At 66.3% G+C, this 65,543-nt stretch overlaps 5 protein-coding genes and 1 long non-coding RNA gene across 12 annotated transcripts in view; 4 read left to right on the forward strand and 2 right to left on the reverse strand.

The window, feature by feature from the left end:
* Positions 1-3,762: 3,762 nt before the first annotated feature.
* FUT7 (fucosyltransferase 7) lies at positions 3,763-4,977 on the forward strand (the record flags this gene model as incomplete). Its single annotated transcript, XM_082657150.1, has 2 exons — positions 3,763-3,869; positions 3,962-4,977. The coding sequence occupies exons 1-2, from the start codon at positions 3,857-3,859 to the stop codon at positions 4,975-4,977; spliced, it is 1,029 nt and encodes a 342-aa protein (XP_082513276.1). The 5' UTR covers positions 3,763-3,856.
* A 2,545-nt stretch (positions 4,978-7,522) lies between these two features.
* ABCA2 (ATP binding cassette subfamily A member 2) lies at positions 7,523-27,458 on the forward strand (the record flags this gene model as incomplete). Of its 3 annotated transcripts, none has more annotated exons than XM_082657375.1 (48): positions 7,523-7,603; positions 11,247-11,340; positions 12,332-12,443; positions 12,525-12,688; positions 12,983-13,110; positions 13,241-13,351; positions 13,661-13,879; positions 14,160-14,524; positions 14,772-14,931; positions 15,771-15,899; positions 15,989-16,156; positions 16,228-16,324; positions 16,475-16,648; positions 16,717-16,819; positions 16,898-17,012; positions 17,540-17,730; positions 17,829-17,979; positions 18,055-18,259; positions 18,376-18,540; positions 18,628-18,808; positions 18,907-19,119; positions 19,206-19,402; positions 19,490-19,672; positions 19,828-20,012; positions 20,467-20,587; positions 20,854-21,090; positions 21,169-21,375; positions 21,628-21,730; positions 21,832-22,151; positions 22,224-22,437; positions 22,528-22,633; positions 22,732-22,843; positions 22,920-22,980; positions 23,063-23,237; positions 23,377-23,492; positions 23,577-23,724; positions 23,826-23,949; positions 24,071-24,203; positions 24,343-24,460; positions 24,574-24,752; positions 24,836-24,977; positions 25,047-25,181; positions 25,359-25,462; positions 25,544-25,636; positions 25,737-25,839; positions 25,915-26,052; positions 26,127-26,333; positions 26,749-27,458. In XM_082657375.1, the coding sequence occupies 48 exons, from the start codon at positions 7,538-7,540 to the stop codon at positions 26,782-26,784; spliced, it is 7,308 nt and encodes a 2,435-aa protein (XP_082513501.1). In that variant the 3' UTR covers positions 26,785-27,458. The 3 variants fall into 3 exon arrangements, with proteins under 3 accessions (XP_082513501.1, XP_082513503.1, XP_082513502.1); XM_082657377.1 differs by having other exon boundaries at positions 7,538-7,603; positions 18,055-18,223; XM_082657376.1 differs by having other exon boundaries at positions 7,538-7,603; positions 21,832-22,437.
* Positions 27,459-30,394: 2,936 nt separating this feature from the next.
* CLIC3 (chloride intracellular channel 3) lies at positions 30,395-32,438 on the forward strand (the record flags this gene model as incomplete). The annotated part of the gene is given in 8 exon segments (XM_082656791.1): positions 30,395-30,410; positions 30,413-30,429; positions 31,221-31,317; positions 31,320-31,326; positions 31,407-31,532; positions 31,653-31,768; positions 31,840-32,009; positions 32,098-32,438. Coding segments are annotated over 8 exon segments (708 nt in total). The 3' UTR covers positions 32,257-32,438.
* A 483-nt stretch (positions 32,439-32,921) lies between these two features.
* Positions 32,922-34,488, reverse strand: PAXX (PAXX non-homologous end joining factor). Of its 5 annotated transcripts, none has more exons than XM_082657438.1 (7): positions 34,297-34,488; positions 34,165-34,225; positions 33,874-33,923; positions 33,676-33,778; positions 33,440-33,511; positions 33,218-33,302; positions 32,922-33,114 (listed from the first exon to the last, which is right to left on the reverse strand). In XM_082657438.1, exons 1-7 carry the CDS (start codon positions 34,419-34,421, stop codon positions 33,059-33,061), a joined length of 552 nt encoding a protein of 183 aa, XP_082513564.1. In that variant the 5' UTR covers positions 34,422-34,488; the 3' UTR covers positions 32,922-33,058. The 5 variants fall into 5 exon arrangements, with proteins under 5 accessions (XP_082513564.1, XP_082513562.1, XP_082513565.1 ...); XM_082657436.1 differs by having other exon boundaries at positions 32,943-33,118; positions 33,588-33,778; XM_082657440.1 differs by having other exon boundaries at positions 32,963-33,118.
* A 9,839-nt stretch (positions 34,489-44,327) lies between these two features.
* PTGDS (prostaglandin D2 synthase) lies at positions 44,328-47,641 on the reverse strand. Its single transcript, XM_082656984.1, has 7 exons — positions 47,464-47,641; positions 46,515-46,654; positions 46,328-46,404; positions 45,670-45,786; positions 45,431-45,532; positions 44,838-44,863; positions 44,328-44,471 (listed from the first exon to the last, which is right to left on the reverse strand). Exons 1-6 carry the CDS (start codon positions 47,575-47,577, stop codon positions 44,838-44,840), a joined length of 576 nt encoding a protein of 191 aa, XP_082513110.1. The 5' UTR covers positions 47,578-47,641; the 3' UTR covers positions 44,328-44,471.
* An 11,925-nt stretch (positions 47,642-59,566) lies between these two features.
* The window catches only part of LOC309824430, a 7,752-nt gene continuing 1,775 nt past the window's right edge, over positions 59,567-65,543 (forward strand). Inside the window, exon 1 of the long non-coding RNA XR_014296927.1 lies at positions 59,567-59,669. This is a non-coding gene — a long non-coding RNA (uncharacterized lncRNA). The remainder of the gene's footprint in view (positions 59,670-65,543) is intronic.

The raw sequence follows: 65,543 nt of genomic DNA on the forward strand, positions 1-65,543 counted from the left end.
CTGGTACTTGCCTTTCCCACCTCGTGCTGGCCTGACCGGGGCAGAGAGCGGCCACCCTACGTGCTGACCACTGTCACCTTCCAGACGACAGCACCTAGGCAGCAGGAGTGGGGAGCACGCAGCCCCAGCCCGAGGGGCGCCTCAGGGAGAGAGAGCCAGAGCCTGGCTACCCAGCTGTCTGCCCCAGGGGTGGGCCTGAGCAGAGCCAAGTCCAGACACGTGCCCAGAGGCCCCCTGGTGGCCATGCTCCCAGCCCCCGGCTCCTGCAGGAGCGGGCTGAAGGCGGCAGAGGGAGCCCGCACACCCTTTACTCCCAGAGAGAGGGTGAGGCAGGGGCTCAGGGAGTGCCTTTGGGAAGGTGGGCGCCCAGGCTGGCAGGTGGCCAAGGGCGCCCCAGGTTGGGGGTGCAGCTGAGGGAGCAGCACGAGGGCAGTGCCGGAGGGCAGTCACAGCAGGCAGCAGCCTCCCCGTGGACCACCTGGAGGCCACCAGCCCCGCCAGCCCTCCTTCCCTTCCTGCCCAGGCTGTGGAGCATGGCCACATCCTGTCCAGGGGGAGCTCCAGGACCTGCTGGGGGCTCCTCCAGGGCCCTGGGGTGGTGCAGGGTGGGGACTCGGAACCCCGGAGCATCTCAGCCACCCAGGCTGTCGGGAGGACATCTCCTCCTGGGGTCTGCAGCTGGGGAGGCTCCCACTGCCTAGGCTCTTGGCTAGGGGGCCACCCCACCCCGCGGCCTGTGCCAAGCACCATCTTGGCCCCAGGGTCTATGCTGGGCTGTGGCAGTGTCACCCTCTGGCACCTGCACTCGGGAGGACAGAGGCCAGGGAAGCTTCCTAAGGAGCGGAGGCACACATGCATCACCGGCCCCGCTCCCCCCCCACGCCCTCTAGTGAGAACCGGGTGGCGGTGGGGTGAGGGCTGCCAGAGATGGGGCCTGTGAGAGTCCCAGGTGGGCTCAGGGCTCCTGGTGCGGTGGCCAGGAAAAGTGCTCGTGGGCAGGGCACCTGGGCTGGGGACGGGAGCAGCAACTCCAGCCCCAGGGCAGCCCCCTGCACCCCAGGGCCTGTGAAAGGAAGGGTGGTTGAGGATTTGACCAAGCAGGGGCCGGCTCTGTCTGAGCTCGCCTGGGGCCAGTGGAGGCCAAAAAAGCCAGATGGGGAGCGGACATGGAACTGCTCGGGGCCTTGCGCCCGGTGAGTGGGCTGAGGGAGGCCCTCCTCCCTGGGGGACCCCAAGCCCCTGCCCTCCCTTCCCTGACCCGGTCTGCTGGCCCCTAACTCGTTGCGGAGGCTGCCGGAAGGGGGATCCTCTTCCCTTGGGCCCTGGGCAGTGGGAAGCAGGGACCCTGGGGAGAGGCTGGGGGCCGTCTGATCGGTGCCCGCCAGGAGGCTGGCCCTGGAGCAGCCCTGCGCTCAGCTGCGGGAGTGACCCTGTGTTCCTGGGTCCCAGATGCTCACGGGCTGCTAAGCTGGAGGTGGGTGCCCGCCGGCATCCCAGTGACTCCGAGGCCCAGGGCTGAGCTGGCAGGAGGAGGCGCCACTTTCCCTTTGACTCAGACGCTCTCACCTTTTTCATTTTCCTCTGAGAACCTCTCGTTCTGACCCATCTCTGGGCCAACCTTGGAGCCCCATTTCCCAGCCAGCAGGTTCTCACGAACGGGGGGGCCCAGTGACTGGCAGGCATGCCAGGGGCCCCTAGGAGCAGCAGACCTCACGTAAGGGTGGGGGAGGTTCCCTCAAGGCCACCCAGGAAGGGAGTGGGCTGCGGGTGTGGGTGAGGCCGGTGGCAGGGCCCCAGCCAGCCTGGCAGTGCAAACAGGAAGGGCAGAGGCTCTGGCAGCCAGGAGCCAGGTCACTGGCAGGCTGTGGCGGGATCAGCTCCTTCCTGCTCTCCCCCACCGCCCGAGGGGCGCCTGCCACAGGCAGAGGGGGTGTTCTCCTCCGGGGACCCTGTGCCAGGGAAGAGACGCCTGGGTGGGACCAAAGGCCCAGTGCCACTGTGGTCCTCTCTCTAAATGACGGGTGCCGGAAGGGCAGGGGTGGCAGCAGCTGTCTGCTCCGGTCAGGGCCTGACGCTGGCCCGCGGGAGCCAGGCCTGGCGGCTGCATCCACACCTTGGGCCACCAGATGGTTTCCGACCGATCCCGCAGGCCCCGCTCCGCCCCCTGGACGATGTTGCACAAGGCCTCACCGCAGCTCAGAGGTTATGCAGGGGGTGGGGAGCCTCAGAGGGGCCAAACTGCCCCCCTTCTCCTGGACTTGCCTCTGTCCCCCTCCATGGGTCTGCCACCAGCTCCCCGGTTCCTGCCCTGAGGGAACCAGCCAGTCCTCACCGGAGGGCGGGAGTTGGGGGAGGCCAGCAGCCCCGGGAGCCCGCGTGGATCAGGACAGGGACTTCGGGGCGATGGGAGGCGCCCAGGATGGCGTGGGCGGCAGATCCGACCACTGGTTCCTGGTTGCTGTTCCTTCCACGACACCCAGCCCGCAGCCTCCAAAAACTGGACTGGCCTGAGGCCTTTAGGACACTAGCATGAGGACTGGGCCTTGCCTAGCCACGTCCAGCCAGGTTGAAGGAAGCTGATGGCTGAGCGCTGGGTGCAGGCCAGAGCCAGGGCCGTCCAGCTCCGAGGAACCAGAGCAAAAGGGGAAGAAACAGGACCTCCATGCCTGGGCCTCCAGGGCTGGCCGGACGGCGGGGGAGGAGAGGGACTCTGGACTTCAGCCTTCCTTTTCCTGGAGCGGGTGCCAGCCCCCTGCCCACGTCAGGGACAGAGCGACTCCTTCCCTTTCCAGCCTGGAAAGCCCCCTCCCTGCCCCCACTCCCACCCTGGGCTGTGGGACCTGGAAGAAGAGACCTGGAGACCCCAAGGGCAGGCCTCCCACCCCAGGTTCCTGCAGCTCTTCCCGGCCCGGCCAGAACCTGGGCCCCGCCGCCGGGGCTTCCACAGACACGGTTCCTTGGGAGGGAGAAGAAGGTGTGGCAGCCCCACAGCCCGCGCCGGGGCCAGGCCCAGCCCGGCACCTGCCCACCACGGGCGCGTGCTGGGGCCTTGTGTGGGCAGACGCTCCTAGGACCCCTGGACGGAACCCCTCTCTGGGAACCTGGGTTCTGGGACAAAGGTGTCCTAGAGGCAGCAGGGGTGGGGTGGGGTGGAGTGGCCCAATTAGAAGCAAAGAATAGGACAGACCTCAGCCTCCTGGCAAACAGCTGAGTGCAGCACATCTGCGGCAAGAGGGTCTGGGAGCCCACAGCGGAGCTGAACGGGCGGTGAGCAGGGGAAGTGGGTGATGACACAGCACTGGGGGAGGTGGTGCTGGCCGGGGCTCGGCTGGCCTCCGAGGGAAGCGTGCCTGCTGTCCACGGGCACCCCAGGCCTGGGCAGCAGGCAATAGCTGGGTGCTCAGTGGCTGGGCCACCCTTCTGGGGCGGGGGCCACCTCCGCTCAGGATGGCCTCCCTTTCCCTGAGGTCCCACGGGCCCTCTCCTCCTCCTGCCTCCCGTGCCTGCCCCGTGCATCACCTCCAGGCCTTTCCAGAGGCCAGCCGGGTGGGGGACACGGTCCTGGACCCTGGCTGGGCGCCCTTCCTGTAGCCGCCTCCCCTCAGCAGCCAGAGGGCTAGAGGGGGAGGCGGGGTGAGTATGGCAGCGATGCCATAGGTCACCTCGGGGCGGGGGCGAGGGCGGGACGGGAGCGGGAAGGTACCCTGGTTGCCCTCCTCCTGAGCAGATGAAAGGACGGCGTTTCGAGGTGGGGCTGGGTGCAGGGGTGCAGCCGTGATTTCAGGGCATCCCCGTGCAGCCGCGGCTGTGATTTGAGAACCTCCGGCTTCTCGAGTAATTAATCTGGGAGCTGCCAATGCATAATGCCGGTGAGTGTCTGGTCTTCGGGGAAGCTTGGGCTGGGAGGATGGGGCCTGGGGTGAGCCCGAGGAGACAGCCTCTCTTCCTGTGTCCTGTGCAGGGGTAAGCCCCGCTCCAAGGCCTCGGGCTTTGGGGGGCCTGGCGGTAGCGGCTCTTCTCTCGGCCCTCTGGCTCCTGTGGCTGCTCAGATCGGCTCCTGGGGGAGCTCCGGCGCCCCAGCCCACAATCATCATCCTCATCTGGCACTGGCCCTTCGCCAGCCAGCCCCCAGAGCTGCCCAGCAATACCTGCAGCAGCTACGGTGTGGCCCACTGCCGCCTGACCACCAACCGCAGCCTGTTGGCCAGCGCCCACACCGTGGTCTTCCACCACCGAGAGCTGCAGACCCGGCAGGCCCGCCTGCCCCTGGCCGAGCGGCCGCAAGGGCAGCCCTGGGTGTGGGCCTCCATGGAGTCGCCCAGCCACACCCGCGGCCTCGGCCGCCTCCGTGGGGTCTTCAACTGGGTGCTGAGCTACCGGCGTGACTCAGACATCTTCGTGCCCTACGGCCGCCTGGAGCCCCGTGAGGGGCCTGCGCCGCCGCTGCCGGCCAAGAGCAGGGTGGCCGCCTGGGTGGTCAGCAACTTCCAGGAGCGGCAGCGGCGCGTGCAGCTGTACCGGCAGCTGGCGCCCCACCTGCAGGTGGACGTGTTCGGCCGTGCCAGCAAGCAGCCCCTGTGCGCCGACTGCCTGCTGCCCACCGTGGCCCGGTACCTCTTCTACCTGTCCTTCGAGAACTCCCAGCACCGAGACTACATCACCGAGAAGTTCTGGCGCAATGCGCTGCTGGCCGGCACGGTGCCCGTGGTCCTGGGCCCCTCGAGGGCCACCTACGAGGCCTTTGCCCCACCTGACGCCTTTGTGCACGTGGACGACTTCGGCTCGGCCCACGAGCTGGCCGCCTTCCTCACTGGCATGAACGAGAGCCGCTATCGGCGCTACTTCGCCTGGCGAGACCGGCTCCGAGTGCGGCTGTTCGGCGACTGGCGGGAACGCTTCTGCGCCATCTGCGCCCGCTACCCCCACCTGCCCCGTGGCCAGGCCTACCAGGACCTCGAGGGCTGGTTCCAGGCCTGAACTCTGCCGCCTGGAGGAGGCAGGGGAAGGTGGCTGGGAGCCGGAGGTGTGGGCGGAGGCCTGGGTGTTGAAATCCAACCCCCCGGCATCCGACCAACCCCCATGGGCAACCCACAGGCTGACTTGGGGTCTGGGGATGGAGGCCAGGAAGCAGGAGTAGCCTTGGCAGGCTGCCCGGAGGTGGAGGCGGGTGGGCACTGGAGCCACTATTTGGGGGCAGAGGTGTGAGCAGGGAGGGAGCAATGGGGGTGCACGTCGCTGGGGCCCATCAGAGTTGAGAGGCTACGGAGGCCCTCCCTCCCCACCTTGATCATACCTTGGGCCGGTCAAGGCTGTCCTCCTGAGGTCTGTGGGGGCAAAACCTGTAGCCACGGTCCCCTCGTCCGGGACGTGCAGGCTGGAGCCCCGCGTACAGACCTGTGTGGCCCGGACCCGAGACAGCCAACCAGCTTCTTGGGCTTTTGGCAGCCTGCAGTCAGTCCCCTCGGGGGAGGGGACACCAATCAATAAAGAAACAAAGGACGCGGATGGCATGGCACGCGTCGAGTCTGCTTCCCGCTGCCACCCTGGCCACACGGGCCTTTGTCCTGGCTGGATCCCGCCCTCTCCATCCCAGACCTCTGTCCTCCCAGCTTGCTTCAGCCGCACTGAAAGGCACCGCAGCAGAGAGCCTTCCCTGACTCCCCGAAGGCCTGGGGGCGGAGAGCAGAGGCCGAGGACAGAAATGCGGCTGGGGCGGGGGAAGGTGCCCCATCTCGAAGGCCTTGGGATTTCATTCTCGGGCTGCAGGGTGTCCGAGGTGTGACGAGGTCTGGTTTTTGACGGGGGGTTCCCTCTGACTGGTGGCTGGCGGCAGCACGGGCATCGAGGAGGCACCAGGGTTACTGCTGCAGCCGAGGGAGCCCTCGTGGCAGGCTGTGCGGGGGGGAGGGGAGGCCGATGGTGAGCCTCCGGGTGGTACTGACAGGGCCCCAGGAGCGCGTTCGCCCCGGCCCCAGGTGGGGTGGGCAGCAGGTGGAGGCAGGAAGCTGCCCGCCCCCTTGGCGTGGCTTGTGGGAAAGGCCCACCGGTGACTTCCGGCCCTGCCCTAGCCCCGGTACTGGCCGAGGAGAAGGAAGTGTCCTCAGGCTGCTGGGTGGAGCGGTTGGGGATTGTACTCTGCCCCTCTTCCTGGGACTGCTTCTCCTCGCCCGGTGAGGAAGGAGCTGGGACGGGGTGGGGAGGTGCGGCCCCCAGATCTGCCACTCAGTTTAGGATGCGTCTTCTTTGTGCAGCCCAGACGTTGGACACCACTCGGTTTGCCCGTCCCGTTCACAAGTTGGGAAACTGAGGCTGGGAGGAGCCATCAGAACCCACCGCCAGGCCTCTGTTCCCCGCAGGGGCCGGCCTGACCTCTGCTGGCCTCCCTGGGAATGGACCGCCCCACCTGGCTCAGACCCGGCCTCCGGCTGTCCCGCCGCTTGGCTCCGGCAGGCACCAAACCACCTCTGCGGAATTCACTGGACCCCAGACTCCCTGTGCAGAGGCCAGACTCACCCTCGCATATAGGGAGAAAAATGAGCCACTCACAGAGGGAGCAGCCTCAGTCTCCCCGAACTCCGGCCTACCCCGCCTGCAGGGAGCAGTTCTCTCTCTGGGTCCCTTCCCTGCCTCGCTGGGCCCAGGGAGCTGCAGCCCCGGCCGAGCCCAGCCAGGCCAGTCCTGCTACTTGGTCACCAAGCGGCTCATTCACAAGGAACGCAGGAAACTTTTACAGGGGTAGGGCAGCCCACCTGCAGCCCCTCTCACCAGCCCCACCCCCTCGTAAGGGGTACAGGTCGGGGCTGCACCCAGTGGGGCAGGAAAGCTGAGCCTTGAAGCAGGTGAGAGCAGGGCCCGCCCTGTGCACAGGTGGGATCTGCATGCAAGGCGGAGCTCCCCTCCCCAGGTGTGGGCGGCTGCCTCCCTCCAGGCCCCAAGTGCCCTGGGCACTGGGACCTGTCTCTTAGGTCCAGATGAAATTCCTGCCATCAGCCCTTCTGCGGGGAGGGCAAGGCGGAGGTGGGGACCTGGTGGGGGACGACCGCTCCCAGCATCCCCTCAGGGCGCCCTCGGCCAGGGCCAGTGACGACCTTGGGGTGCCTCTGTGGGAGGAGGGTTTCAAGGGGGTGGGGCGCTGCGCACAGGCCTGGCGCCCGTGAGAGAAGAGCGCCCTGGAAGGGAGTGAGTCGGGGGTCTTGGTTTAGATGTGGGCTCTTGGGCGCGTCACTTCAACGCCTAGCGAGGTGGGGGGCGACCAGAAAGCCATTCTTGGCGGGTCAGAGCTCCAGGAACGGCCCGGACGGGGGCGGGCGGGGGCCCCGAGCGGCGGGCACCGGGCGGCCCCTTTAAGCGGGGGCGGCGCAGGCGGGGGGCGGGCGCGAGCGGTTGTCGCCGCGGCCGCCGGGGCGGAGCCAGCGCCGAACCGGTCCCGGACGCCCGAGACGCCGCCCCGCGCGGGCGATGCCGAGCGGCGCGGCGGGCGGCGGGGCGCGCAGAGGAGCGGGCCGCGGCGCGGAGGCGGCCGGAGCGCGGCCCCGCCATGGGCTTCCTGCACCAGCTGCAGCTGCTGCTCTGGAAGAACGTGACGCTGAAGCGCCGGAGCCCGGTGAGCGACCCCGCGCGCCGCGGGCCTGCGGGAGCGGGAGGCTGCGCGCACCGGGGCCAGCGGCGCGCTCCCCGCGAGCACGTGCGGCGGCCCGGCCGGGCACGCGCGGACCCCGGGCAGGCGGGGCGGAGGGCCGGAGACCCCTCACCCGCCCCCGCCCCTGCCCGCGCTCCGGCCTCCGGGGAGGGGGCTCGCCAGTGCCCGGCCCGCCGCCCGCGTCCGCTGACATTCGTGGTGCTCGGATGAGTCACGGAGCGGGCGTCCTCCACAACGCGCTCTCCGGGGCCAGCTTCGAGGGTGGGAGGTGGCCCTGGGACCCTGGGGTCTTGAGAGGCTCTGCTTCCCGGGGCAGAGGGCTGGCTGGGTGTATGGGTCCAGCTCAGAGGCTCTGTGGTCTCTGGACCCAGCCCCCTGGCGCCCCTGCAGGGACCCTGCCCCTCCCCTCCGTGCAGCAGCCCTCTGTCCTTGGGCAGGCACCTCTCCTCCCCCCTCTCCCGCCCACATCCACTGGCCCTTGCTCCTGCTTTCTCACCACCGGCAGTGTCCTTGCTGTGCCAGCCTCAGCCAGCCTGAGTCCCTGCATCCTTTTGTCCTTTGGGGCCATCCTCCCTGAAGCTGATCCACTCTCTGATCTCCCCCACCCAACCTCCTCTGGGGACTGGGTCGTGCTGTTTGGAGCTGTGACCACCCCGGCTCTCTGCCCTGTGCCTGAGGTTGCAGGGCACAGCAGCTGTCAGGGGCAGAAGCCCCGGTGAGGGGCGGTGCCGGGGTGGGACGGATGTCATCATGCCGACCGTCACTGCTCTGGCCCTGGGAAGGACAGGGGCATCTCCTGCTGGCCTGCCCAACCGGCGGCAGCCACACACACCAGAGAGGCCTGGGCAGCTCGGGTTCCTGACTGGGCCCTGGGGATTTTCCAGGATGGGGCCCAGAGCAGGTCAGGGTCTGGAGATGGAGCCTGAGGCGGAGGCATCCTCTTGCCCGTCTGGGGTCTGGGAGGCGCCTGTTCCCCCTGGCCCCGGGACCCCTTGGGCTGACCAGCTCCTGCCTGGGTCCCTCCTTGAGAGGGGTTTTGAAGTGCACAGTGGGAAACCCAGGCCTGCAGCTGGGCAGGGTGGCCATCGTCGCCGGGGCCTGGCAGGATTCCCCTGGGCACCTGGCCCTGGCAGGGAGCCAGGGCTGTGTACACTCCCTGCCCGGGGCGCCCGGGGCTGGCTGGCACTGGGCTCCATGATCAGGCCTGCAGCCTCGGGCAGCCTCTGGCGCACCTTCCTCCACCTCAAGTTTTGGGTCACTGGTGACAGCAGGGCAGGGATCAGGGATGAAGGGGGACTGGGACATGGGCATGCAGTAGTATCAGCCCCAGAGTTCTTGGCAGGAGGGACCCCCAGGGGCTGGGAGCAGAGGCTCCAGTGACGGCCCCAGCATCCACGGGGGACCCCGAGGCTCGGGGAAGGGAGCAGTGGCTTGTTGGGTACCTGACAAGCAGGTGGGAGGTGCCCACTGACCTACACCCAGGAGTAGCTCCCGCGTGCCAGGTTGGACCTCCCCCAGAACCTTCCTTGCCCCTGCCCCGCGGCACTCCAGGGCACGGTTAGGCATCTGGAGGTTCTCGGTCTGTGGCCACAGCAAACCAGAAATTCCTCCTCCAGGGTGGCTGAGGCCTTGCTGGGCCCACGCCATGGGCTGGGGCTGGCTAGATGTCGGGCACAGTCCCCCACTTTTCTGGGAGGGTCTTGGGCTTCACACTTGGACCCCTGGGCTTGGCTGGCAGAGGTTGTACCCTGCGTGCTGTGTGCCTTGCTGAGGGGGGCGTGTGTCCTGTGGAAAGCTTGGTCTGGGGAGTAGAAACCAAGGATCTCTGTGCCCTGCTTGCTCCCTCTTCCCAAGCTCTGTGCCTCGGTTTCTCCATCTGTCAGTGTGGCCTGTGGCCTCTTAGCTGGACATCGTTCTACCCTGGGGCCATAGGCTACTCCTGGTGGGGGGACCAGGTCACTGTCACCAAGTCCCTGGAGTGGGGGGCAGCACCTCCATCCTCAGGCCTCACCTATTCTCCCCTTGACGCAGGAGGAGGGGGCCCGGAGTGGGACAGCATGGGGTGGCAGGCTGGTCTCCAGGAACAGGGGTTTGACCACCTTGCAGGCCGCTGGGTGGGGCGCCCAGGTGGGGCTGAACCTGTACTGCCTGCCGTAACCAGATGCCCTTCTGGCCGCCCGCCCGCCAAGCAGGCCTCCCTCCTCCCAGCAGCATGTGCGCGGCCGTTGCTATAGCAATGAGGAGGCAGCGAGGCCTGTTGCTGCAGTTACTGGTGGAGGTGCCTGGTGGCAGGGCGGGTGCGGCTGGGGCTGGCCCCGCGGCCATGACCCTGGCCTCCCGCATGCCGCTTGCACACGGCCACCCTCGCGCTGCGTGCGTGTGGCAGGCGCCTCTCCCAGTCCACGATGCCTCCTTGGCTGGCCCTGGGCTGGATCCTGGCTCCGGGTGGGGGTGGAGGCTGGCGCGGGCTGGCGCGGGCGTGGGGCGCAGACACACGGCGGGGTGTTCCAGACCACAGAGCTCTATTGTCAAAGCCCAGTAAACAGGGCAGCAGCTGCCCCCGCCCCGGGGCACCGGACTCGGGCCCTGGGCCAGAGGGAGCGCCACTCACTGGGGGCTCTGAAGTCTGTTTGGGGTGGGGGGTGAGGGTGAAGCAACCCTGGTGCCTCTGGGAAGGGTTGGGGGTGGTCCCCCAAAGAGCAGCCGGCCCGAGGTCCTCCTCCCCCTTGCACTCCTCCCTGCCCGAGCCAGGAGAGGTGGAGGTAAGAATGGCAAAGTCCTTCCGTTTTCCAGGTGAGACAGAGAGAAGTCTGGGCTCCTAGGCCCCTGGTACTTCTTTGCCACTCCGAGCAGGTCCCAGCAGGGCTCACCTTGGTACCCAGCCTGGAGTGGCAGGAGCTGCCCTGGGAGCCCTGAGCTGATGCCCCAGGCAGGCAGGGCCACTGCGCCCGCCTGAGTCACCTGGGGTGACGGAGAGGGGCCGGGGCAGAAGGAGGGACCTGTGCCTCAGGGACTGGGGGCTGTCAGACCCCTGAGCAGGTCCTCCGGGAGGCTCAGGGCCCTGGGCTACAGCCAGGCCTCCCCGCCTAGGCCCTTGTGTGGGGGTGTGACGGCGCCACAGTGGCGGGAAGGAGGGCTGACCCTGGGGGCGTGCGGGAGCTGCAGGCCAGTCCAGAGACTGCCTCCGAGATCTTGCCCAGGCGCCCCTGCGGATGGGAGAGAAGATGAGCTGGGCAGACACAAGGGTCAGAGTGGACCACAAGCTGGCTGATTTGTCTCTGCTGGCCTTCAGTGTGACAAGCAGAATCTGGGCTGGGGGTGGGAGACCTGATTTGCTTGAGCCGGATGACGCTGACCCTCTCACTCTTCAAAGAGGTCCTGGAAAGAAGGGGCCGTGATCTCTGTGGCCCTGGGGGGGCCTGGCGTGACCTTCTGTGGCCCTGGGGGAGCATGGAGGGTCCGGGCTGGGCTGGGCTGGCCCTGCGGGGAGGGTGGCGTGTGTCTGGTAGGGAGAGGAGGGTTTGGCTTTGTCCTGCCCAGCGCTGGGCAGGTGGCGTGGGGGGCCGGGCCGCCCCGCACAGTGGCTCACTCAGCCTGCCCTTCCCAGTGGGTCCTGGCCTTCGAGATTTTCATCCCTCTCGTCCTCTTCTTCATCCTGCTGGGGCTTCGGCAGAAGAAGCCGACCATCTCTGTGAAGGAAGGTGAGGGGCCTGGGGGGAGGGGAGGGGCCCGGGCACAGCCGGGTGGGCGGGGAGGGCAGGCCCTCACTGCAGCACACACGCACGTCCCGGTGCAGTCTGAGTGCCCGTCCCCTGGCGCGGGCCCTGGCCATGCCTGCTGGCTGGGCCGGAGGACGTGGCTGGCCACGCGGCTGCGAGGTGACCGAGGCGCCCGTTTCTCACTGTTCTCCTCTGTTCTGTTCTGCCCCTCCCCCGCACGGTCTCTGTCCTCCTCCCGGGCCTGCATGCAGTCTGTAAGTGCGCGGCCGCCGCCTCCTGGCTGGCCCGGGCGGCAGCCACGGGAGCCCTGCGGGGCCTCCTGGTGCGGCTTGAGCCCTCCCCCGCCCGCTCGCTTGCATTAACAGCCCCTCCTGGCCAGCTGGGTCCTGCAGGGCCCCCTGCCCGCTGTCAGGAGCGGCTGGCTCTCGGTGGGTGGGGGTGGGGGGAGGTCAAGGGTGGAGGCCCCTGGACCACAGTGGCTCCCAGGTCAAGCTCCTCGGGGTCAACCCTCTGTCTGTGGGGTTGCCTGGCCCCGCCTTGCTGGGCTGGGGTGCCTGGCCACTCTCCACTCAGACCCTTGTGGGCTCCTGCATTCACTCTGCTAACCAGCTGGCCAGAGAGGTCAGAGGTCGCTGCCCAGGAGGGGCCCCCGTGCTCCCCTGGGCCCTGTGGGCAATGCCGCATCGGAATCCTCGGGAAAGGTGTCAGAGCATTTTGGCCTTGACTGGCCGAGGGAAGGGGGGCGCTCCGGGAGTTGTCGGGAAGGGGTGGTGAGATGCCCTTTGACCTCTGACCTGCTGGGTCATTTGCACTAGAACTCTTGGTCCTCTGTTTCTTGTCTGCTGCCTGAAGCTGCTTTTCCTTCCTGACTTTCTCTAAATCTCTTTTCTCGGCCTGTCTCCCTCCCCCTTCTTGATTCCTCCCTCTCTCCCCCCGGCCCCGCCCTGGGCCCTCTCACCTGCCCGCCCCCCAGCCTTCTACACGGCAGCCCCCCTCACCTCTGCCGGCATCCTGCCCGTCATGCAGTCGCTGTGCCCGGATGGCCAGCGGGACGAGTTTGGCTTCCTTCAGTACGCCAACTCCACGTGAGTGCCCCCTCGGACCTCGGCTGCCCCCCATCCCAGGCCTAGGCGACCTGCGGATGACATCCAGTGGTGGTGGTGCAGGGTCACGCAGCTGTTGGAGCGTCTCAACCGCGTGGTGGAGGAGGGCAACCTGTTTGACCCCGCGAGGCCCAGCCTGGGCTCGGAGCTCGAGGCGCTGCGCCAGCACCTGGAGGCCCTCAGATCTGGCCTGGACACCTGGGAGAGCCACCTTGACCAACCTGCAGGTGCGCCCTGGGTGGGTGGGGCAGTGCGTCTGCTGCAGGCGGCCAAGCCCCGAGCTCTAGTGTCAGCTGGGTTTGAGGCCCAGCTCGTTCGCTTCCTGCCCTGGGCCTGCGTGTGCCTTGGGCCCTGCTACCTACACGCTGGCTCTGAGTTCTCAGGGTGCACGTGCTTGGGGCCTGGCGCGCCACCCGCCACTGTGACCGAGCTGTGATGCCGGGAGCTCAGCTCTGAGGCTGTCTGGGGCACGTCGGCCCCAGGCAGGGCTGGCCTTCAGCCCCATCCTTCTACCTGTCCAGTGTCCTCCTTCTCTCTGGACTCGGCGGTCAGGGACCCACGGGAGCTCTGGCGTTTCCTGACGCAGAACCTGTCGCTGCCTGATGGTACGGCCCAGGCTCTCCTGGCCGCCCAGGTGGACCTGCCTGAGGTGAGGTGTCTGCTTCCGGGGACGCTCCCGGCCCTGGCCTCTCCGCTCTGCCCTCCCCTGGTTTCGGGTGGGAAATGCAGGGCCGCCAGCCTGCGCCCCCAGCCTGAGCCGTGACCCCTGCGCGCTCTAGGTGTATCGCCTGCTTTTTGGTTCTTCACCTGCCCTGGATGCGGGGTCAGGCATCCCCAGGGATCCGGAGCCCTGGAGCCGCCGGGGCAGCAATCCCCTATTCCGGATGGAGGTGAGGGGGACTTTTAGTGGGATGGGAGACATGTTGCCTGCTTCTGGGTGGGTGTCTCTGCTTGGGTGGGTAAGATAGGGGCCCCCTTAGGGGTGAGGGAGAGTCCCCAGGAGTTTGTGGTTGGCACGGGGAGGGGATGGTGATGTGTCTCCGTCCCTACCCGCCCACCCCCCCCAACCTATTGTTGCAGAACCTGGGTGGTCTCAGACCTGGCACAGTGGGTGGGGCAGGGTCCCCATCTTGGGCCAGGCCCTTGGTTTCCTCTTGGTGGGGGCTCCTTCTCAGCTGTTCCCCCGCACCCTGCCCCAGGAGCTGCTGTTGACCCCTGCCCTCCTGGAGCAGCTCACCTGCACTCCAGGCTCCAGGGAGTTGGGCCGGATCCTCACGGTGCCCCAGGGTCAGGAGACAGCGCTGCAGGGCTACCGGGACGCCATCTGCAGGGGTCAGGCTGCAGTGCGTGCCCAGCGCTTTTCTGGGCTGGCCGCTGAGCTCCGGAACCAACTGGATGTGGCCAAGATTGCCCAGCAGGTGAGGCCCTGCCTGCCAGCTGGCCCACAGGTCTGCTGCCAGGGCTCCACGGCGTCACGGCACTCCTGGGCCTGAGGCTGTGCACGGGTGTGCCTGCGGCCCTATAAATGCTGTGCCTTGTGCCCCCTGCCCCCCAGCCTGCTCCCCTCCTCCCATCTAGTGTCCCCGGAGGGTGTCCTCCTCATTCTACCCTGACCTCATCACCCATCTGCAGACCAGCCCCCAGACGCTGTTCCCTTCCCTGGGCCTGTGTTTCCCCACTTGCCCCGTTTCCCCTCAGCTGGGCCTGGATGCCCCCAACGGCTCCGCCCCGCAGCCAGCCCCTCCCCGGCGGCTGCAGGCGCTGCTTCAAGACCTGTTGGACGCCCAAAAGGTTCTGCAGGATGTGGATGTCCTCTCGGCCCTGGCCCTGCTGCTGCCTCAGGGTGCCTGCACGGGCCGGCCTCCTGGGCCCCCAGCCAACGGCCCTGGCGGGGCGGCCAACGGCACCGGGGCTGGGGCAGGCGTGGGCTCCAACACCACGTCCGAGGAGGGTGCCCCGTCCGCTGCAGCCCCGGCCTCCTCCTCGGACGTGCTGCAGGGCCAGTGCTCAGCCTTTGTGCAGCTCTGGGCGGGCCTGCAGCCCATCCTGTGTGGCAACAACCGGTAGGTGGGTGGCAGGAGAAGGTGAGGGTGGGGGGAAGACAGGTGGGGGTGGGGGTGGGGGTGGGGGTGGGGGTGGGGGTGGGGCCCAACCCCAGGCCTGCTTCTGACGCCCCCTCCCTGGGCTCGGTCCACTGCCCCCACTCCACCTCCGTCAATTGACACTTGGACCTGCTCTGAAGCCCCGCCCCACGCCCCTCCCTGCCAACGCCCCACTCCCCCCTGAGGTCTCACCCGCCACCCGCCCCAGCACCATTGAGCCCGAGGCGCTGCGGAGGGGCAACATGAGCTCCCTGGGCTTCACGAGCAAGGAGCAGCGGAACCTGGGCCTCCTCGTGCACCTCATGACCAGCAACCCCAAGGTCCTGTACGCGCCAGCGGGCTCCGAGGCAGATCGCGTCATCCTCAAGGTGCGCGCGTCCGCCGTGTGATGCACTTGGCCTGCGTGTGTCGTCTGGGACAGGAACTGGAGGAGCTGAGCAGAGTGTTCTGCAGGCTGGGGTCCCCTGAGCAGAAGGGGGCAGGTGGTGTGGTTCGTAGAATGGGCACGGGAGGGGTGCGGCCCTGGCTCTCCAGCTCTGGCTCGGCTCTGTGGGTGAGGGGACCTGTAGGCAGGACGTTTTGGAGGCTGCCTTGGGGAGGCACTGGATGGCTGGTGTGGTGCAGGGTCCTGGCCTGGCTGGACATGGCCAGGGCCGGGCAGTGCTGGTGAGGATAGAGGAGGGGCCGCATGCAGAAACCGTCCAGAGCAGCATCCAGTGGGTGAGATTTGGGCGGGGCAGCTGGGTGGTTTGGGGCCAGCTGAGGGCACGGTGTCTGTGGCCATCCCAGGGTAGAGCTCCTGTCTGGAAATAGTAGAAACCAGGGCTGGAAATGGCCCAGGAAAGGGAGAGGCTGTGGAGGGGATCCCTAGGATGACCACGGGGGAGGACGAGGACCAAGTGTCAGGGCTGCCCAAGAGATGCGTGGAGCGGTCCCCCAAAGGAGCAGGGAAGGTATTTGTGGGGCGGGGACCGGAGGCCGTGCTTCTCTGGTAGCTGGGCAGAGGGGCTTTCAGCGGAGGCGCTGAAGAGAGGCCTGGAGGGGGAGGGCTTGGAGCTTCCAGGTAGAATCTGGCCAGACCAAGATTAGTGCTTGGTGGGGACTGGCCAGTGGCTGGCCCCCAGCCATGGGGGGAGGCAAGGAGTGAGAATCCCCTTGCTGGCCGGGGTCCTTGAATGAGCTCATGCTCTGCCCTCACCCTCTGCAGGCCAACGAGACCTTCGCCCTCGTAGGCAACGTGACTCACTACGCCCAGGTCTGGCTCAACATCTCAGCTGAGATCCGCAGCTACCTGGAGCAGGGCCGGCTGCAGCAACACCTGCGCTGGCTGCAGCAGGTGCTGGGGGTGCTGGGCTGGGGTGGGGGTGGCACGGAGCCCACTCTGTCCTCAGGCCACCCTCTGAGCTGGCCTCCCTCACCCCCCAGTATGTGGCAGAGCTGCGGCTGCACCCGGAGGCACTGAGCCTGTCGCCAGAGGAGCTGCCGCCTGCCCTGCGCCAGGACAACTTCTCCCTGCCCAATGGCTCGGTCCTCCTGCAGCAGCTGGACACCATCGACAATGCGGCCTGCGGCTGGATCCAGTTCATGTCCAAGGTGAGTGGGCGAGCCCCGCGGTCTGCTGGTGCCTGGGGTCGGCTCTGAGGATGCCCCTTCCCTCCCCGCAGGTGAGTGTGGACATCTTCAAGGGTTTTCCCGACGAGGAGAGCATCGTCAACTACACCCTCAACCAGGCTTACCAGGACAATGTCACCGTGTTTGCCAGTGAGCCAGTCCCCTGGGCAGGTCCCGGCCCCTGCTTCTCTGCCTCCCCCCTCCCCTAGTCCCTCCCCGCCCCACACCCCTTGACAGCCGGTCCTCGGCCCTGCCCCTCACCCATCCCCTTCCTTGGCCCCGCCCCTCGTCCCGTCCCAGGCGTGATCTTCCAGACCCGCAAGGACGGCTCCCTGCCACCCCACGTGCACTACAAGATCCGCCAGAACTCCAGCTTCACTGAGAAAACCAACGAGATCCGCAGGGCCTACTGGCGGCCGGGGCCCAACACCGGCGGCCGCTTCTACTTCCTGTATGGCTTCGTCTGGATCCAGGGTGAGGGCCGGCCCTGGGGCCGCGGGGGGCGGGGCGCGGCCTCCGCTGACCGCTGCCCCCCACCGCAGACATGATGGAGCGCGCCATCATTGACACCTTCGTGGGCCACGACGTGGTGGAGCCAGGCAACTACGTGCAGATGTTCCCCTACCCCTGCTACACACGGGACGAGTGAGTGTGGACCGAGTGCTGGGTGCCTGGGGCTGGCGTGGAGCCCCACCTTCACGCCCCTCCCCTCCCCCTCCCCAGCTTTCTGTTTGTCATCGAGCACATGATGCCGCTCTGCATGGTGATTTCCTGGGTCTACTCTGTGGCCATGACCATCCAGCACATTGTGGCGGAGAAGGAGCATCGGCTGAAGGAGGTGCGGGGTTGGAGCAGAAGAGATGAAGGAGAGGGAGAAGAGGGGAGGGATGGAGGGGGGAGATGGGGGAGGGGAGAAGAGGGGAGGGATGGAGGGGGAGATGGGGGAGGGGAGAAGAGGGGAGGGATGGAGGTGGGGAATGGGGGCGGTAAAGATAGAGGTTAGGGCTTCCCTGGTGGTGCAGTGGTTGAGAGTCTGCCTGCCGATGCAGGGGACGCGGGTTCGTGCCCTGGTCCGGGAAGATCCCACATGCCGCGGAGCGGCTGGGCCCGTGAGCCATGGCCGCTGGGCCTGCGTGTCCGGAGCCTGTGCTCCGCAATGGGAGAGGCCACAACAGTGAGAGGCCCGCGTACCGCAGAAAAAAAAAAAAAAAAAAAGATAGAAGTTAGAGAAGGGGGAGGACTACAGGTGAGGGAGGTAGCTGTGGGCGGCCCTCCCTCCCCGGACCTGGGCTGGCAAGGCAGGGGCAGGGTGTTCCTTCCTAGTGCCCCCGTCCCAAGGTCTCATGCCCGCCCGCCTGCCCACAGGTGATGAAGACCATGGGCCTGAACAATGCCGTGCACTGGGTGGCCTGGTTCATCACGGGCTTTGTGCAGCTCTCCATCTCGGTGACGGCGCTGACCGCCATCCTCAAGTACGGCCAGGTCCTCATGCACAGCCACGTGGTCATCATCTGGCTCTTCCTGGCTGTCTACGCCGTGGCCACCATCATGTTCTGGTGAGCGCTTGTGGCTGGCAGCGGGCTGCAGGGTGGGCCTCGAGGGTGGCTCCGAGCGTTCAGGTGTGGCTGACAGCCGTGGCCCTGCGTGCCCCCAGTTTCCTGGTGTCCGTGCTGTACTCCAAGGCCAAGCTGGCCTCGGCCTGCGGCGGCATCATCTACTTCCTGAGCTACGTGCCCTACATGTACGTGGCGATCCGCGAGGAGGTGGCCCACGACAAGATCACCGCCTTCGAGAAGTGCATCGCGGTGAGGGTCGTGGGGGGTGGGCCGGGGTGGGGGTGTCCAGCCTCCTCTCCCCCACTGACACCGCCGTCTCCTCAGTCCCTGATGTCCACGACAGCCTTCGGCCTGGGCTCCAAGTACTTCGCCCTGTACGAGGTGGCGGGCGTAGGCATCCAGTGGCACACGTTCAGCCAGTCGCCCGTGGAAGGGGACGACTTCAACCTGCTCTTGGCTGTCACCATGCTGATGGCAGACGCAGTCGTCTACGGTGTGCTCACGTGGTACATCGAGGCCGTGCACCCAGGTGCCAGCCCTTGGGAGGGGTGGGGGAGGGGAGGAGGAGGCTGTCTCTAGGGGGACCCATGGCCTGGGGTAGACAGTGACCCCAGACCCTGGGTCAGCCTCCCCTCTACCCCATAGGCATGTATGGGCTGCCCCGGCCCTGGTACTTCCCACTGCAGAAGTCCTACTGGCTGGGCAGCGGGCGGACGGAAGCGTGGGAGTGGAGCTGGCCGTGGGCTCGCGCGCCGCGCCTCAGCGTCATGGAGGAGGACCAGGCCTGTGCCATGGAGAGCCGGCGCTTGGGTGAGCGGGCACCAGGGCGGGGACGGGCAGTGGCTGAGCTTCAGCGGCTGGAGGCAGCCCTGGCGCTGACCCTCGGCCCTGGTGCAGAGGAGACGCGGGGCATGGAGGAGGAGCCCACCCACCTGCCGCTGGTGGTCTGCGTGGACAAGCTCACCAAGGTCTACAAGAACGACAAGAAGCTGGCCTTGAACAGGCTGAGCCTAAACCTCTACGAGAACCAGGTGGTGTCCTTCCTGGGCCACAACGGGGCTGGCAAGACCACTACCATGTGAGTGTGTGGGGGTCGGCCCGGAGTTCCTGACGGAGCGGGCGGCAGGGAGGGCTCCCTGCAGGAGGCGGGGGCCATGACCCCGCCTCCCCGCCCAGGTCTATCCTCACCGGCCTGTTCCCACCGACATCGGGTTCGGCCACCATCTACGGGCACGACATTCGCACGGAGATGGACGAGATCCGCAAGAACCTGGGCATGTGTCCCCAGCACAACGTGCTCTTCGACCGGCTCACGGTGGAGGAGCACCTCTGGTTCTACTCGAGGCTCAAGAGCATGGCCCAGGGGGAGATCCGCAAGGAGATGGACAAGTGGGTGGGGCTCGGGTGGGAGGCGAGGCTGCGGGCAGAGGCACCGGCTCCCGAGGGCTGGTCCAACCCTCCTGTCCTGCTCTCAGGATGATCGAGGACCTGGAGCTCTCCAACAAGCGGCACTCGCTGGTGCAGACGCTGTCCGGCGGCATGAAACGCAAGCTCTCCGTGGCCATCGCCTTTGTGGGCGGCTCCCGTGCCATCATCCTGGATGAGCCCACGGCCGGCGTGGACCCCTACGCACGCCGCGCCATCTGGGACCTCATCCTGAAGTACAAGCCAGGTGGGCGGGGCGCGGGGTGGGTGTGAGCAGCCCCCTGCCCAGCCCTGCCCGGCCGCCCGCCCCGACCCCAATCCTGACCTCCCGCAGGCCGCACCATCCTCCTGTCCACCCACCACATGGACGAGGCCGACCTGCTTGGGGATCGCATTGCCATCATCTCCCACGGGAAGCTCAAGTGCTGTGGCTCCCCGCTGTTTCTCAAGGGTGCTTACGGAGATGGCTACCGCCTCACGCTGGTCAAGCGGCCTGCCGAGCCCGGGGACCCCCAAGGTCTGTGCTGAGGCTGCCTACCCCGGACCCCTTCCCAAGACCAGTGAGGTGGAGGGGCTGGGCCCTCACCATTGCCCCAGTGGGCCCAGGGTGCTGGTTGGGCCTGGCTCACACTGTCCGCCAGCCCCTGAGTGAAGCCTTCCCTACCCTCGCAGAGCCAGGGCTGACAGCCAGCCCCCCAGGTCGGGCCCAGCTGAGCAGCTGCTCCGAGCCCCAGGTTTCCCAGTTCATCCGCAAACATGTGGCCTCCTGCCTGCTGGTCTCGGACACCAGCACCGAGCTCTCTTACATCCTGCCCAGCGAGGCCGCCAAGAAGGGAGCCTTTGAGCGCCTCTTTCAGGTGTGGGGGTGGGGCTGGGCTGGTGGAGGGGTTGGGGCTCAGGGGAGAGGTCAGTGTAGGAGGTGGAGCTGCCCAGGAGCTGTGTTCAGCAGAGGAGGTGGGGCTGGTAGAGGAGGTGGAGCTGGGGTAGGGCTCGGCGGCAGGGCCAGCAGAGGTGGGGCTGCAGGGTGAGGTGGGACTGCTGGAGGAGGTGGGGCTGGGATCAGGGGTGGGGCCAGTGGAGGAGGCGGGGCTGAAGGGGAGGTGGGACTGTTGGAGGAGGCGGGGCTGGGATCAGGGGCGTGGCCAGTGGAGGAGGCGGGGCTGAAGGGGAGGTGGGACTGTTGGAGGAGGCGGGGCTGGGCTCAGGGGCGGGGCCAGTGGAGGAGGCGGGGCTGGAGGGGAGGTGGGCCCAACCCTCCCTGTGCGGTCCCCCCTCCCACCCTGAGGTGGGCCTCACCTAGCTCTTTCACAGCACCTGGAGCGCAGTCTGGATGCCCTGCACCTGAGCAGCTTTGGGCTGATGGACACGACACTGGAGGAGGTGTTCCTTAAGGTATCGGAGGAGGACCAGTCGCTGGAGAACAGCGAGGCAGGTGAGAGGCTCCAGAGCGGCTGACCAGCTCTGCCCCTGCCCCCACCCCCCTACTCCACCAGGTCCGGACTTGGGCCTCACTCTTCCTCTGTCTGTGGGGGCCAAGGGTCTTAGGTGGGAATAAGGATCCAGATCTCCCCAGGGTCAGACTGGGTCTGGGCCCCTCCGTGGGTAGGTGAGTGTGGAGGCTGGGGTCCTGGACGGGCCTGCAGGTGGCAGGCAGCCTTGAGCCCCACATCCCCTTCCGTGGCTTCTCTGCCGCTGCAGACGTGAAAGAGTCCAGGAAAGACGTGCTGCCTGGGGCCGTGGACTCATTGTCGAGGGAGGGTCACGCTGGCAACCTGGCCCGGTGCGCAGAGCTGGCACAGTCACAGGTGTCGCTGCAGTCTGCGTCCTCGGTGGGCTCTGCCCGTGGTGACGAGGGGGCCGGCTACACCGATGTCTGTGGCGACTACCGCCCCCTCTGTGACAACTTGCAGGACCCCGACAACGTCAGCTTGCAAGGTGGGCGGCGTCTGGGTGGGGCCGCAGGGTCCCTGGAGGGTGGTTAGGGCCCCCTGCTCAGCAGCCCCTCCCGTGCAGAGGCCGAGGCGGAGACCCTCTTGCGGGTCGGCCAGGGCAGCCGCAAGCTGGAGGGCTGGTGGCTGAAGGTGCGCCAGTTCCACGGGCTCCTGGTGAAGCGCTTCCACTGTGCTCGACGCAACTCCAAGGCGCTGTCCTCTCAGATCCTGCTACCTGCCTTCTTTGTCTGCGTGGCTATGACGGTGGCACTCTCCGTCCCAGAGATCGGTATGGCTGCCCGGCCAGGCATCAGGACGTCTGCCCTGCTTGGGAGCCGTGTGGGGAACCCGCACTTGCTCTGGGCCTGGGCGCTGCGCCTGAGGCTGGTGGGCATGCTCCTAGGCTCATCTGGGATTCCTGCCTCCTTGGGGTCCAGACCCCAAGCTTGGGCCCTGTGGGTATTGGGAAGAGGGGACCTGGGCCTAGGGGATGCTGGCAGGCCATAGAAACCTGCTCAGGCTTCCCCATGCACCCCACCAGGCGACCTGCCCCCGCTGGTCCTGTCTCCCTCCCAGTACCACAACTACACCCAGCCCCGCGGCAACTTCATCCCCTATGCCAACGAGGAGCGCCGGGAGTACCGGTGAGGCCGTGGGACAGGCTGCCCTGCGGGGTGGGGGCCGGTGCGAGAGCTGGGAGGGGGGGTCCTGTCCCCGAACCCAGACTGGCTCTGTGCTCTCTCAGATTGCGGCTGTCCCCCGACGCCGGACCCCAGCAGCTGGTGAGCACCTTCCGGCTGCCGTCAGGCGTGGGTGCCACGTGTGTGCTCAAGTCTCCGGCTAACGGCTCGCTGGGGCCCACGCTGAACCTGAGCAGTGGTGAGTCGCGCCTGCTGGCCACGCGGTTCTTCGACAGCATGTGCCTCGAGTCCTTCACGCAGGGGCTGCCGCTGTCCAACTTTGTGCCGCCCCCACCCTCGCCTGCCCCGTCTGACTCCCCCGTGTCCCTGGATGAGGACCCGCCGCAGGCCTGGAACACCTCCCTGCTGCCCACCTCCTCGCCAGGTACTGGCTGGTGGGGATGCCTGGGGCTCGGGGCAGCACGGGCTGGGCTGACTCTGCCCGCTGTGCCCACAGAGAACTGGACATCGGCACCCTCCCTGCCACGCCTGGTGCGGGAGCCCGTCCGCTGCACCTGCTCTGGGCAGGGCACCGGCTTCTCCTGTCCCGGCAGTGTGGGCGGGCACCCGCCCCAGATGCGGGTGGTCACGGGTGACATCCTGACCGACATCACCGGCCACAATGTCTCTGAGTACCTGCTCTTTACCTCTGACCGCTTCCGGCTGCACCGGTGAGCCAGGCGGGAGGGGCGCGCTGGCCGTGGGCGAGGAGCGGACACCCATCTCCCGCCTGGCTCACCAGTCCTCGGCTTGCTGCCCAGGTACGGGGCCATCACCTTCGGCAACGTCCAGAAGTCCATCCCAGCCTCGTTTGGCGCCCGGGCCCCGGCCATGGTGCGGAGGATCGCGGTGCGGCGGGCAGCCCAGGTGAGCGCCGCTTGGCCCCGGGCCCCGGCCCTTCTGGCCCTCGCCCGAGGTCTGCAGGGACCGACGTGGCTCTCGGGGTCTCTGTGTACTCCCCGCAGGTTTTCTACAACAACAAGGGCTACCACAGCATGCCCACCTACCTCAACAGCCTCAACAATGCCATCCTGCGTGCCAACTTGCCCAAGAGCAAGGGCAGCCCTGCGGCCTATGGTGGGTGAGCTGGGGCAGGGGGTGGGCCAGGCCGGGCGCAGAGCAGGCCCCTGAGGCTGCCCTCCCTGTGCCGCAGGCATCACCGTCACCAACCACCCCATGAACAAGACGAGTGCTAGCCTCTCCCTGGATTACCTGTAGGTGCGGGGGCGGGCGGGGGCGGAGGGCGCCGCTGTGGGACTGCGTGCCGCGCAGGGCTGAGGGCCGCCTCGCCCCCAGGCTGCAGGGCACGGATGTGGTCATCGCCATCTTCATCATCGTGGCCATGTCCTTCGTGCCGGCCAGCTTCGTGGTCTTTCTGGTGGCTGAGAAGGCCACCAAGGCCAAGCACCTGCAGTTTGTCAGCGGCTGTAACCCTGTCATCTACTGGCTGGCTAACTACGTGTGGGACATGGTGTGCCCCCAGACCCCTGGCTGTCCCGTCCCCCCCTCCGTCCGCTGCTGGGCCCCCGGTTCTGCCCCCGGGCCCCCCACCCCCGCCCCCGGGCCTCACCCCCTCCCTGGCCCCTCACCTGCCACCCCTGCTCTGGTAGCTCAACTACCTGGTCCCGGCCACCTGCTGTGTCATCATCCTATTTGTGTTTGACTTGCCGGCCTACACGTCACCCACCAACTTCCCCGCCGTGCTCTCCCTCTTCCTGCTCTACGGGTAAGGGGGAGTGGGCGGGCGGGGGGAGTGGGCGCAGGGCAGGCTCGGGCCGCCCAGTGACCTCCGCCCGCCTGCCACCCGCAGGTGGTCCATCACCCCCATCATGTACCCGGCCTCCTTCTGGTTCGAGGTCCCCAGCTCGGCCTATGTGTTTCTTATCGTCATCAACCTTTTCATCGGCATCACGGCCACCGTGGCCACCTTCCTACTGCAGCTCTTTGAGCATGACAAGGTGGGGCGGGGCGGCGGGATGATGGGATGGAGGGGCGCTGGGGTGATGGGATGGCGGCGCGGCGGGGCTGAGGCTGTGCCCTGACCCCCGTGACCCTCCAGGACCTGAAGGTTGTCAACAGTTACCTGAAAAGCTGCTTCCTCATCTTCCCCAACTACAACCTGGGCCACGGACTCATGGAGATGGCCTACAACGAGTACATCAACGAGTACTACGCCAAGATCGGTGAGGCCGGCAGGGGCCGGCAGCGTGCGCCCCTGGGCGGGGAGGCTGAGGGGCTTCCGGGCCTGGCGGCGAATGGGGGCTCCTGAGGCCCAGGCCCAGCCCTGAACCAGCTGCCCCACAGGCCAGTTTGACAAGATGAAGTCCCCGTTCGAGTGGGACATTGTCACCAGGGGCCTGGTGGCCATGACGGTCGAGGGCTTCGTGGGCTTCCTTCTCACCATCATGTGCCAGTATAACTTCCTGCGGCAGCCGCAGTGAGTGGGGCGCGCCGGGCGACTCACGGGGCGGGGGGGTGGGGCCAGGCTGGGCGCCGCCCCCCTTCCCGCCGTGGCCGCGGTGGGGCAGGCGCTGGGCGATGGCGGGGGTCCCGGCCATGCCCTCGTGTCCTCCCAGGCGCATGCCCGTGTCAACAAAGCCCGTGGAGGACGACGTGGACGTGGCCAGCGAGCGGCAGCGAGTGCTGCGGGGCGACGCTGACAACGACATGGTCAAAATCGAGAACCTGACCAAGGTGGGCCCTGGGCGGGTGGGGGCGGGGCTCGGGGTAGGGTGGGGCCCAGGTGGAGTCCGCCGGGTGGTGGCCCGCCTGCCCCGCTGAGTGGGCCGCCCGCTCACCTCTGACAGGTGTACAAGTCGCGGAAGCTCGGGCGCATCCTGGCTGTGGACCGCCTGTGCCTGGGCGTGCGTCCTGGCGAGTGCTTTGGCCTCCTGGGCGTCAACGGCGCGGGCAAGACCAGCACCTTCAAGATGCTGACGGGCGACGAGAGCACGACGGGGGGCGAGGCCTTTGTCAACGGGCACAGGTGCGGGGCACGGGTGTGGGCGGGCGGTGTCTGGGTGGGCGGGGCGACGGCAGTGACCCGTGCTGACGGCGCTGTGTCCTCAGCGTGCTCAAGGAGCTGCTCCAGGTGCAGCAGAGCCTGGGCTACTGCCCACAGTTCGACGCCCTGTTCGATGAGCTCACGGCCCGGGAGCACCTGCAGCTGTACACGCGGCTCCGCGGCATCCCCTGGAAGGATGAGGCCCGGGTGAGGGTCGCCCGGCGGGGGAGGGGGCTGGTGTGTAGCGTGGGCCCCTGACGTCATTCTCCCTCCCAGGTGGTGAAGTGGGCCCTGGAGAAGCTGGAGCTGACCAAGTACGCGGACAAGCCTGCCGGTACCTACAGCGGAGGCAACAAGCGGAAGCTGTCGACAGCCATTGCCCTCATCGGGTACCCTGCATTCATCTTCCTGGTGAGCCCGGGGGTGGGATGGGGGTCCAGTGCCCCGGCTTTGTCTTTGTGGGGGGCCCGGGGGTGGGATGGGGGTCAAGCGCCCCGCCTTTGTCTTCCTGGGGGGCCGGGCAGGAAGCAGCTGGTGGGGCTAGCTGGGGTGAACGGGTCCAGCAGCTGAGCCTGGCACCACCCCCAGGACGAGCCCACCACAGGCATGGACCCTAAGGCTCGGCGCTTCCTCTGGAACCTCATTTTGGACCTCATCAAGACAGGGCGCTCGGTGGTGCTCACTTCGCACAGGTCCGCTCGCCCCCGCCCCCCCCGCCCCCACACATCGGGCCCTCCCCACCTCCCGTGCCAGCCTGTGCGTCTCGCCCTCAGCATGGAGGAGTGCGAGGCGCTGTGCACGCGGCTGGCCATCATGGTGAATGGGCGCCTGCGCTGTCTGGGCAGCATCCAGCATCTGAAGAACCGGTGAGCAGCGGGGGCGGCAGGGACGGTGGGCTGTGGGCCGCGGCAGGCGGAGGCTGGGCTCCCCTGGCGGCCGGGCTGGGGCCAAGGGCCTGTCCCGCAGGTTCGGGGACGGCTACATGATCACGGTGAGGACCAAGGGCAGCCAGAACGTGAAGGACGTGGTGCGGTTCTTCAGCAGGAACTTCCCGGAGGCCGTGCTCAAGGTGGGCGGGGCCCCGGGGCGAGGGGCGGGGCGGGGCGGCACTGCCGAACGGCCTCTGACCGCTGTGCCCCGCCAGGAGCGGCACCACACAAAGGTGCAGTACCAGCTCAAGTCGGAGCACATCTCGCTGGCGCAGGTGTTCAGCAAGATGGAGCAGGTGGTGGGCGTGCTGGGCCTCGAGGACTACTCAGTCAGCCAGACCACCCTGGACAACGTGAGTGCCCTGGGCCGGGGCCGCGGGGCCCCCCTGGGCGGGCCCCCACCCACCCCCTTGTCCCTGCCCACCAGGTGTTCGTGAACTTCGCCAAGAAGCAGAGCGACAACCTGGAGCCGCAGGAGGCAGAGCCCCCCTCGGCGCTGCAGTCCCCGCTGGGCCGCCTGCTCAGCCTTTTCCGGCCTCGGCCCCCCACCACTGAGCTGCGGGCGCTCGTGGCCGACGAGCCCGAGGACCTGGACACGGAGGACGAGGGCCTCATCAGCTTCGAGGAGGAGAGGGTGAGCAGGGTCCTAGAGTCAGGGCAGCCAAGCCGGCCAGAGAGCCCAGGCTCGGGGTGGGGGTGGGGCTGGGGGGTGGCCCCGGGGCCCCTGCTGTCCTGAGCTCACGGGAACAGAGGGACCCGCCTGGTGCTCAGGACTGTAGTGGACACAGGAGGCCTGGGCACAGGCAGAGGAGACACACCCACACAGACCCCAGCACAGCTTGGAAACGGAGGGCATTTCAGAGACAGAGCGGAGGTGGGGGGAGCAGAGCCTGGGGACAGCAGCCACCGGCCTGGCAGAGGCAGGCCACGTGGGGAGCTGACCACTGAGAGGAAGCTCAGGGCGGACAGAGGTGGCAGAGCCTGCGTGCGGGCCAGCTTGGGGCAGGCGCGGGGCCAGACGCCCGACCAGGCCTGTCCCTGTCCCCCAGGCCCAGCTCTCCTTCAACACGGACACGCTCTGCTAACCGCCGGAGCTGGGTCAAGGTCACGCTGTGGGAACAGAAGTCGGGCGGTGGCTGAGGTCCCACCCTGTGCCCCCAGTGCCCGCCCGCCAAGGCCCTGGAGTGGGAGGTCCAGGACCAAGGGCTTCAGGCCCCTCCAGCCCCGCCCTCCTCGGCCATCGCGCCGCCCTCCCCTCATTGTGCCAAAGGCTGGCCCGGCCCCGGGCTGCGCACACCCTCACCCTGCTCTGCCTTAAAGCCTTGGGGTCTGGCCAGCCCCTCGCCCCTGCCCAGCTCTGCCTACCACCCCCAGGGCCACGGGGTGACCCAGGCTGCCAGGCACCGCCCGACTTCTCCTGGCGACCCCTGCCCTCCTGCACGGGCGGTTCTCTTACACCCAGTTTGGATGGTGGCTGCTGCCAGCCTGGGACTGGGGGGCGGGGCTAGGTCCCACCCAAGGCGCCTGTTCATTCTGCTTCGGGACGAGCCTCGTCACCCTGGTTTCCCACAGGGAGCCGTTGTCGTGGGCCGGGGAGGGGGCTGCCACGGGGCAGTGGGCCGGGTAGCAGAAATGGGGAAGCTGGCCCCACCGGCCCGGTGAGGGGCCGGACCCCCTCCCCACCCCCTCCAGCTGCCATTGCTCTCCCACCCAGCTTGGCCCCCTGCCCGCCCACCCGGGAGCCAGACCTGTACGGAGTGCACAGATGTTTGTTTTAAATAAATAAACAAAAAAGTTCACGCCAGCTTGCGTGTGTAGGGTGGGGTGTGGGGTGAAGGTGGGCGCGCTGGATGCCAAGGTACAGCCCCTGCCTCGTAGGCCAGGCTCAGGGTGGGGGAGGGTGACTGGGTCAGCCTGGAGGAGGGGTGGGCTCCTCCCCCTGCAGGCCGGGGCTCAGGAGAGAAGAGTTTCCAACACAGGGATGAGGTTGAGGACAGCAGCCCTGGGACCTCGGGCCAGGCCGAGCCTGCCCCGCAGGGACTGTGAAAGGAGGAGGGCGGGCAGCCCCCGAGGGCCCTCGGGGGGCTGCTCTGTGCATGTGGCAGGGACGGCGGGGAGGGTTGCTTAGGGACAGTGCAAGTGGCTGGGGTAGGTTGTGGTCTGGTTAATGTTGGTGACCACAGGTTTGTTCTCACTTCTTTAAAAACTTTGAAACATGGTAGAAATTTCATACAATGCAAGTGGATAGAAAACACAAATGGAATGTCTGTGTTTGTACTCGTCAGAGGTCAGCCTGCAGGATACACACAAGCATAGGCTCAGAGTGACATACACTAATGGGTGGTTTTTCAGTTTGCTGGGTTTCTCTCTCCCACTTGGCCTGGTTTGCTAGGGCTGCCATAACAAAGTACCATAACCGCGGCGCCTTAAACACCGGACGTTTACTCTCACCGTCTGGGGGCCCAAGATCGAGGTGTCGGCAGGTTGGAGCCTCCCGAGGCTGTGAGGGACGGTCTGCTCCCTGCCCTCCCAGGTGCTGGTGGTTTTCTTTGGGGCCTTTGGCTTTGGAAGCGTCACCCGCATCTCTGCCTCCACCTTCACACAGGGCTCTCTCCCTGTGTGTGTGTGTCCACATCTCCCCCTTTTCTATATGTATGTATATATTTTAAAAACATGTATTTTTGGCTGTGTCGAGTCTTAGTTGCGGTATTCGGGATCTTCGTTGCGGTGCGTGGGCTTCTCTCTAGTTGTGGCCTGCATGCTTAGTAGTTGTGGCGCGCAGGCTTAGTTGTCCCATAGCATGTGGGATCTTAGTTCCCCGACCAGGGATTGAACCCAGGTCCCCTCCTTTGGAAGGCAGATTCTTAACCACTGGACCACCAGGGAAGTCCCTCCCGTTTTTATAAGGACACAGCCATGTTGGGTTAGGGCCCATCGTAATGACCTCATCTTAACTTGATTACTTCTGTGAAGACCCCCTCTCCAGATATGGTCACGTTCTGAGGGGTGGGGGCTTGGGGAGGAGGACTTCATCTGAATTTGGAGGGGACACAGTTCAGCCTGTAACACTAGTAAATCTCAGGCTAGTGAGACCCACCTCCTCCGTCCGCCCCTGTGGACGCACCGGGACTCTGCCACACCCCGGGGGACTGCACACCCGTTTGTCCCTCGTGTACTTATGGGGACGACTCGGTGGCAGGTGTTTACCAGGGACGCCCCCAGAGTGTGTTTCCCCCACGCTTGCCAAGAACGTGGTTGCCACATTTCTGCCCGTTGTAACCACAAACCGTATGCATGTCGGTCTCATTTGTTCTTGGAATACGTGTACAACGGAACACAGTCATGTGTTCTGTTGGTGTTTTATTTCCTTTTTTCTGCACCGCGTGTTCATTTGTCCATGCCACCATTTTTCTAACGGACGCATAAGGCTGCCTTTACACACAGGACGTCTGGCGAACAGGCGCAGGTGTGGAGGGGCCTCGGCCCTTCTCCAGGGTGGCAGGGAAGCAGGAAGGGAGCCAGGAGACCCCCCAGTTGTTGAGGGCAGCCCCATGGTGGTGGCAGGTGGTCCGGAGGCCCAGGCCCCAACTCTACAGTATGTCGAGGTCAGCCCCAGGCTCAGGGGGCCTCTGCCAGGAGCGCTGACCACTGTTGCTTCCGGAGAGGGTCTGTCGGGCTGGGAGCCTTGACGGGGGAACGAGGCCCTGGGCTTGGAGTGGAAGGCGCCGTGCATATCCCACTGCTGCCACCAGGTGGCGCTGCCCCACGATGGCTCCTCCCTAAGCCCCCCTCCCCCCCCAGGCGCTGGGCCCCAGTGTGGGGAGTCCGGTGAGTGGCCCTTATCGGGGCGGGCCGGCAGGCGCACACCTGTGAGGCTGCCCACTCTCCCAGCCTCCTCTGGCCTCCTTCCAGTCCAGGGTGGGGAGGTGGAGCGGGGGTGGGGGGGGCGAGGTCCCCATGGCTCAAAAGATTGTGGCTTCTAACCCCAAACGTTCTCTCTTTTAAAGGTTAAGAGCAGGGAGAAACCCGCCCTGAGCCCACAACGGAGCGGCAGGGGTGTGGGGTCGGCCGGGTAAAGACACCTGAGCCCGGCCCGTCCCCCTCGGGCACGTTTGGAATGTGGGCCCTGCCCTGGGTGGGGGTGGGGGGGCTGTATCTAACGGAGATCAGTACGTGGGAGGGGGGCGCCCCTCCCAAGAATTTATCACTCCTGTAGTGCCCTGGTCGGCAGATGCGGAAACAGGCTGTGGCCGAAACAGGCTGTGGCCGGGCTCTTCATCTCCCTCCCGCTCCTCGGCTTTCTGGGCTGGGAACCCTCACAGGCGGGGGGTGGGGGGGGGGGTGGGGGGAGTGGGGGGGGTGGGGGGTGTCCACTGCAGGGAGGGCTGTTGGGCTCACGGTGGGGGCGGCCCTGCTCCAGAGCTGCCCCCTCCCAGGTCGGCACCCCGACTGCCAGTGCACTGGCCTCCTCCACCACTCCGCCCCCCAAGCCGTGGCGCCCCCGGTCCAGCTCCCAGCACTCAGTTCTCCACGGTCACACCTTCACGCCGGCACTGAGCCCTGGCTGCCTGTGCGGCACCTAGGTGACTCCACAGGGCGGGCTCCCGGGCCGGGGAGGGCGGGGCGCTCGGGGACCCTTAAAGGGAGCTCCGCACGTCCTCGCCCAGGCCCTGCCGCCGCTCGAAGCTCCCCACCATGGCTGAGACCGCCAAGCCCGGCTGTTTGTCAAGGTGCCGGGCTGGCCGGGCTGCAGGAAGGTCTGGGGAGGGCTGAAGGGTGGGTCTCTGCGGCACGGTCCGCACCCCTTGCCCTGCGCTAGGCTCCGGCTGTCCTTGGAGGCTGCGTAGGTGGGGGCGGCGAGGGGGGTAGCGCCGGTGAACCATTCCCAAAGGGCTTGGGGTGGCCTCACCCTGACTCCCAGCCTTGACTCCCGGGCACAGCCCAGCCCTCCTGAAGGAAAAGCCCCTGGGGGGCGGGCACGTAGCAGGCAGGGAGCAGTGCCGAGGCCCGGTGGAGGCTGGGGTCAATGCAGCAGAAGAGGGGCTGTGCCAGGCAGCCTCCGTGCCTAGATCTGCCGACCCCAGTGAGGGGCCGCCAGGGCCTGGCCTCCTCCCACCCTTGAAGCCCGGGGCAGCGAGGTACCCGGTGCAGCAAAGTGAATCACTCCGGAAACAGCTCACTTGTCCCACCCCACCCTTGCGACCAGCCTGCAGGCCCTGGTGCCCAGGGGCCTGGCCTCAGCCCATGCTCTGAAGATAAGGGCCGAGGGACCAAGCTCCAGAGCCAGGCTCCCGCCTCTGCACCCCTCACCCCGGTGCCCTGGCCCAGCCTCCAGGCTCTCAGCAGCGCTGCAGCCCTCCCCGCCTCCCAGGGACCGAGTGAAGGGCCCTCGCGGCCGCTTGTCCAGGCCATGCCCAACTGAGTTGGAGCCCTAGCCTTGCTCCAACCTCTTGGCAGTGGGAGGCCGCGGGGCTCCTGGGTGTGCTCCCTGCTCCGACGCCCCTCTACGCCTCCCATCCAGGCAAGCGAGGACAGCGAGAGCGTGGGTCACCGCCCTTCTTGTCAGAGGCCCCACGATCCTGCTTCTCAAGGCGTGTCCTTCACACTCGCCACCGTGGACCCCGCAGGTGAGCCCCTGCCCTGGGAACCCCTTGCTGGCTCTGGCCCTCCTTGTGCCAGCCGCTGGCACCCTGCCTTGTGCCCACAGGTCCCCAGATGTGCTGAAAGACTTTGCCCCGGGTTCACAGCTGCCCGTCCTGCTGTATGACGGCGACGCCAAAACGGACACGCTGCAGATTGAGGAGTTTCTGGAGGAGACGCTGGGCCCCCCAGAATGAGGGCCCGGTGCGGTGGGAGGGGCAAGATGGGGCCCTCAGGCAGGACACCCCCAGGACAGAGCCCGGGGCCCCGCAAGGGGCAGCAAGGGTCTGACCCAAAACCCCTCCACCCTCAGATTCCCCAGCCTAGCGCCCAGATACAAGGAGTCCACCGCGGCGGGCAATGACGTCTTTCACAAATTCTCCGCCTTCATCAAGAACCCGGTGCCCGCGCTGGACAATGATGAGGAGGGTCCGGAGACACGGCGAGGCTGGGGGAAGTGGCGCCCCCGGCCGGCTCCTCACCGCGCTCCCCGCCCCCAGCCCTGTACCAGCATCTGCTGTGCGCCCTCGCCAAGCTGGACAGCTACCTGCGCGCGCCCCTGGAGCACGAGCTGGCGCGGGAGCCGCAGCTGCGCGAGTCACGCCACCGGTTTGTGGACGGCGACCAGCTCACGCTGGTCGATTGCGGGCTGCTGCCCAAGCTGCACACCGTGAACGGGAGCGCCGGGCCGGGGGGGGGGGGCAAAGCGGGGCGGGGCGGACCCTCGAGGAGACCCCGACCGCGCCCCTCGCCCGCAGACGGTGTGCGCGCACTTCCGCCAGGCGCCCATCCCCTCTGAGTTGCGCGGCGTCCGCCGCTACCCGGACAACGCCCTGCAGGAGAAAGAGTTCAACTACACGTGTCCACACGGCGCCGAGATCCTGGCGACCTACCGGCCCGCCGTGCGCCCCCGCTAGCGCGCCCGCCTTCCCCGCCACCCGCCCGCTCCTCTGCAGCCCCAGAAAGGCATCTCTGCCTCAGTGAGCGGGTACGGACATACGAGGACCAGAAGCCCCGCAATTTCTGCCACCCCCAAACTCCCACCGTGAGACGCTCAGCTCCAGATGACAGCCAGGAAGGACCGGCAAAGAACCCAGTGGGCGGCGTGCGGTCCATACCCCCACTCCTCAGGGATGGCGGGACTGGATTGGGCTCCCAAACCAGTCAGGCCAGGGTGGGGCGGCAGGATGGCTGGGGAGGGTGGGGAACAGAGCCCCGTCTGGGCAACTGGGGTCTCCAGGCCGGAGGGCGGGCCCATATTCCTCAGCTCTGCCCCAGGTGGCAGGCAGGCCACCCCCATCTCCCTGGTCATCTCGTGGGGTTTGCATCAGGGAGGCGTGTGCCCGGAGGGACAAGAGCAGAGTTCTAGCCTCTCAGAGCCCCAGCCCCACCTCACACAACCTTCTTGGCTCCTGGGCTGGCCAGGCAGGGACAGCTGGGCAGGTGGGGAGAGCCGGGCAGCTCCACCATGGAGCGCAGAGCCTGACGCGGCCCCACGCCCAGACCGCAGGCCTGGCAATCCCCGAACCCTCTCCTGGAGCCAGCCCCCAGGAACCAGAGCCTGGCCCTGACCTCTGTGACCTCCGCCAGATGAAGATGTTTATTTGATGGGGAAGGGGCTGGAGGAGCAGGCCTGTTCCTGCCTGGCAGCGGGATGGGCAGGTGCCAGTGGGAGGGTCCCAGGGGCTGCCCCTCCCCTGGCAAGCAGCCTCCCGACGGTCACACTTTTTGCTGCACCTTCAGGGGTCGTCGAAGTCTACACCACCAGCTGGTTTCTTGCTGGGAGAGAAGAGGGAATGACACCATGGGGGTGTGGACGGGCGGGCAGGGTCCAGGGATGGACCCTGGGCACAGGAGGGAGGGGGAGTGGGTGGGCACCTCTTGAAGCCAGGGTTGATGAGAGACTCTCCCGGACACCGCCTCTTGACCCCAGGTCCAGGGCCAGCTCTCTGAGGATCCGGGTCTGGGGAAAAGAGAATGAGGGAGGGGGGCTCTTGAATCTAGCAGGATGCCAGGGCCACAACCCCTTCTCCACACAGACAGATCCTCTCTCTGGGGAAACTGAGTCACCCAACCCAAGTCACAGGTGACAGGCCTTACCTGGTAAGAAGAGCGGAGGGCCCACCTGCCGGGAGCTCTTCCTGGGGCTGCTGGCCGTCTCCTCTGCAGCAGCTGGGGAGAAAGCAGGAATGGAGGCCCCAGGAGGGGGACCCCAGTGAGAGTGTGAGATGCCTACCCCCCACCCTACCTGCCAGCCGCTGCTCCAAGCTGCACACGCGCTCTGCCAGGCCCAGTGTCAGTGCCTGCAACCTGGAGGCTGCCTCTGGGCCCGGCACCTTGGAGAGCTCAAATTCCAGCGCAGAGGGCCCCCCTGAAAGGGTCAGGGATGCTCTGTCCTCCTGCAGGGTGAGAGTCACAGCTTGCTGCTCGCAGGCTGCCCTGGGAAAGGAGGCGGGCTGAGCGCTGTGACCAGACCCACTCGCCGCTCGCTCCCCATCCCACCTGCCCCCCCCGCCCCCCGCTCAGGGGCTCACCTGAAGCGGGGGGTGATGTCTTCAGCCGCACTCAGGCCAAAACGGGCTTTCTACAGGGCACAGGGACTGGTCACCAGGTGCCTGACACCCTAGGAATACTGGGGACACCCCAAAACTGCCCGACCCAGAGCCGCCCGGGACCAATCTTAGGACTACAGCTACAGAGCCGTGGGAAGGGTGTCTTGACCCTTCCGGGGAATCCCAGGCCGCCCCCTTCGATCCCACACGTGGTCCGCGCTGCGGGCGTGGGGTGCTGGAGGCTGCCGGCCGCCCAGGAGCCCTGTTACCCACGAGGGCCGCCAGGCTGTCCGGCGTGAAGCAGGTGCTCCAAAGCTCCGCGGCGTCCGTCACACTGCAGGGGAGGGGCTGTCAGGCAGGACCGCCCGCAGAGCTGCCCGCAGCCCTGCGGACCCCGCTACTCACTAGAGGTTGAAGCCGCCGCGTTCCCACGTCCCACTGCCCTCCCCCTCGCAGTAACACACGAAGCGCGGGGGTCCGGGGCCGGGCGGCAGCGTGCAGAGCGGCGGCGACAGCGGCGGCGGAACCATGGCACCTCGGCAGGCGGAGGGACCGGGCGGATCCAGGGCCGCCTCGGGACCTAGGGCCACCTCGGGACCTAGGGCGCCTGCGCGGGCGGAAGGCTTCCGGAGCGGGGACGGGGCCCGTGCCAGTGGGCGGGCTGGGGGTGGGGGGGGCAGTGCCGAGCGGTGCCCAAGGGGCCTGCGCGGGGCGGGGCTCGCTGGGCGGGGCTTAGTCACGGGACGGTGCTTGCACCGGTGGGGGCGGAGCTTCGTGCGCAGGGCGGGGCTCCCGGGCTGGGCCGGCGTGTCCTGAGAGCTGTTTTACGGGACAAGGGCTGTGCAGCGCGCTCCGGGACTCGGGAGCCCGCGCACACTTCGGGGTCTCTTTGAGCCTTACCCCCTGCTCTGTCCCCGCTGAGTCCGGGGTTCCCCCCCTTCGCGCAAACCCTGACTGGGCGCAGGCCGCGCCGGCCACTGCTCTGGCCTCAGACTGCTTTGACCCCCTCGCTGATTGCTGCGGCCTCCCCCTCGCACCCAGCTTCCTATTGTCAACTGAAACAAGTCAAAATACGAAAGTGAATAAAGTACGGTAACCGGTGCAACAGGCTTCCGCCACTCGTTCATGCATTCCACAATGTTTACCCAGCACCTGTTCTTTGCCTCGTGTTGTCCCGGGCCTTGGGCACACCTTGATCAAGAGACAAGGTCTCTGATCTCCTGGAGCTTGTGAGAGCTCATGGGATGGACAGATAAACAAACGAAACATGCAATCCTCAGGTCGTGCCAAGTGCCTGTGACCTGGAAGAAGAGAGAGGTGGAGCGCGCCAGGAAAGAGGGTACCAGGCAGAGGGGGCAGCCTCTGCGGAAGCCCCATAGTGGACACAGAGCAGCTGTGCTCAGGGCTTTGCTAGAGGCCAGGGTGCCCGCAGCGAGGCGTACGAGGGCGGCAGGTGGGTTTGTAGGCTGTGCTGACGCACTTCAAGTATGGCTGCAGCCAGGCCTGCCTCGTCGCCTGCTTCCTCCTATTGGACAACCCTCACGCGACAAGCCCCTTCCCATGAGGCTCCTGCCTCAGGACCTCTGCATTCGCGGTTGTCTCTGCCCGGCACCCCCTTTCCCCAGAGTTACTCACTCCCTTCAGGTGTTCACTCAAAAGTCACCTTCTCGGTGAGGCCTTCCCTATTGTTTTATATCCAGTTTCAGCACCCGGCCCAACATCTCATGTTCTCTCTCCTCTTTCATCTGTTTTCCAGCTTGTCACTACATGGAGTACATTCTGATTAACGTGTTGTGACAGCAGCCTCTACGATGGCCCCCAACCACGTGCCTCCTGCGTTTGCACCTTTGTGTAGCCCTCCCCTGAGTGTGGGCTGGATTGAGTAACTGGCTTCTAGCCAATAGAATGTGGCAGAAGTGATGGGCTGTCACTTCTTTCTTTCTCTGGAATTGCTCACCATGACATGAGGAGTCCCGTGGCAAAGGACCAAGGCCTGGCCAACAACCAGTGAGGGAGCTGAGACACAGACCCTTTCCCAGCTGAGCCTTCTGATGAGAACACAGCCCCAGCCAGTGGCTCGACTGCAGCCTCTCGAGAGATTTTGCGCCGAGGGTCCAGAGCACCCAGGACCGGATTCTTGACCCTCAGAAACTGGGAGACAATACACGCTGTTGTTTAAAGCCACTGAGTTTCAGGGTAATCTGGTCTTCAGCAGTAGGTGACTAATATAGCTATTTATCCTGTTTATTGCCAATTTTCCCCATGAGGTTCACAAGGGCAGGACATTCTGTTTTATCTGCCGCTGTATCCTCAGTGTCTAAACAGTGGCTGGCACGTAGAGATATTCAATAAATATGTAAGTGAGTGAATGCAGAGTGGGGAGTCTTTGGAGGGTTTAAGCGGGGGTGGGCTGGGGAGTGGTACTTCTGATTTATGTGTATAAAGCCCATGTTGAATGCCATGAGGTGAGGGGATGAAGGGCTGTGGGAGTGGAGGTGAGGGGGCCAGGGAGACTAGAGGGCTGCTGAGTTCCTCAGGACAGAGCTGTGCCAGGGGCTCAGAGTGGAGTTGGAGAGAGGTGCAGGGGAGGAGGGGAGAGATCATGGTGACCCCTGCATTTAGGAAGAGTAGAAATGCCCTTCCCAGGACTTCCCCAGTGGTCCAGTGGTAAAGAATCCGCCTTCCAATGCAGGGGACGCGGGTTCGATCCCTGGTTGGGGAACTAAGATCCCACATGCTGAGGGTCAGCTAAGCCCATGCGCCACAACTAGAGAGAGAAAACCTGCACGCCACAGCTAGAGAGAAGCCCACGCGCTGCAAAGAAAAATCCGCGTGCTGCGACTAAGACCTGACGCAGCCAAAAAAAAAAAAAAAGTGCTCTTTCCAAGACGACTGGGCTAAGGCAGGACTGGAGAGGACATGGGCGCCTCTCCTTCGTCTTATGAGCTCTTGATGTGGCTGTATGTCTGATGGAGATGAATGAAAGCTGCTGTGTACACAAGACTCTAGAGGATCAGGCCCAGAGATGTGAGTGCGGAGTCACCAGCCCCCGGGACAGCCTTAAACATTAGTCCCTCCAGGCACAGTGCTCAGGCTCTAGGAAGTTGTCTCTAGGTAGAATGTGGTAGGCTGAATAATGACCTCTAAAGGTATCAGGTCCTTAATCCCTGGACTTGTGTTATCTCATGTGTGTTGACCTAAAACGATAAAATAGCCAGTTATTTTGCCAGCAGTGTGGGTTTATTTGGGAAGAGCAAAGAATCACAATTGAGTGCATACAATCTAGGGGAAACCACAGGCAAATCCGAAGAACAAAAGACAGGAAACTCTTTTATAGAGGAGAAGGGGGAATGGGGTGGGGTGTTCTAAACAGAAGAGTCCATTGGAGGAAACTGGGAGTTGGAAGTGTGGTGGCTTTTCATTGGCTGAACTGTGCTGGTCTCTCACTGGCTGGGCCGTTGCTGGGTGGGAAGAAAAATCTTCCTCCTGCTGGGTAGTAACTAGTAACGTTCCTGTTGGTCTGCAATTGAGGCTGCACAGTATGGGGTGAGGTCTCCCCCTTGTGGCCTCCTGACTATTTTAAATAAGGTTTCTGTTTATTCATCTTTACATGCTTTCGCTAAAAGCATTGCTGGTCAACGGTCAGGTTTTTTACAGATTCAGCAACTTTCGTCCCTTGATGCCAGGAAGGACCTGTCCTGGGTGTCCTGTCCCATGTGGAAGGGAGAGTGCACATATGAGAAGCCTACTGCGATCACATTCACGTAACAAGGAGGGGTAGGAGGGAGATCTCTCAGGAATTTCCCATCTAAAGTTTGTGTCTTAGAACAGCGAAAAGAGCAAGAGCACACTCAACACAGAAAGAATTAAACAAGCACTTCGGGAAGACACAGCTGATGAAAGAAATTTGCACATATTAAGGTATGGGGAAGTTATTCTGGATTAGACATACTTTGGCTTGAACTTTATGCTAATTAGAACAGTCTGTCTTATGGCCCGTCAAACGTAAACTGTATATCTGCTTTAACCATTAAAAAATAAGGAGGAGGAGGAGAAAAATGCATTACCTGATTGTTTAGAATGTCCACTTTGAATACAGGGATAAATGCTGCGTGCTGCCCCCTCCCCAGCAACACCAATGCCAGTATTCCTTCGAAGATGAGATTCCCTTCCCAGACGCCAAGGTCATGCTGACTTGCTGTGTACCTGCTAATCTGTTTTGAAAACTTGAAGAAATGTACCCTTGTCACGTTTGATGTTTGTTGTTCTGACAAGATATTAAACTGTGGTTCAGGCATCCGAATTGGAGCCGGGTGGCCATCGCGGATGTGGTTTCAGACAGTTCCTGCATCACTGGGGACTTGAATTTTCTGAGCTGTATCAGACTCAAGGTCATGACCAACTGTTCTCAAAATAGCATCTGCTAGTTGCTGCCACCAGCAACCTTCTAATCTCAAGATCTCTCCTGGTAACTATGCATTTTGGAGCCCAACCAATTCTTGCTCTATAAGCACCTTCCTTATTGCCAGCTCCTGTTCTAATTCTTGACAATTTACGTAACTTTGCAGTTTTTGCTTGTATAGGCCTCCCCCATTGTGTAGCCTGGGGAACGCAAGTCAAGTGCTTCTTGAATCTGGGTCTCTGCTCTGCAGTCCTCAGTTTAGCTCAAACAAAACTTGTCTCTTCCTCTCGTCCATGTAAATAATCAGTAACCAACCTCAGCTGACTGAGAGGGAGGGTTGGAAAGAAAGAAAAGACACAGTTTAAGAAAAAAAAAAAAAGAGGGAGGTTTGGGAAGAGCCCCCGTGGTTCCTCGGACCCCGTCTCTGGAGGTCAGGAGGGCGTTGGAAAGGCTGGTCCGAGGGCTGAAGGCACCCGAAGCACCGAGGTTTGGGACAATCTTTTTTCCAGTGACCCGGCTCTTTGCAGTCATACTGGTGGGGTCAGAAGAAGGCCGATCGGGGGGCCTTTGTTGGCCACCTAAGGACTTTGGCCTTTACTCTCAGTGAGATGGGACCCACTGGAGTAGTTGCGAGCAGAGGAGGGTGCCAGCCGACAGATCTTACACACGCAGCCCTGGGCTTCCGGGTGGAGAACTGGCTGAAGTCCGCCCCCGTGTGGCCGGAGCTGGGAATGCAGGACTGGGCTGATCCGCAGCCGCCAGGGGCATGACCCTTCCTGGGTCCAGAGGGGCCCTGGGGGGCTGCCCCCCAATGGGCCGTGAAGGGAAAACTGCATCTCCTCACTCCAGATCCTTCCCAGGGGACATGGGAGGGTTGAGTTAGTGGGGAAGGAAGGGACCGAGAGCCTGCTGGAGACTCTTCCCCCCACCCCGCCCCGCCTTAAATCCCTGCTCCTGGGCGATTTCCACCACGTCTTCTCTTGTTCCACGTGGAAGCTGAATGACAACCGATAGATCAGTTGATCAATAGATCAGCTGGGAATTTCCTGGCGGTCCAGTGCTTAGGACTCAGCACTTGCTCTGCCGGGGGCCCCGGCTTTTATCCCTGGTTGGGGAAGAGAGATCCCACCAGCCACACGGCGCTGCCAGGGGCAGAAAAGAAAAGCAAGTTGACTGCGAGTTCATCACCAGTGTCTCTGCGGGCGCCTCTGCTGGTTGGCAGGTGGCATCTTGGCTGGGAGGTGCTGGATCTCTGGGCCTTCCCACCTGCTCCCACATAGTGGGACTGGTGTCAGGCTGGGGGGAGGGGGGAGACCCTGCCCTTGTAGTGTCTGCAGAGGGCCAGAGGCCGGCAGGTCGGCCAGGCGGCAGGGGCGGCGGCGGGGCCTCCAGGTGTTGGGTGCAGGTGTGGAGGGGCTGTCTGCGGTCCCTGGGATGCGGGGCTCTTTATCCCAGTGACCTCGCCGTCGGGTAGGACAGGGCTGTGTTTCTCAGGAAAACTGTCTAACCGAGTGAAGAGCAGAAATGATAGTATAACAGACCGTCACCCAGATGCAACCACCATCAACATTTTGACATATTTACAGCTGGTACGATTTTCTTCTGAACTAGTTACGTGACAGGTACTGTGCCATTTTACCCTCAAATCCTTCAGGACCAGTCCTTGAAGGACCGCGCTGTTTCCCTCAGAAACACACGGCAGGACAGAGCTCTGCCTTGAGGGCGGGGGTCGAGGGAGAAGGGGTGCTGGAAGGCCGCCTGGGGGGGGGAGCGGCGCAGACCCCCTCGGGCTGCGGTTTGGGAGGACCCCAGGGCCTGTGGAGCCCAGGCACGTGCTGGGTGTGGGTCGGGCAACTGCGAGGGCAGCACCCCTGGCCTGGCGCCCGGGGTCAGTGGGGGACCCAGGGAAGCCACTGTGATGCCCTGTCTGACCGATGGAGGATCCTACCACCCGTGGGGCCAAGCCTCGGCCCCTCCCAGGCCTAACGCCTGCCTGGGTGGTGAGGGGTCCCGCTCCAGTCCCTCTGGGTCCCCAGAACCGGCCATGGAGGGGCCTCCCTGCAGGGTTGGAGCTGAGCCCCGCACTGTCCCTCTCCGGGCGGGTCCCAGGCCTCAGGGGGACCCAGAGTGCCCCTGCCCCGGTCCACACGGTTCCTCTGCCCAACCCCCTATTCCTGCCCCCACCCAAGAAAAGCACAGCGCTGGCTTTTCGAGACAGTTTATGGTGCTGGGGCCTGGGGGTGGAGGGAGGCCGCCGCTCTTTGAGGAGGGCTGGGTACCCTGAGCCCCAGCATCACGGGCCTCTTCTCCAACCCCTGGGCTGGGTCCCTGACTGCAAACCAACCGGGCAGCAGCTGTGGGGAGGGGCGGCATCCTCTCACCTCCTCCTGCCCTCCCTGGGCCCGCCCCGGGGCCCCACTCTGTCCCTCCCCGCCGCTGCCCCAGGACGGAGGACCCCCAGAGTGCAGCCCTCTGGCCAGGAGGGGCCTCCCTGGGTCAGCAGGGCACTGGGTCCGGGCCAGCCCCATGCACTCACCTAGGCGAGGGCGCCAGCACACTGGTCTGTGGAAGAGAGCAGGGCCCGAGGAGACACCCAGTGCCCCCTCCCTGGGCTGGAGGCGCTGCACCCTCCCCAGAGTAGCCAAGCCTCCTGGCCTGTGACCCCCCCCGAGGGGCACCGGCCAGGGCACCGCCCACCATCCCCTGGTCCTCCTGTTCTGGGTCCGGGGCCAGTGGAGTGAGGCTTGGGCCCTGGCTCCCCCCGACCCGCCCCCCACCATCAGGGTCTAGGGTCTTTCAGCTCCTGCAGCCCTGAGCCGGCACGGGGACAGCGCTCACCTGACTTGGGCAGCAGGGCGCCCTGGCTGCGGTTCAAGCCCACTTGGGGTACCAGCTGCTGCATCTTCTGGGCATCTTCAGGAAATGGCTCTGGGGCCCGGGCTGAGAGCAGGGAGGGCCAGTGAGCAGAGAGGCAGGGCTGGGAGGGGGAGGGGGAAGTGGGGAGCAGGGGGTGGGGAGGGACCCCAAGGAGACACTGGGAGATGGTGGTTCCACCTGCCACCGAGTCAGAGCTTGCTGCGAAGGGCACGTGGGCACTACAGACCAAACCTTGCATGTGGCCCCCAGAGAAGGCCGTGATGGGCTGAGGGACGCGTCAGGAGTGCTGCCCCTCTAGCTGGGTCACCCACCACCCATCACCCACTGTAGGGCCGCAGCCAGACGTTCCTAACGTCCCGCTTCTGCGTCTTGGAGTACAACACGGTGAAGTGCTTGCAGTCGGCGAAAGCCACCCGGATGTTGGTCTGGGCCATGGCTGGGGAAGCGAGAGCCTGCTGAGCTGGGCGCCGGCTCAGGACGCCCCGTCCCCTCCGCACGGCCCTGGCCGAGCCAGCCCTGCCGCTGCCACCCTCTGTCTCTCTCCCGGCACTGCCCACCTCACCCGCGCTGCTGAGCCGCCCGTCCACGGCATCCTTGGTGAGGGTCACGTCCGTCTTCTGGCACCCGCCATCGGGCCTGGGGAGGAGGACCCCAGCAGCCTGCACAGTAGCCCCGGCCAGGCCGCTGCGGCCCCACTGGGCCCCCTGAGCGGGGAGGGTCCGGGCCAGCCCCCAGCCCCTGAGGACGCTGCCCGACCGTGACACAAACGGCTGCCACTTAGGTGCTGCCGACGGCCGCGCGTGGGCGATGGTGTCCAGCCTGTCCCAGGGCCCACCTGTCCCCGCCGTCACATCGATGCTTAATCACACAGGTGCTTTATAATTCACTTACAGGTCAGGAGACACCGTGGGGGGCAGGGGGACACAGCCTGGGGTTGCGGGGTCTGTGGGGCCTTCCGGTTTCCCCTCCAGACACACACGCACGTGCACACCCACACACGTGCGTGCACGCGTGCACACACGCAGCGCACGCACGCGCACACCCACACGCACACACAGCACACACTCGCAAGCACACACGCACACACCCACCCACGCGCACGCACACAGCACACACCCACGCGCACGCACGCACAGGCGCACGCACGCACGCACAAGGACGCTGCTCCTCCATGCCCAGGCCTCAGGCGGGCCCCTCGGGGAGCAGGCGAGCTGCAGCTGCTGCTTTAACGGCCCCCGCAGCCTCGCGCAGGGTCAGGGTCGGGCCTGGCTCTGGCTCCCTGACGGGTCAGGGACACCTCTGGCTCCTGCTGGCTCACGTCTGACCTCACACCGGCCGGGCCTACGGCCAGTCCGAGGTGGGGCTCCTGGGATCCCTTAAAAGCGGGGTACCCAAACTTGAGGCCCAGGTCGCCGTTGGCCAAAGGGATCACCAAGACTGCGGGCATCTTCATGCTGTCCTTGGAGTCCAGGAAGCCCTGGTCATCTGACACCGCCCCAGCCGTGCACCAGATGCCCTGGAACTGCAGGGAGGGGACAGGGAGAGCTGGGGGGCAGCCCCTGTGCCACAGCCTCCCTGACCTGGAATCGGGGGGCGGGGCAGCTGCCACTCATCCGGTCTGAGGCCTGGGGAGTGGCAGTGAGCACAGCCCAGAGGCGGGGCTGAGGGGTCTGCTGTCCTCCGCAGCACACCCACCCCAAGCTGGACGAGCAGACGGACGCGAGCTCTGTCCCCTGTCCCCAGACATGAGCTAAGCTTGGGCCAGAGAGGGTATGGGCAGGGCTGGGCTGGGCTACCCCAGCCCTCCAGCCTCTCTGGGTAGAACGCAGCCAGAAGGAGGCTGTCTGTGAGGAGCAGGTCTGGCCTAGGGAAGTCTGGACACACCTGGCTGGTGTCAGAGTTGGCCTGGGTGGGGACCTGGGCCCGCTGGGGATGCCGCGAGCAGCGCGAGGGTCCAGCCAACGAGCAGCACCTGCAGCGTGGTGGAGGGTGTCTCTCGTCGACTGCACGGGCTCAGGGGCCGGGTAGGAGAGTTGAGGTGGCCCCTCCCACTGTGCCTTTAGGCCCTCAAGACACCCTGGGGCGCTGGCATGCTGGGACAGAGCCCACTGTGATGGGCTCACGATCGAGGTGCACCCTGGAGCACCTTGGCCCAGTGGCCCCCAGCCACCCCCGGCCAGCACAGGTGTTTCCTCCTGGGGAGGGGCCGTATGCCCGAAGCAAGGGGAGGCGAAGGCCCGGCAGGCGCTCTGGGACGGGGCCCCCAGCCCTTGGCCGAGGCCCAGCCTCAGGCCCCCTCCTCCAGGAAGCGTCCCAGAAGTCCACCCTCACCTCTGAGCCTCACACCCTCGGTGCCTGGGCGGGGCCTGGCTGACGTCTGCCTGGGTGGGGTCTGGTGGGCTGCAGTGGGCACTGCACATTGTGAGCCAGGAGGGCCCAGGACAGGGGCCTGAGAATGGCCACGCCGGTCAGGAATCCGGGGGCTAGCAGACGGTGAGGGACCGCGGGGAGGGGAGACCGTGCTTCGGGTCTCTGGCTCAGCTTTGGTGCCAGAGGCCTGGCGAACGGGCAGGGCCGTGCCCTTGAGGCCCAGGCCAGAGGCCAGGCGACTGGAGACTCTCAGGTAGCCATGGGAGATGGGAGGGTGGCCTGTCTCCAGCCCACTCAGTCAGTCTGTCCCAGTCCAGGGGGGCACGGACACTCCGGCCACCTTCGTCTTGGTCCCCGCAAACCCGTATCTCTGCCCAGCCTGAGTGCACTAATCCCACGCCTTCAAAAACTGCCCTGGGCCTCAGGCCTTTCCCGGACGGGGGGCAGCGGGCAGGCTGTGGGCACCTGACCAGGACCGGCTCAGCTGCCGCTGGGCCTTGAGGGGCTGTGGTGAGATCAGGGCCCCGAGTGGAGTGGGTGGGGGACGCGTCGGCGCTTCCCCTAAGCTGTCCTGGCTTCTGACCCAGCCGTGTCTTCCACTCCACCAGGCGCCTGGCTAGCGGGCCCTTGCTCACCCCTTGGGGGTGTCATGCAGAGCCAGCCTCCAAGATTTTACAGGGGGGGTAGGGAGACCTAAGAGGGCGGCGGTCAGGTCCCGGGGGCCTGCCAAAGCCAGGCCCAGGGGGGCAACGACTGCAGGACAGACAGACAGAGGCCAGGCTGCTGACTTGCTTCCGGAGTTTATTCTCAGAGCTGGGATAAAGCCCAAGGGGCAGGGCCGGTGGCGCAGGAGCCGGGGCTGGGGTCTTGGGGGTGTTGAAGGAAAAGGCTGAGCAGGGCAGCATGGCCAGGTCCTGAGGGCTGGGGTCACCTGGCCAAGAGAGCAGGACCTGTCGGTGTGGCGGGCAGCACCGCAGTCCGGGCCCCGGGCCCCAGGCCCCTGCTGGCTGCAGGCCACGGGGGAATGGCCGTCCCAGGGCCCCACCCCCTGATGGGGGCCTCCCCGCCCTGCTCTCCCCTCCCCTCCCGGTTCCTGTTCCAGCCGCCAGCCCCTCCTACCCCAGCGACCTCGCGGAACCCCGGTGGAGCCCCCTCCTCCTCGGAGCAGCCCCAGGGGCCTGGACGAGCCTTGCATGGTGGGTGGGGCTGTGGGGAGCGTGCACTGAGCGACCAAGTGAGTGAAGGAACGCATGGGCGGGCACCGCTGGGTGAAGGCGGCCCCCAGCACCCCACTCACCTACGTGTTCTCCTCCATGCACTTGTCTGCCAAGAAAAGCCCGGGACGGCGGTCAGCGCCCCAGGCCGGGCCACCTGCCCCGCCCCACCTGTCGCTAACCCCGCGGCCCTGGAGAGCGTCTCGGTTGACCCTCAAACTGCTGACTGCAGCACACCACCCCGCTCCCTGGCCCCGCTCCTCCAAACAAGGAGGGGGTCTCGTCCCTCCGGGGGCCCAGAGCAGGCTGCCTGCCCCAGGGAGGCCGTGGGCGCTGAGACTTCGGGGAGCCCGTGCTGAGCCCAGGGCGCTTGTCCCTGTGTCCCCACGGGCACACCCACCCCTAGGGCTTGCCCCCCACCGGGCTGGGGGCCTACGTATCCTGGGGGCCGACTCGGGGCCTGGCACACAGTGGGTGCGTGGTGAACACGGGGAGGGGGTGTTTCAGGCCAAGGTCACGGTGTGGAGGACAGACCGCCCACACTCTGGAGGCCGTGTACCGGTCAGCGGGCGGTCGGCCGGATGAACCCCAGGCCTCAGCCACCCCCGAATCAGGAGACCGTGTGTCTGCCTGTAACCTGACCTTAATCCCTCCCGTCAGATTAGCGGCCCCTCACCAGTCTGCGGCAGGAAGACAATGCTATCCTCTGTGAAGCCCTGGGCCTTGGCGAAGGTGGCGAATTTCTCCTTGATCTCAGCTTTGGGGGCCTGGGTGCGGCCTGGGGCAGAAGGAGAAGCCGCTGGCCTCCATCCGGGAGACCTCGCTCGGCCCCCACCCCCAGGCTTGGGGAGTCCCCAAGCTGCCCCGTGGGCCGGGCCTCAGGCCGGGCGGCGGGAGCTGGCGTGGGGCACGTACTGTAGAGCGTGGCCATGCGGAAGTCCTGGCCGGGGCCTCGGAAGCTCTCGGTGTAGAGCAGGGCATAGGCCTCGTAGTCTGTCTCCACCACCGACACCTCGTGGTTGCCGCTCCAGTCTGGGGGCCCAGGAGACAACCGCGGTGGGTCGGGGACCCCTGGGGAGGGCGCCTCTGTGGGCCGGCGTGGGAGGGGCCCTGATGCCCCACGCTCTGTCCAGCTGCCTTCCCTGCCCCTCCCCAGCCCGCTGCTTCCTGCCAGCACAGCCCAGCGGCCCCAGACCAGAAGTCCTGGGGGCCCAGCAAACACACAGGCTCAGAAAATCGGGAGTTCATGGGACAGCCACAAACTCTGCAGCCAAACTCCTCTCGGGAGGAGGAGAGATTCGCAGTGGGGAGGTCGTTCCCGGGCCGGGAGTGAGGAGGCCCGAGGTCCTGGGGCGGAGAGCTGCGGAAGGTGTGGGGGAAGCCTTGGGGGCAGCGGGACGGGGCAGCAGACAGCTGGGGAGATTCCATCCCGGGGCAGATCCAGGCCGACCCTGGCAGAGCAGCCATCACCGCCCCCCTCCATGTCCTGCAGGGCAGGGTGTCACCCAGAGTCCCCGACCAGCAGGTGTCACTCCTGAGTTGACCCTGGGGTCTGGCGAGGGGCCCCACTCACGGGGGCTGGTATAGCTGTAGCAGCCTGGGGGGCCTGCAGGACGCAGCAGCAGAGTCCGGGTCTCACACTGGTCTTTCCTGTGGGCAGGTCACCCGCGGGTCAGGGGTCAGGCAGGGGTGGGGGCTGTCCCTAGACCGCGACCATGGGCAGGGAGCTCTCGGCCCCAGAAGCCCGCCCCGCCGCCCACCTGAGGAAGGTAGACGTGAGATTGAGGCCACCGTCTGCCGCGGGGGCCACCACCGACTTGCACATGGACAGCACCTTCTTCTTCTCCAGGAACCAGCTCGAGTTGGAGGCGAGGCCCGAGGTGAACCAGAGCCCCAGGAACTGCGGCGAACGGCCCCCACCCTGGTCAGCCGGGACCCTCCCGGACGCGCCATGGTGGCCGCCCCGCTCCTCCCCCTCCCCTCCCCTCCCCCACTCTCCCCCATCCTTCCCCTCCCCGCCCCTCCCCCGCCCTTCCCCCTCCCCCTCCTCTCTAGCCCGGCCCCTCCCCCTCCACTGGGTCCGGCCTTGCCTGGCCGTGGAGCTGGCGCCAGAGGGCGCCGAGGCCGTCCCTGGAGGGGTCGGAGCAGGGCGCGGGGCTGCGAGACCCACTCCGACTGTTCCCACAGCTCCCGAGGGGGAGCGCGCCGCCAGCTGTGTGTGTGTGTGTGTGTGTGTGCGCGCGCGCGCGCGCGCGGGGAGTGGGGGGAGGGTCGCGAACGCGCGCGCACTCGGTTGCTGTGGCCATCCCCTGGCGCCGCCCTGTGCAGCATCCCCATCTTCGCGCTCGCCCACGGAGTTGTGTCCTAGGACCCAGGTGTGGAAGGTGTGCCTGTTTTCCCTGGGCATCGTGAGCTCGTTGGGCTAACCGTGTTGGGTCAGGGCTGACGGGCACGCAGGTGATCCGCGTGTCTGCATGTGCCGTGTGGGCGCTCGTGGACACAGGTTCTTCCCTGCCAGTCGGGGGTAATGTACCCAGATCTTGGTTGGCGAATTGCCCAGGAAGGCCTCTCGTGGTCAGCCTCCTCCTGCCGGTCCAGCCCTCCTTCCCTTCAGCACCCCCTTCCCAGGGAGAAAATTGGGCCCCAGGGAGCACCCTGCTCCCTACACGGCCCTGTCCCGCCTTGGGGACCCGGCAAGGAGCCCCTCACCTTGTCCTCTTGGAAGTTGGGCTGCAGGGCGGCCTGGGCCTGGGTTGGAATCTGCAGGACCCCCAGGATCCCCAGCAGGGCCAGCCCTGTCCACAGAATGTTCAGAGCGGCCATTCTCCCAGAGCCGAGCAGGCAGCGCAGGCAGAGAGGCAGGCAGGAGGCGCGGAGGCCACCGGGGAGACCCCTATTTATGGGCCTGGCTTGGCCTCCACCCAGGGCACAAGGACAGCCCACTGGAGGCTCGTGATGCTGGGGGCAGGACAGGGCAGCTGAGCCCAGCGGCCGCTGAGCCCCCCACAGGGCTGCTTATGTAAGAGGCACTGACTAGGACAGGCCTGGGCGCTGCCACAGCAGGGTGAGCGGGGGCGGGCGGCCAGAGGCCCCTGCGTGGCTGGTCCTTTCTCCAGTCCCAGAAAGTCCCGCCGCAGCAGCCTGGATGGGGGCAGGGGGCAAGAGCCTCGGTGCTGCCCTGCCTCTGGGGCCTCTGGTCACTTCCCACTGGGGACTGGGAACCCCCCCGCCCCCAGCCCAAGCCCTACCACTGTTCCATCTCCAAGCCTGGCGACCCTGGGAGGGGAAGCGAGGCCCCGTTTGCACTGTATGAGTTTGATCCTGAAAGGCCCAGCAGGCCCCGGGGTGACGGGAAACTTGGGCCACGGTAAAGAAGTCAAACCTGTCCCCGAAGCAGAGGCCGAGGGCCGGGTGTGCTGGGCACAGCCTCCCCCGACGGCCAGCTGTCGGGGCTCTGGCTGGGGCCCCTGGGCACCTCTTTCAGCCCGGGGCCCCTCTGGCCTTGGGCGTAGGCCCATCCCCGCACCACGCATCCCCGCCTGCACCAGTCCCGCCCACCCTGTGGAGCTCAGCCTGTCCTGTTACCTGGGGTGCTGAGGCTGGTACCTCCCCCAGTGGCAGCGGATTACAGAGAAGGCCGCCTCCCTGCAGAGGCCTCTCTGGGTTGATGGGGTCCCGGGCCCTGTTCACATCTGGCAAGTGTCACCTGTCCCCCTGGTTCTGTCCAAGGCCACCCCAGGCCAGCCAGGGCCTCAGCACAGGACTGAGTGCGGTCAACGGCTCTGAGCAACGGTGAGTGGGGTGGGTGCGAGTATCTGGGGTACGGGCTGGGAGGGATGAAGCTGGGGAAGGAGGTCCCGTGTGTGGTGCAGACACAGAGGGGACGCAGCTGTGGCCGGTGAGGGGACAGGGGCTGGTCACCCCTAGACGTAGGCCCGGCTCCCGGCAGGGTGCGGGCTCCCGTCCCAGTGCCTGGCACCTTCCGCCCGGGAGCTGGATTCTTGGCAGCCCTGGCCTCGGGCTTTGGAATGGCCCCAAGGCGGCCGGAAATTATCGAGGGGGAGGTGTGGGTCAGGGCAACTGCCTGAATGGGACCAGCATGGGCCATGCCACCCACCTAGTGGGGGCAGGAGGGTGGGCATCAGGCCCACGGGGGTCCTGGTGAGGTCAGGGTGCCTGCAGCTCGGCCCTGGCTGGACCCCTCGCTGGGGCTGTGAGGCCGGCGTGTACCGCCCTTTGTCGCCCCTCCCCAGTGGCCCAGGGGTCTGGGAGCGCAGACTGGGTTTTCTGAGGGGGCACCAGGGAGCTCCCTCAGCGGGGCTGCCTGGGGGAGCCGCTGGGTGGGCAGTGCCGTGCAGAGGGTCTCCTACTTTCTCACCGGTGCTGGGGCTGTGGGAGCCTTTGGTGTACGAGGCGGAGGCCAACATGAAGCGGGGGGGGGTGGGGGGTGGGCAGAGAGAGATAGGAAGCACCTGCGGTGGGGGGGGGAGTGTGATGGGGGATGGGGGTGGAGGTAAGGAGGGCAACGGTGCAGGGGAGGGGGCAGAGGCAGGCCTGAGACCCCCACCCCTCTGGCCTGGCCTCCCATCAGCTCCCGCCCCTCAGGCACTGTTCATGCTCTAGGCCGTGTGGGGACAGTCCGTCAGAGCAGGCAGGAGTGGGGACGGGTGCCCGGACCTTGCACTGCCCCTGGGCTACCCTGGGAACCCCTTTGCAGCGCTGGGGCCTTTCGTGGGCAGGGCTGGGCTGAGGCTGGGGCCCTGGACTCCTCCCCCACCCCGGGCTCTCCCTCAGGTGCCCCTCCAGCCCCTTACCCAGTCCTCCTGGAACTCGGGCTCCAGGGGACCCTGAGCAAACTGGAGTTGAGTGGGGGCTTGGGCCTGGCCCAGCTGCAGAGGACCCAGGGCACGATTTCGGGGCCCAGGAAGTGGGTTCCTGGGCACTGCTGGGCCCGGCAGGTGGAGGAGGGGTCCCCCTGGGAGCCCTATTGATGGGGACACCTGGCATCGGCCCCCCAAGGGCCGATGATTCACCTTCTGCCAGGTCCAGGTAGGGTTGGGCCATTGCCAGCAACTCCTGCAAGATTTCTGCCCCTTTCTTCCCTCCCCCTGGGGCTGTGCAGGACGGAGGCTGGGCACGGGAGCGAGAGGGGGATCCCACAGGCACCAGGACCCCCTCTGTGCCCTCTGCACCCCTCCGTTCTGCTCTGAGCTTGGCCCTGCGTGTGGTCAGCAGCGCCGGCTGGGCCATCTCCGCCCTCCAGGTGGTGGGTACGTGATGGACATGGGGGTGGTGAGGCTCCTCCTGGCACCCACTGAGCGCCAAGTTGCCCGGTCCTGGCAGACCAGGGGCTGCTCCCTGGGTCTCAGGGGGACAGGTCTGAGAGGGCAGGGTGCCTGCCCTGAGCCCGGGAGCCAGACCCTGGCCTCTCAGGAGCCCACTCCCAGCCCTGGCACCAGGAGAGACCCCCGGGAGGCTGGCCTGGGGTCCCCGCCTTGGGTTCCTCCCCGTCTCTGGGCCCATCGCAGAAGCTGGCAGCTCTGGGTGCGGCTGGGCTCAGGCCTTCCGTGGGCCTGGGGGCATGTGAGCCGCAGACCTGGCTGCTCAGCGATCAGTGGAGCTGAGGCTGCAGTATCCCTGGAGCCCGAGGCCCAGGCGTGCGGGGGGATGGGCACCTGCCCGGGAGGCGAGCTGCTGGGCTACAAGGTTGCCGAGAGTTGGCCTGGACCTTGAGAGGTCACTGCTGCCAGCCCCCTGCTTCTGGCCCAGCAGGTCAGAGGCAAGCCCGGGCCCAGGCCTAGGCTTGATCTCCTTGGGGGGCAGTGACGGGTCCCAGTCCCCAGGCAGTATCCCCCAGAGATGGTTGGCCCTTCAGAGCTGAGGCTCTCCCAACACCTGGTGGCCTCTCGCTGACCGGTGGCTAATGGAGTGTCCGCTGGTCTTGGATTGGGGATTCACAGGGACCTCATGGACCCCACCTACTTGCTGCTTGGCCATCAGTGCCCCCAGCCTGCGGGAAGGGGCTCTGAGGGAGCACTGAGCTGGTGGGCAGGGGAGGCCCCACTGGACCCCACCTCACCCTTCAGGCCTGTCCCCCGCCCTCCAGAGGTGGCTCACAGCCCCGGAGATCACCCCATCCGGCATGCTCCTCCCATGGGGGGATCCCCAGCCAGTAGATTTTAAGTAGAAGAGGGGCAGCGCCCAGGGTCACCTAGAAGCTTCTAGACAGAATACTCCAGAAAATCACCGAAGGCCTCGTCCCCTTTCCCTGCCCCCTTTCCCAGCTCCTGGACGGGTCCAGCCTCCAGGGCTGCCCTGGGAAAGACCCGAGGCAACCCGGTGGAGAGATGGCCAAAGCGGAGAGTGGCCGTGCTGCCTGGTGGGGCACTGGGGCTGCAGCACGAGACCACCAGGGCTGGGTACCGACGGGACAGCCAGCTCAGGGCTCCTCTGGGTGCAAGAAGCCCTCCACGCCCCCGCCTGGGCTCCCCAGAGGATAGCTGCTCTGAAGTTTAAGGAGGCATCCCAGACTCGGAGTGTCCCCGAATGAGGCCCTCTCTGAGTTTCTACCCAGACCACAGGGGGCCCACTCTGCCCCCTGTGCTGGCCCGGCCTCTGTCTCCTCGTCCCCTCTCTGCTTTGGGTTGGCCACTGTCGACACCTGGCGATGACCATGTCTCCACCTGGCGTCTTCTTTCCCAGCCCAGGAGGTTGCGCTGCCCCGGGAGCCAAAGCTGGGGGAGGGCCAGGGGGTGGGATGAAGCACTGCTGCCAGACCCCAAGGGGCCCAAGGATGGTCACGGCCAACCCGAGGCTCCTCCTGGCCAGCAGGAGCCCAGGGCCGGCCAGCTGCCTCTGGAGGTAGAGGGGCTGCAGCATTCTGCCTTAGAGAGGGGCCTGGCAGGGCTGTGGGGAGAGCGGCCTGCCCCCCACCACGGCCCGCAGCCCCCAGCCTCCCATGTGTGTGACACTCTGGATTGGGTGACCAGAGCAGGTGGCTTCCAGAAGCATCCAGCCCGGCGGGGGGTGGTTGGAGCTAAAGCATGTCCCCTCACCTGTGGAAGGCTGGGTGCACGGTCTCTGGGTAGGAGGGGCCTGCGGGCACCAGGTCTCCTGGGAGCATCGACGGATGGGCCCTCCTGAGTCACTGCGGCCAGGCTGGGCCCCCCTCCCCCCGAAAGGACCCCAAAGCCAGGACTGTTTCTTGTGGGGTCTTCCTCATCCAGGGCCTCAGTGAAGTCTCCTGATTCTGGAAGTTTTCTCGTGCCTGTGACCTGACCGTGCCAGGCTGGCCCAAGGCGCTGCAGGATCTCCTGGTCCCGCCAGGGGAAGCAAGGCCACCCCTGGGGCCTGGGCCTGAGGTCCTTGGACCTGGGCCTAAGTATTCTCCTGCAGTGGGCGCTCCTGCCTTTCACTCAGGGCCCAAGGTGACCCCTGGTGGGTGGGAGCCACGGCTCTGATCAAGGCCTGCAGCAGGGGGGCACCTAGCAGGGGTGGTGCTGGGCAGGGCTCACCTCGGCCAGGAGCGTGCCCAGCCCTTGGGGGCGGTTGCCGGGGAGTTAAGTGGGGACAAACGTCAGAGAGGACACTCAGGCTGCCCGGCCTGGGCCTGCGACCCGGGGCTCTGGGTGCCGCCCCTCAGCCCCAGGACGCCACTGTCGTTGCGCAGTCCTGTCGGCCCATCCGGGCACCAAATGTTTACTCCTGGTGCGGGAGGGGTGAGGGGGACAGATGTGGCCTCGGGAGACGAGGCACAGGCAAGGCCTTGACTGGCTGTGAGGATGGGGTCAGCCAAGGGCCAGGCTGGGCTCCAGAGGGGGTGGGTCCAGCATTTCACGAGGGCCCGGCCTGGGCCATCTGAGAGCGGGGAGGCCAGGCAGAAACGGGGCGGGCGCTGGAGAGCGGGAGGCCTGGGGCGCAGGGAGGGAAAGGGGCAGGGCCTCTGGCTGCCTCACCTCGGTAGGCGCTGCCTGGGCCCCAGGAGGCCCCCAGTGCCCCAGCCTTCCTCACAGCCCCCTCAGGCCTCGGGGGACACTTGCTCTGTGAGGCCTGAGCGCTGGTCGGAGGGGCAGGGCCTGTTTGCACAACCCCTGCCCCCAGCCCAGGCTCCTCAGGCAACGCCCACGGGCCCCAGGCTCACTGCAGAACGGGCCGGCCGGCACAGAGGGCGTGCACGTGCCTGTGAGCGTCCGTGCACCCGAGGGCATCCTCCCTGTGCGCACGTGTGCGTGTGTGGGTGTGTAAGTGGTGTATGCTCATACGTGAGCTCTGCGTGTGTGAGGTTGTCACGTGTAAAGGCCCAGAGACAGGAAACACCAGGGACGCTGGGAAACACTCCTGAAGCGAGGGGACAGGGTGGCCCAGGGCAGGGGGGCCTAGGTGGGGAGGGTGTGGCCTGAGGTGGGGGGACCGTGTGGAGGGGGGAAGGTGGTCGGAGCAGGGGCACCTGGAGGTCTGGGCAGAGGCAAAAGAGGTGCCTGGGGCCGGGGTCCTGGTGGCGGCCTGCTGCCTCCGCTCTATGCTCCCGACGCAGTTAAGGAAGGCCGGGTCGGGGCCTCCCTCACCCGCTGGGTCTCTTCTGAGGCCCTGAACCTACTTGTGTCCTTGCAGCGTTAACGTTTCATCTCAGGACTGCCCCCTCCCCAGCCCCCAGCACAAGTCCCACGGGCCTGTCCCCTCCTTCCCTTGGTCACACAGACGGGCCCCTGTGCGTCCTCTCTGCCCTCAGGGTACCCTCCCCTGCCCTGGCCTCCCCATCTGACAGGCTGTCCCCCCTCAGTCCCCTCCTCCGTGCCCCTCGTCCAGGGCCGCCCTCGCTGTGCCTTTGCTTGGCCGCTGCCCTTGGGACCTTCTGCTGCTCGACGGGTCCTGCCTGGGACCCTCTTCTCGAGCCCCAGCCCCCAGCCTTGCTACCTGGGTCCTGATGACCTGCTTACCAGGTGGACCTGGGCCAGGACAGGTGTGTCTGAGGTCTGGTGCCCACCCCAGCTGGGCACACAGCCCCTCCTCAGTGGACACTGCCGCCCGGCCCCTGCACCTCAGGCCCTCAGGCTCCCGGGCCCCTTCCCCAGTGTCGGCCCCCGGTGCCCTGCCCCAGCTGCCGCAGACCTCCCAGCGCTGCTTTGGGGCCAAAGGCAGTGTGGTCCCGGGAGATGCCCAGCGTCTGGACAAACGCGACAGGTTTCTCCCTCAGCTCAGAATTCAGCTCCTTCCTCGGCCCCGTGACCGAGAAAGGGGTGAGTCCTGGGAGGAGCCTCCCTCCAGACCGCGCCCCTCTGTCCTCGTGGCCCTCGACCTCCGCGTGGAGCGCCAGGGAGAAGTGCTGACAGCTATCTCCACCCCGCGCGTCTCCTCCTGCTGGTGGGGGGCTGCTGAGCACGGCCTCCCTCTGGGTGTCCCCCAGGCCCCCCCTGGTCGCCCTGTGACCTAAGGAGCAGCTCTGGGCCCTTCCTGGGTGGGAGAGCCCCCTTCCAGGCCTCCGAGGGGTCCTGGTCTGGCTGCCCCTGGGGACAGGGCTGTGGACCCCGTGTGCGTGGGCTGGGGCCCTGTGGGGAGTGCTTGGGCGGAGGGAGGAGGGAGGAGGCCCCTGGTTGGAGGGGCTTTGGGGACGGGGGGCGGGGCAGGTGGGTGAACCGGGTCGGGGAGGCTTGGGTCCTTCCGGAACAGTCCTGTTGCCACACGTCTCCCCTGGCGGCCCATCCCTCAGGGGAGCCTGGCGGGAAGGCTGGCGGATGCAGAAGTCGGGTGTCCTAGATGAGGTCACCAGGTCCCCTGGGCCCGTCTCTCTGCCACCAGCCTGGACCTGGGTACCTTCCTCCTTCCAGCCGAGCTCTGGCTGCACCTACCTGGCTCCTCTCCCCATTGCAGCCCGTGCTGGCCGCCCTCCCTCGGGCTGTTAGCCTGCCCGCCTCCAGGCAGGGGCTCTGGGTGTCCAGCCTCATCCTGAGGAGAGAGAGGTGATGGCAAAGCGATGGTCGTCCTTGAGCTTGAAGATCGCCGAGGCCGTCCTGAATCAGGACTGGTCCTCCCCGAAGGTGCTGCCTGCTGGGCCACGAGGGAACGCTGTCCCCGGAAACTGCGCCGAGCTGGGGCTGAACAGGCCCCGGGAGGCCCGTCCCAAACCGCCCGGGCATCCAGGAGCCAGGGGCCCTCTCACCGGGCAGAGGTCCCCGCGCTGGACCTGCCCCGAGGCACGAGCAGAGACCAGAGGCTCCCTTGGGTGTGGCAGGGACAGGATGACCCTGACCTTCCCGAGCCTCAGTTTCTCCGTCTGTGCAGAGGCACCGAGATGTTCCCGCCTCACCGGTGCTCCGAGGGCTGTGGCCTAAGGCAGGGCTGGAGTCGGTCTGGGCCCGGCTGCACTCGCCCTCTTTCCTCCTGTCCAGGCGAGTCCCGGGCCTTCCGCCCCAGATGCCCGCTCGGCCCACCTTCTCCAGGCTGTGCCAGGGATAGACCTTGTGGCAAGGCCAGTTCGGGCCCCGGGGTGACTGAAGCCCCGGGATATGTTCGGGGCCCTGGGCCTGGGTCTGCCACGCTCCCAGCAGGGTCCCAGGGGCTCCATTCTGAGCGAGGAGGCAGGAGGCCTGGGCGGCCGCTGGCCTGGCAGGTGGTGGAGGCGTGGCAGAGGGGCTGGCCTGGGAGCCCCTGTTAACGGGTTCACCTGCTAGCCGCCACCCCAGGGCAAGCTCACCTTCCTCCAAATCCAGTAAGGGTGAGGTTTTGCCCCTTTGTCTCCTGGGTGCAACTGGGCCAGGGGGAGAGGTGCGAGAGTGAGAGCGTCCAAGGAGGGCTTGCGGTGGGGAGGCTGTGAGGCCCCCCTTGGACGTGGCCCAGCGAAGATCAGACAGTGGGTCCTTTTACCCATCCGGCCCCGTTCTGGGCCCTGGCCCTAGAAGTGGGTGGGACAGGGGCACCTGCTGAGACTGCCAGCCCATGGGGACGTGCCCCAGCCTGGCCTCCTTACACTCACGTGCCCCCGGCCCCGTGTCCACTGTCCGAGCAGTCGCCACCCCACACTGGACATCAGGGTCTCCTGGGCCAGGACGCCTGCTGGGAGCGCCCATCCAGGCCCGGGGGGTCACACAGGCACCTGAGCTGAGGGCCCACAGTGTGGAACCCGTCCCCGCCTGCCCGGTCTGGGAGATGGCTGAGTCGTGCTCTGGTCCCGGCGCAGGTGGCTGGGTGGGGGGGGGGGCAGGGGGGGACAGAGAGTGTCAGTGCCAGGCTGGCCAACCACTGACCCCGCTCTGCGCCCAGGTCCGGTCTGGGCCAGGGCCGCCTGAGGCCACCGCCATGTTCGGCAGCCCCAGACCCGGGGGAGCAGGCAAACCTCCTCTTTCCCGGACACGGCAAGGTCCACTGCCCCATGGTGGCTGCCGCCTGGCCACAGTGGCCCCCACCCTTCCACTCCCCGAGTCCTGAACGGGTGCCCCTGGGTAAGGTGGACCCGGCCAGGGGGTGCCCCAGAGAGAACTCGGCCTGGCCACTGACCCTTGGCAGGGCAATTCTTGGGGGCCTGGGGGGATACAGGAGTTTCTGGGTTCAGGGCTTGGTGCCTGGACCCTGGGCGGGGGCGGAGCACACTCTCCCACAGAGCCCCGGCCCGTGATGTGCAGAACTGGCTCTCAGCATGGGACCTGCCCACAGAGGTGGCAGGCAGGTGGGGAGGGTGCAGGCTGGAGGGTCTGGGCACCTCCCTCTGGGCCTGGGGGGCTTCTGGACCCCCTAAGGCCTTGGGAGGGTATTCTCCTCTCTCGGGGCTGAGCAGTCCAGAGGGTCCCCCGGCCCCCACCCGGAGCTCAGCCTGCATTGGCAGAAGCAGAGCTTCTCACGGATCCTGGGTCTTTGCTTACACACCCACTCCCAGGCCTGCTCTCCGGGCACCTGGGATCCTCTCGGGAGATGGGTCCCTGGGAAGCCTGGCTGTGTGCGGAGCTGTAGCCCCCCGGCTAGTGGCTGAGGGGCTCGGCCGTGCACCAGGCAGGCCAGTCGCCTGAGCTAAGGGGACCCGGAGAGCTGGTAGAACCTCATTCCTGGTGTGTCTGGGAGCGTGTCTCTGGGAGAGATTAGCCTGTGATTTGGGGGCCAGAGGAAAGCGGGGTTGGGGGCCCCATCCAGCCCCCGGGAGGCCCAAATAGAAGAAAGAGGTGGGGGGCAAAGTCACTCCGCTGGAGCTGAGCCGTGACCCTCTTCCCCTGCCTGCGGACGTCGGCGCTCCTGGCTCCTGCGCTTTTGGACCCAGACCAGGGTCTACACCTCCTCAGGTCTTCGGACTTGGACTGAATCGCACCCCCCGGTCTCCTGGGGCCCCAGCCTGCAGACGGCGGACCGTGGGGCTTCACAGCCTCATAACCGTGTGAGCCCGTTCCTAGAATAGATTTCCCTCACAGGCATCTATACACATATCCTATCGGTCCCGGTTCTCCGGAGAGCACACAGGGGCTTGTAGACAACCCCGAGGGGTGGCTGATTTCAGCCCCTGGGGCTCGGGGGCTCAAGTGGGGGCGGGGCAGAGAGGAGGCTGCTACCCGGAGGCGTGGGCCTCGGGGAGGGGGCAGCCTGGATGCTCTGAAGGGCCGTCCTATCAGCAGACCAAGAATTAGTAAAATAATAGAATATCAGGAAATGTCGAGGTTCGGGAAAGACTAAAAACAGAGGTAGAAACCCGGGATGATTAATCGAGACACAGAGACAAGGCACAAATCAACACGGCAGGAATGAAAAAGAAGTCTACAGATATCCGAAGGATAACGAGAGGAAACCGCCACGAAGAGATGGGGAATTTCCCAGCAAGCCCAGCAAAGTGGATTCAGGAAGAAAAAGTCTGAGCAGAAGCCGGACCCGTCGACAGATCTTCCCACCGCGGCACCACAATGCGGTCCGTTTTCCTGGGGGTCACTGACTTGCCGTGTCCTGCACGTGTGCAAAGTGTTTGAACGATGAGATTTCTTTACATAAACTGGAAATTTTAGACTAGTTTTAGATTTACAGAAGAGTTGTGAAGGTTCCCATACACCCCCCACCCGGCTGCCCTGTTGTTAGCCTGTCACATTAGCGTGGAACATTTGTCACGGTCAATGAACCAGTGTTGACACGTGATTAACTGAAGTCCATGCTCTATCCCATTTCCTCAGTTTCCCCCAAATATCCTTTCCTGTCCCAGGACCCCATCTGGGAAGAGCACGACAGTCGGTCGTCAAGGCTTCTCAGGCTCTCTGGGCTGTGACAGTTTCCCAAATGCTCCTGGCTTTTGCTGACCTTGACAGTTTGGAGGCCTGGGCAGGGATCTCGTAGACCACCCCTCTGCTGGGATTTGGCAAAAAAAGCCGGGTGTGACTGTGGCTTAGATGAGACGGGAGTTTGTTTCTCTTTGACGTAAAAGCCCAGAGGTGGTGGCTGGGGCCCACGTGGGGCCTCGAGGCTCGCTGGCCCTCCTGCCAGTGTCACCACCGTGCATGGCCTCTGCCCCAGTTGCTGGCTCCACCATCACCAAGGACAGGGGCGAGGGTGCCCCTCTCTCAGAAGGCTTCCGGGAGGATGCGAAGGTCACCACACGTCTGCTGTCTAGACTTAGCCGCGAGGCCAAGATCGGCTACCTGGGAAGCCGGGAATCGCAGTCTGCGTTCCGCGTGGCCGTGTCACTGGCTCACGCTGAGCCCCACAGACAAGAAGGGGAGGCAGCTCGCGCCCCTCCCCAAGGACGATGACCACAGGCCCCGCGCCAGGCCCACACCCGCCCCCAGCCGCGTCCCGGCCTCTGGGTCTCGAGGAGCTTCTCAGAGTGTTGAGACCTGAAGCCTGAAGCCAAGGTGTCCCCTCCCGACAGGTGCCGATGTCCTGGCCAGAGGCTCCGTGTGCAGAAGAGGAGCAGAGGCGGGGCAGCCTCACTGGGAAGTGGCAGCGCTGGCGGAGGCCCTGGCGCACAAGGGACCAGGACGCTCTCTGTGGGGGGAAAGGAAGGGGCTGGCCTGGTAGCCCCTGGTGCTGGAGCCTGGAAGTTGCTCCCTGGCCACCGTCTTCTGTGGCCGACCTCCCCAGTCACCCACAGTTAAGCCACCGCACAGGCCCAGAGGCCAGGACGACCCTCCTCTCCTTCCACGTGAGGTCAGCGTCCTCTGGGCCACGGCTCTGCGGCCCCCAGGTTCCAGGCCCTCCAGGGCACACCCTGACCCCCGCTAGTCCGTGCCGGAGATCCGGGCAGACCCTCCCCGTCCAGCGGCCAGCTGGATCCCCACACTGGGCAGAGGCGGAGGCAGGCCACTGCGGAGCAGGGGTCAGCAAGGGCCTGTTTCAGAGGCTCACAGATGAGATACCTGGGGGGACCCTGGGTTAGAGAGGGACAGTCAGAAGATCTCGAGGGGAGGTGGAGTGGGGATGTCGGGTGCTGGGGCTCCCTTGACCTGTGGCAGGAGCAGAAGGGAGCCAGTGGCAGGTGGGGAAGGAGCCAGTGGAGTCCCAGGGGTGGTTGGAAACCCAGGCCTGGAGTCAGGACAGGGCTGCAGTCACAGGTGGTGACAGAATAGGGGGAGGGAGGGGCGGCTGGAGGCCTGTGCCTGGAGGCCCTGACACAGAGGAACCAGATTCGTTAGAGGCTGCAGAGAGGCGAGGCCGGAGGGGAACCAGGAGGGCCGTGGGGTGAGGCCTGGGGGAGGAGACCGGCCACCGGGATCAGAGGTCAAGGGAGGCCACGGAGGTTACGGCCCAGAACGGGGCTTGTGGGCCAGCGGGACCCAGGCTCTGCCCACTCCTGGAGAGAGGCGCGTCCTTCCCCGTGTGAGAACGCTGGGCACCGCCCCCCGCTGTCCCAGAGCCACGGGGACAGTTGTGCGTGGGACTTTGCCTGGCCATGGGGGATGGAGGCTGAGAGGCCTGCTCGGCCCTAATGGACGCTGGACTAGAAGACGGGATCGGGACAGGTCGGGAGGGAAGGGGCCGAGAGGTGGGCGAAGCAGGGGCCTCACTGCCCAGGCTGGGTTCCCATGGCCGAGACCTGGGCTCAGGGCTCCGTCCAGCTCGGCCACAGCTGGCCCCTCAGCCCCGAGGTCCTCTGGGCCTCAGGCGCTTGGCGGGGCCGTGGACCAGGGTCGCCGGCTGGAAGGATTAGGGAAGAGGTGGCGTGGGCACCGGTCAGGGAGCCAAGCAACGGGGCTGCAGGCGGCCGTCCTACTGACGCCGGTCCAACGCGGCGTGGTGGAGGGCGTGGCTGGCTGCCCTGCGTGGCGTGGTGGGGGCGGGGCTGGCTGCCCTGCGTGGCGTGTGGGGGGCGCGGCTGGCTGCCCTGCGTGGCGTGGTGGGGGCGGGGCTGGCTGCCCTGCGTGGCGTGGTGGAGGGCGGGGCTGGCTGCCCTGCGTGGCGTGTGGAGGGCGCGGCTGGCTGCCCTGCGTGGCGTGTGGAGGGCGCGGCTGGCTGCCCTGCGTGGCGTGTGGAGGGCGGGGCTGGCTGCCCTGCGTGGCGTGTGGGGGTCGCGGCTGGCTGCCCTGCGTGGCGTGTGGAGGGCGGGGCTGGCTGCCCTGCGTGGCGTGGTGGAGGGCGCGGCTGGCTGCCCTGCGTGGCGTGGGGGGGCGGGGCTGGCTGCCCTGCGTGGCGTGTGGAGGGCGCGGCTGGCTGCCCTGCGTGGCGTGTGGAGGGCGGGGCTGGCTGCCCTGCGTGGCGTGGTGGAGGGCGCGGCTGGCTGCCCTGCGTGGCGTGGGGAGGGCGCGGCTGGCTGCCCTGCGTGGCGTGGGGGGGCGGGGCTGGCTGCCCTGCGTGGCGTGTGGAGGGCGCGGCTGGCTGCCCTGCGTGGCGTGGGGAGGGCGCGGCTGGCTGCCCTGCGTGGCGTGGGGGGGCGGGGCTGGCTGCCCTGCGTGGCGTGTGGAGGGCGGGGCTGGCTGCCCTGCGTGGCGTGTGGGGGTCGCGGCTGGCTGCCCTGCGTGGCGTGGTGGGGGCGGGGCTGGCTGCCCTGCGTGGCGTGGGGAGGGCGCGGCTGGCTGCCCTGCGTGGCGTGGGGAGGGCGCGGCTGGCTGCCCTGCGTGGCGTGGTGGGGGGCGGGGCTGGCTGCCCTGCTGTCCGGCAGACGATGAAGTTGGGGTCTGCACGGCGGCCCCAGCACCTCCCCGCAGGCCCGGGCCTGAGCTCCCCGTGCCCTGCGGTGGGTCTGACCTCGCCCAGGGCTCTGAAGACCCAGATCCAGGCCTGTAACAAGCGTCCAGAGCCAGACTCGGAGAAGGACGGGGCTGGCGGGGGCCTAGGGAGGGGCTGCACCGGGCTCCCGGCAGGGCTGGGGCGGGGGCACAGACTGTCTCCACAGCCTCAGGGTGAGCACTGCTCGGAGGAGCCGGCGTGGCCGAGGTCGCTGTCAGCGGACCCAGGGCGGCCTCCCCAGCCCACGGCTCCTGCCAAGCTCGGCAGCGCAGGCCCAGCCGGGGCCCCGCTGCTGGGGAGGGGCTGCTGGCCTGGGCTCCCTGGGGCGGCGTTGGGGCCTCTGCCTACAGCCCCTGTGGCTCATCCTTGGCCCGGCTGGCAGCCCTCACGGGAAGTGCCGGGGAAGGCCACCATGTCCCCTAGCACTACGAGCTGCACGCAGACGCGGCTTCCAGATCACAGCGCCCTGTGTGGGCGACCACAGCACCTCTCTGAGCCCGGGCGGAGCGGGACCCTCATCTCTATCCAGACGGGGGCTCGGGGGCTGGTCCTTCCTCCTTTCCTCCTGGGCTCAGAACCGAGTCCGTGTCAGTCCCCGTCCCCTACCTAGGTGTGGCCCGTGAGTCCCCTTCCCGGGGACACACCCACATGCACATCCCCACAAGCATGCACACACACACACACACCTGCACACACACACCTAGGTGCCCACGGCCACTTGTTCTTCACTCAGGGCAACCCGCGTCTGCAGCCCTGGGGTTCATGCCCCTCCGTCTCTGCCCCGGCCCCTTCCCCGGAGGGCGGCCGGCCCCCTCCCTCCATGCCTCCCGCCCCTACTCCTCTTCCCCTCCACCACCAGGTGGGGGTCACCTGTCCCGCACCTGTTGAAGGATGACGTGGCTCCTCCCCCAGCCAGGCAGGGGAGGGGTGGGCGTGGGGTGCCCCTCCCCCTCCCCAGAAATAAACAGGTTAGGGGGTTGGGGCTCTGAGCATCTTGACCTGCAAAACGAGCACTGCAGGGTGAGAAGAAGGGCCGCACGCTCCCCACACACGTGCTGCGCCCACGCCCTGTCCCGGCCCCCCAGGGCTCAGCCACAACCGTCTCCAGATGGCCGGCTCTGGGCGGGGGCAGCTCCCTGCCCCGGAGCCACACTGCCCACTCGGCCCGAGAAGAGCCAGGCCAGGGCAGGGTAGGCACGGATGCTGCGGTGGCCTCCCAAGGGTCCCACCCCATGGCGCCATGGGACCCGGCGGCACAACGGGCACCAGGGGCCTTGTGGGAGGTGAGACCTGACGCAGGCCCCAGAGACATGGGGGAAGATCGGTGTGGGGACGTCGAGATCAGGCCAGTTGGACAAGCCAGAGCGGGGTCTGCTTCTGGGACAGCCCCGGTCTTCTGCTGCCCTCCCCAGCCCAGACCCAGGGCCGCTGTGCCACTCAGCCCGGCCCTCCCCCCGGGACAGAGCCAGGGGACCCCGCCCGCTGAGGTGCAGTTGCTCTGGGGGACGTGTGCTGTCTAGGGTCTCAGAGGCCCAGTAACTGACGGAGTGGAAAAAACCTGACTGCCAGCTAATCCACACAGACCTAAGAAATCCAATAACTTCCTTCAAAACAAAATAGCTCCCGCCAGGCATTCCTCCCTGAGCCTCAGAGCATCCCGCCCCCTGGGGGAGGTCCTTCCAAAGAGAAACAAGAGACAGTGTGTCTCGGGTTGGAGGCCAGTGTGCACGTACGTGTGCACGTGCATCTGTGTGCGTGAACACGGTAGAGATGATGTTTCAGCGCCCGCTCCCGCCCCCGCAACAGCCTGGGGAACCGGAGCGTCCTCGCCGGGGGAGGGAGGTGGGCGGTCAGACCCTCCCCGCAGTCCTGCGGGCGCCCAGGCCTCTTGGTCCCCGGTCTGGTTCCACGGTGGCCGGAGCCCCTCCGCTTGAGCCCACTCCCATTTCTAGTCTGCCCGGAGGACACCAGAGGTGGTCCCCAGGATGGCTGCCCGGGAGGAGCCCTGGGTGCCCCTTGTCTTGCTGGCAGCCACGGGTGGTGGGTGACACCGGACACCCTGACATCCAGGCCTGGGACAGTGCAGCCGGAGCTCTGGCCGCCGGGCACCGTGGCCTCGTAAGCCTTCTCCAGCAAGGTCACCAGCGAGGAAAGAGGGCTGTGATGGCTCTGGGGTGCTCCAGGGCAGGGGTCAGGAGGGCCCTGCCTGCTGGGCTGGTGGTGGGCCTGTTCTCCCTCCGGCTCCTGGGAACCCGTCAGCTGACAGGGGGCGGGGCGGAGGGAGCCTGGCCTGTCAGCCCCCGCACTTCCCGTCTGTGCTGGGATCCAAGCCCCTCGGGTCCGGCTCCTTGGCCAGGTCAGAGGGCCTGCAGAGGTGGGCAGCTTGGTGGGGGCCCCTTCCCAGGCCGAGATTGACCCTGGAGGCCTCACCAGCCCCGGTCCCTGGGAACCTGCCCCGTGGACCCGCCCGGAGGTGCACAGAGCCCCGTCCACACAGCGCTTCCCCTTCTCTCTTCCCAGCAGAGGTGTCTGGGCTCCTTGGGAACTGGGAGGACGCATCTTCTGGTCCTCCCCAGGCCCCAGGGTGAACAGAGGGACTCCCCAGGTTACCCTGTCACACCTGGACTGGGTGGCCCCCCAGCCACGTGACACCATCCTCCTCAGGGGCCCTGTGTCCTCACTGTCTGCGTCGGGAGGTCCATTGGGTGACGCTTCGGGAACCAGGCAACCAGGCCCAGGTTACCCTCTGAGCGGGGGCTACCGGGAAAGGTGCTTCCCCAGGGGCCAGAGTGGGCGCTAGGCCTCAGGACCCAGAAGGGAGGGCAGAGGGCAGGGTGGGCGCTAGGCCTCAGGACCCAGAAGGGAGGGCAGAGGGCAGGGTGGCAGGGGCTCCAGCTCAGCTCTGCACCCACAGATCCCGTTCCCCAGGGCTGACCACTCAGGACCCCGTCACCCTGGCCCTCCTTCTCTCTACATTCCTCTTCCAGGAAACAGGCAGCGTCAGCTCTGGAAGCGCCCAGGGGGCTGGTCCTGGGCCTAGCAGGCCCAGATGGTGATGGGGGCTCTGGGGCCAGGATGAAGAGACGAGCCAGCTGCCCACAGGGCCTGAGGCCACGGCTTGGGGCCCACAGCGGGGGCCACACGGCTCCAGACAGCAGCTCCCCGGGTCCCATCCTGAGCCCCTCAGGGGCCAACATTCCAGGACGAGCTCTGCCTGGTCTGCCCTCCCCCCGTCCAGCTCAGCCACCCACCATGGGACCTGAGCGGGGAGGTGGGCGCCGGGGGTTCGCACAATCCCGTCCCCACGCCCAGGCCCTCCCTTCCCCGACGCCTGGTCATGGTGTCCGTGTACGGGACGAGGGGGGTCGGGCACCTACCTCCTTGCCCTTTCCTGATGCCGCTTGGGTTTGATGGTCAGGCCACATCGGGCGGGTCCATAGCCACTGTCCACACCCACGGGATGCCTTACCTGGGTCCCAGCATTCTGCACGGGAGGGAAGCACGCAGGGTGGGTTCCTGCTGTGGACACCCCCATCCTCGTGCGGTCCCTGTCCCTGGAACTGTGGGCTGGCTTCTGAGGACTGACCACAGTGACAGCGGGGGCAGTGCCCGGAGGATGGCTTCTATCTCAAAGGACGCAGGGAATGTTTTCAACCTGGCAACATGCGTATGGTGCCAGGGGGGCAGTGCCCAGAGGATGGCTTCTATCTCAAAGGACGCAGGGAATGTTTCCAACCTGGCAACATGCGTATGATGCCAGGGGGGCAGGAACCAGAGGTGCAGGGGGAATTGGTCACTGACACGTTCTGTGACCTACCTCCTGTCCGGGCAGGACACCTGCTGCTCCTTCCAGGGGACACAATAACAAAATTAGAGAAGGTGACTGCCCCCAGCAAAGGAAAGGATTCTCCTATTGGCTACTGACCCCAGGCAGGAGGGGAAAGTGGGTTTCTGTACAGAATGAGGGCCAGGAGAGCCGCGTGGGAGCACGGAGCTCCCTGGGGGCCGCCTGGTACTTCCAGGTCTGCAGGACAGGCTGGTGGGACCATGGCCACCAAAGACTCAGCCGCCTGGGGGATTGAGGGGGGGGTCGTCCATCAGGCGTGAAGCCAGGCGGGCTGCGGGCGGGGAAGGCGGAGCGGGCAGCGGAGAAAGGAGGGCCCGCGTGTCGGCCGCACCCCAGGCTGGGCCCCGAGTGAGGCCCAGCGTCCTGGCCTGCGTCTCTCTGCTCGTGCGCGTGTGTGATTCCTTCGTGGTTTTTCCTTCTTCCCATTACAGTTTTATATACATGTCGTTGGAGGTTAACTTTATAATCGTGGTTTTTTGGAAGCAGAACCTTCCGTGGGGCTGCGGCCGAGTGTGGGAAGTAGGTGCTTCCTCTGGGCGACAGCTGCGGGGGCGGTGCGGTGCCTCGGGTTAGGAGAAGGCGGGCATCTCCTCACCTGCACGGGGGATCCCGGTCTCTTTAGGGGGAAATCATCCTCTCCCCCTGTTGCCGGGAAGATCGCGTGGGCCCGGAGGGGAGTTAGAAGGCCGCCGTGCAGGGGGGCCATTCATCAATTCAGTGCCTTTCGGCCCAAATCTGCCCTCCGTTACCCTTCGTTTATGAGAACTTCACGCCGCGAGCAGCTCTCTGCCGCTGGCCTGATGTTCGTGTAGGGGTCCCCTCG

The sequence above is a fragment of the Grampus griseus genome (assembly GCF_964374135.1).
Source record: "Grampus griseus genome assembly, chromosome: 6".
NCBI lineage: Eukaryota > Metazoa > Chordata > Mammalia > Artiodactyla > Delphinidae > Grampus > Grampus griseus.

What these genes read in the sequence shown, in the direction of transcription:
- PTGDS (XM_082656984.1), bottom strand. Translation starts at nt 47,577, where the DNA reads ATGGCCGCTCTGAACATTCTGTGGACAGGGCTGGCCCTGCTGGGGATC. An exon ending in CTACAGCTATACCAGCCCCC is followed by an intron (nt 45,787 to 46,327) that starts GTGAGTGGGGCC and finishes CTGGGCCCCCAG; the next exon opens with ACTGGAGCGGCAACCACGAG. An exon ending in CCGCATGGCCACGCTCTACA is followed by an intron (nt 45,533 to 45,669) that starts GTACGTGCCCCA and finishes CTTCTGCCCCAG; the next exon opens with GCCGCACCCAGGCCCCCAAA.
- PAXX (XM_082657436.1), bottom strand. Translation starts at nt 34,421, where the DNA reads ATGGTTCCGCCGCCGCTGTCGCCGCCGCTCTGCACGCTGCCGCCCGGC. An exon ending in CGCGGCGGCTTCAACCTCTA is followed by an intron (nt 34,226 to 34,296) that starts GTGAGTAGCGGG and finishes CCTCCCCTGCAG; the next exon opens with TGTGACGGACGCCGCGGAGC. An exon ending in CGGACAGCCTGGCGGCCCTC is followed by an intron (nt 33,924 to 34,164) that starts GTGGGTAACAGG and finishes TGTGCCCTGTAG; the next exon opens with AAAGCCCGTTTTGGCCTGAG.